At 41.3% G+C, this 72089-nt stretch overlaps 1 protein-coding gene across 9 annotated transcripts; it reads left to right on the top strand.

Moving 5' to 3' along the window:
* Positions 1-19560: 19560 nt before the first annotated feature.
* On the top strand, positions 19561-71644 carry spata17 (spermatogenesis associated 17). Of its 9 annotated transcripts, none has more exons than XM_035999353.1 (10): positions 19561-19714; positions 20282-20371; positions 21545-21626; positions 23141-23191; positions 25894-25997; positions 34576-34699; positions 41481-41720; positions 47422-47540; positions 48395-48503; positions 71515-71644. In XM_035999353.1, exons 1-9 carry the CDS (start codon positions 19647-19649, stop codon positions 48474-48476), a joined length of 960 nt encoding a protein of 319 aa, XP_035855246.1. In that variant the 5' UTR covers positions 19561-19646; the 3' UTR covers positions 48477-48503; positions 71515-71644. The 9 variants fall into 9 exon arrangements, with proteins under 9 accessions (XP_035855246.1, XP_031170312.1, XP_035855244.1 ...); XM_031314452.2 differs by having other exon boundaries at positions 71506-71644; XM_035999351.1 differs by having other exon boundaries at positions 47422-47567.
* The last annotated feature ends 445 nt before the right edge of the window (positions 71645-72089 follow it).

The following is a 72089-nucleotide window of genomic DNA, read 5'->3' as shown; positions in this document are numbered from 1 at the left end:
CGGTGGTTGTAGACAGCTGTGGCCCGCTTGCCCGGGTTCTTCGGTAACATTAGCAGTTAGCGTGTTAGCATGGCGCCGTTAGCCTGCATCAGTCAGGATAACTTCCATCGTCTGTGTCTCAATTTTGTTTTGTGATAAACTAACTTGAGTACTCTATATAATTTAATGCGAGCACACAAATGTTGACATGCCTGAAAATGTCCATCCCTACTAGTAATGTTAGCCGTCTTAAATTAGCATAGAGCTTAATGCTTACCTGTTCAGGAGGAAATTAGCCAACTTGGCGTCCTTTTGATCTCTAAGCTGTCTCCATCTTTTACAGACATCTCCCATACTTACCCGTGTTTTACCACATCATGCAACTGTTTAGAAAGATGCATTGTTTTTTTTTAGCTCGGGTAGAATGAATTTATCTCAGTTTCAGTTCATTTGGTTGCTGTTACCATGGCTGCAGCCAGCACATTGTTTTTGTGTGTTTGTATTTAATGTCTGGCAACCCAGGTGTCAAAATTGCCCGTTGACAACAACACACAGGCCAATATAAAACAATGCATTCTCATGAACGGGTCCGTATGATATCGTACGAAAATGTATGCATACTAAAGCGTATGATATCCTACGAAAACTGGTCACGTGATGCTGGGTGGTCACGTGATGCTGGGTGGTCACATGACGCCGGCTGGCTACGAGCTCCATGACGCCGAGCAGCAGTTGCTAGTGGTTTAAGCCACTGCAGAAATTTGCGACGCAGGCTACGGACCTCCGTCACAGCTCGGTCGTATCAGCAGCAGTTAGTAGATGTGTTTAGCCGAAAATGGGTGACTTTGAGCCAGGTACAGAGCGCCGCTTGTTTAATTACGGTTACATTTAGTCCACGAAATATGAGTATTTTGCTGCGACGAAAATTAAGATTAGGCACCAAAATGACTAATTACGATTAGGAAAAAGATTGTGTTTGGATTAAAACACTCGTTTCCTGGGTGAAACTCTTTAGCTATCCCTGGGAAGCGATCTCCACTCCCTGGCTTTAAAGTCCTGTGTTGTAACGACCACACATCCTCCCCGACCACCTCCTTACACGGCCAGCCGCGTTCTCATACATCGGCCGTCAATGTGGTGCATACAGCAAAAAAAAAAGTGGAATGTTTACGAATCACAGTGCTTAACTTTTCGTAGCTTTTTGAACGAATACAGACGTTCCGTCACAGAATGTAAATTTCAAAGGAGAAAATACTGGCTTTAGCATTGTTGTCAGAGAAAATAGTATTTCAACTTAACATGTTTCCTTAGTAATATCTGGTGACATATTGTGGTCATTTTCTGAATATAATATAGTAAATATATTACATATTGGACCTTTAACACTATCCTTACCTCCTCCCTGTCTCCCTTCTGCCTCTCCACAGTCTGCCATCTCACCTACTGTTGGTACCACACAAAAGCAAGTTGCATGAAGAGCAATAATGCTTCACATCCTTGCAGTGTACGAGAAGGTCAGGTGATATTCAGACACATGGAAACACAGGAGTAGAACAATGTCCTGACGCACAATAGAGCTCATTGCAGGGGAGCCGGGATGGCCCTCTCAATGTCTGTGTGTGTGTGTGTGTGTGTGTGTGTGTGTGTGTGTGTGTGTGTGTGTGTGTGTGTGTGTGTGTGTGTGTGTGTGTGTGTGTGCGTGTGTGTGTGTGTGTGCAGATATGTTCATGCCATATGTGCATCACTACTGTAGGTGAGAGTGTCTATGTATGTGCGTACTGTATATGCACACAGCTGCTTTGTTTCTCAATGTCTATGTGCATGCACATATGCACCAGCATGTGACCATGACGACGTCCTAGATAACATTAGTGAAAGAGATAGGGAGTGGAAGTGCGTGAGATTGTCAGTGCTAAAAAGACAAGTGGGAAAGGTGACCCTGGAATGAAGAATGAATGACCTCCGATACCCATCTTTAGATCAGAGGAGAAAAAGACACCTGATTGGGCTTTGAATAATTTAAAGGGACATTCCACACAGACTTGTAACCCCACCTTCCAACACCAAGCTAAAATAAACAATTGTTACTCTTGACTGCATGTGAATGGCTGATTCAAACCATTTGTTGCTTGTGGATTTTTCAAGTTTTATTATTTTTTAAGTTATTTATCATTTCATTTGTTTTTTTTCATACATGATGGAGTTCTTATCTAACTTCTTAAAGATATTCAACAGGTTAATTTGTTTTCCAATCACAGTTTTTTTTGCAGACCTGAAGGTCAAAGGCAGAGAAGTGTGCTCATATGGGTTAAAAGAATAAAGTCTAATTACTGTAATGAACTAGATGGACTATTATCACCTTCTCCAGATCAACATAAACAAAAACTGTAAGAACCACTGAGGGAGCTTGTCTATTCAGTATAAGAACTGTACATTATATGTGAAGCAATGAAATAAAATGTATATTGAAACCATACTTCAAAGTTAGAAAGCATCTTATAAATCTCAGTAGATCTCTTTTGAACCTGCACTGAAGAGATCGAAGAGACCTTCGACCAAATCAAACACCAAATTGTGTTCTTTTTTCAGTGAGTTAACAGAATCAATTCTTGCACGGCAAATACTGACATTACTGATGACTAAATGGCAGTCCATTGACGTGCTTCATTTAACACGTCAGCCAAAGGAGCAGCTGAAGACATGCTAAACAAAATGCCAAGTCAACTAAATTAGTCAACCATTCATCAAACTAAACCCGCTTACTCACTGTATATAGAAGATTTTGTTCAACTAGAAAGAAGTGCTTTAGAAGGAAAGTTATTAACAACTGTATACTTTTGGGATTTGGGCAACAAAATGAAGAAACACTATAACACTAAATAAGGAACACAGCAAGAGTGCACTTTGCATTTAATATTCAGTCTTATCAAAATGTTTCTGTACACGTGACAGTTGTGATGTAGGGATTTTCTATACCTTTGTTATACCGGGAAACCTACTACGTTACCCTGAAAGCTCCAAACACACAAAACTGATTTATTGGCTTAATTTGCCGACCCCTGCGCCCACATATGCGAAAGAGAGGGGGAAGAGAAAGAGGAAGGCCAAGATCAGGTTTAACAGGGTCAAGTTCAGTCGTTCTCCCTCATGCATTGCATTATGCAGTCAGCTGACTGAATTAGCATGACAACCCGATTTAGCCAACCTCTTTTCCCCAATTCATCACAATAACACATGCACACACACATGCACACACAAAGGCTGCAATAGTGCACACATGTAATTGTAACTGGAACTAGAATTGTAAGATAGATAGATAGATAGATAGATAGATAGATAGATAGATAGATAGATAGATAGATAGATAGATAGATAGATAGCACAAGTGCACATCATGTCCAGAGATATTTAATTCAATAAACGTTCTGTTTGTTGGCAGCTGCTGAAGTTTACATAGAGAAAGAGAGAGAGAGGGGGGGGAGGGACAAGATGCCCTCCTGATTGATCAGAAATTCAAGTCAAAGTTCATAGACATATACATGAGTTGTAGTGTGTATGCCTTGATATGTACTGTATAATTGTGCACACATAAGACTATTCACATTTACAAAGGTATGCCTGTATATGTTTGAACAAAACAAAACATCAACTAAAAAAAAACATCAGTCCAATCTTTCAAATGCCAAACACACACGCAATGCAAGTTTAAAATTTCTCAAAAAAGCTTTGTTTACAAGAGAACTCAACAGGATACCTGACGTTGTGTAATGTTTGTCTTTAGCCTAACTGCTCATCCGTTTATGTCCACTATATGGCTGTGTTCTTGGATGAGGTCTAATCATGTAATATTGCTACTCCTTTCACCAAGACGGACTTCACTCATTACAGTGAGTGACAGACTCCAAACCACCTCAATCAACAACACAGCCAAGAAGTTCCAGCCTTTTTTCATACTTACATGACATGGCAGCTAAAACTGAAGTGCTTGCTGAGCAGGTTTGCGTTACCAAGCCAAGTTACCCATGCTAATTTGCTAAGTTAAACCCCAAATCATTAATTTCTCAATAAGTTTTATTCACAGTTTCTTGGTCTAAATTAAATCTTCACCTCTGACTTATATCCTCTGATGTAATCACATCCAAAGCAGAGCACAAAACCATTTTGCAGAACTTGAAAATGTAGAGGCTGTGTTATGAGGTACATTCTCTAACTTGTCTACTCTGAAAACAAGTTACATTAGACGCTATACTGTAAAGGTCAGGCAACTAGTATGTACTATAGTTTGAATTTGGGACACATCTTATGAGTGTCAAAGTAAAAGACAAAAGCACTGGCATGTTAGACCAGAAAACAGAAATGATAAAATAGTTGGTGTTTTGCAGCTGAAAGAGACATTGGTGCCAAAAAGCTACAGTGTTGTGAACTCAATGTCAGTGATGTGCTGATTTAACAGACAAGGAGAGGTGCTTGATGGTTTGGTTTAAAATTATTTTTGGTTGGTAAAATGTATGAAGAATTGGTGGGTGACTAAATTTTAGAAACCTGGTGGAGATGTTGGCAGTTGGATAAAAGTGATTTTGCACACTAAACTGAATGAAATCCACAAAACAAGTTCTGCATATGTTTCCATCCAAATGTTAAGCAAACTTTATGCTAACTTGTTAAACAATACAAATCTTAAAAAAATAAACAGACAAAATGATCAGCTAACTGAAACATAATGATAGGGGTCCTAACTGTCCAAAAATAAGCGATTAGCCAAAATATGTGCATGACCAGTTAATGATCCAGTCGAAGATAAATAAAGCAGAGAGCATAACAGAGGTGCATAGCATAGCAGGCGCCAACTAGAGAAACAGGGACACAGGAATACACAGTGATCATCCAGCAAGGCAGAGTGTGAGAGAGAGAGAGAGAGATAGAAAAAAAGGCTAAGTCTAAATTAAGATGTTAGATGCCGGCTTTCCAATAGGACCTTGACACAGCGGTTGACCTACTCATGACAGGATCCCAGTGCCACGGATTTGGAATTCTATTAGTATTACCAGCTGTAGGGGAGGGGGAAAATGTCATGCAGTCATCAGGAAGAGGCCAATCCATAGCTTCTATCCATCAGCCAATTACTGGTGCTAAAGTGGAATTAGATAGGTATTGACAATGAGAGGAGGTGGAGGAAGATTAGGGAGGGAGATGGAAAGAGTAGAGGAAGGAGAGCAGAGAAGAAGAGAAGGTGGAAAGAGATGAGAGAAGAGAAGTGGGAAAAAATGGAATGGGAAAGATTCGCAAGAAAAGGAGAGAAAGGGGAGAAAAAGTGCATGAGATAAGATAAGAACTGCAGGAAAGGAAGAGGAAAGCAGAGCGACAGGAAGTGTTATCTTGGCTGAAGTAGAGTGGCAGGAGTAACGAAATGCTAAAAAAGTTAGGGGAGTGATTACTGTGTAAAATAATGCAAGCTTTTAGAAATTCATTTCAGTTTCTACAGTGAAAGGTATTGAGGTCAATTCTTAGACCTTTTCTTATTTAATTTCCCTTTTATACAACATGAAAAATAACATCATGGTTTCTGCTTATTCAAAAAGTAATATCTTCTCACTTTATTATTTCTTTACATGCCAAAAAAAGAAAAAAGAAAATTGAAAATGAAATAGAATTTAAGAAAAGTCAGTTAAAACTAAAGCAACTAATGAACATAAAGCAGCAAATCGAGGTGATTCTGACACACTAAAGACATCCTTTAAAATAAGCTCAGACAACAATGATCACTGTTTGTTTTCACCTTGGGTTTCATCAAGTGTTGGGTGGAGTCTTTTTGGGCTACATAACAAAAACATAATCCCATCAGGGAGTGCTGGTGGTCGATAACCATCACATCTCAACCAGCTGCAAAAACAGCCTCCTGAGTTAACACTTAAGCAGAGGTATAAGGGTTGTGACAACGAGAAAAATAAGATGAACACAGCGAAGAAAAGGTAAAAGGAGAAAAAGAGAGAGATGGTGAAAAGAGAGACGGAGGAAAGAGTAGGGGAGGGAAAAGAGATTGAAGAGACAGGGAGAAAAAGAGAGAGAGAATATAAACTGTAATGAATTTATGCCTGGCTGGCAGATCTTTATAAGTTATTGGAAAAATAGCCGGGGCGGCGTATTGACACAGCTGGGCCTGAGATCAATACATTGAGAATGGGCAATACATTTTAATTTAAAACTGTTCAAACTTTAGCAGCAAATCCATGCGGCTCAGCGCAGCCTCTTGCCCCATCCAAGCTCACAGATACTAACACATACTCTCACACTTACATGTGCACTCACACACACATACACATACCCACAAAGCGTTTGGTTGAGAAAGATAGCAACTCAATCTGGTTGATCACAGCAAGCACACACACACACACACACACACACACACACACACACACACACACACACACACACACACTTAACAGTGATTATAATAATTTCTTCAACTCCTCTCCGCATCTTCAACTCAAATTGTAACACTTATGAGTACAATATGAGCATCCCTGTCACAGTTTCACATCGGTACAGTATAGACAGAAAGAGTTGGATGAATGCTTAAAGGATGATGGAAAGTCAAGAGGTACAGTATATTGTAAAACGTTCAGTGCACAGGTACAGGTAACAACATCATGAAAACAAACAAACATAATTATTTTGTTGCAGTGGTCAGACACCTACAAATATCTTAACAGTGTTACTTTGTATGGTACTTTGTGTAGTAAAAACATCAAATGAAATGCTGAAAAAAGTTTTTCAAATGAAATCTTAATTTGCCATGTGTCCTGTACTCTGTGTTAGTCATGCATGCTGGTGAGGGTGCATGTGTCTGTCTGTGTCCATGTATGCAAACATTTGCATGTATTGAGTTATTTTTAGATAGACCAATAGCATCTGTAATTAAAGGACCAGTTTTACCGAGGGATGAGTAGGAGGGCACTTTCGACATCTGTTTTCATCCTGCTCAATTAGCATAATTAATTAACGTTAATCAATCCAAACAAATTATTTTTTAACACCTAGAATAAATCACGGCACATCTCTCATTTCTCAGCACTGACTGATCCAGCACTCTGCAAAGCATTCATTGATCACCCAACAAATGAGACAATGCAGGGTGATGAGGCTTATTGTATTGTATTCCTATTGTTTTCTGCTGTCTGAATTCTTACATCGTCCATCATTACCCTGCCACAAACAGATAGATTGGGATTAGAACGTTGTAAAATAAACAAACACAAAGTTCATAAATAGCCAGACAGTGAGCAAGGAGGAAAAACTTAAAACTTAAAGTTTATAGATCCTTTTTCATTTTATGGAAGGACAATATGCTTCAGAGAAAAGCAAAGAACATATACAGAGACAAGGAAAATGTGCTAACAATAAACTGAAATAAATAATAAAAAAAAAAAGCAAATCAAACATGTAGAAACAAAGGAAAGTCTGCTTTGAAATGATGTTTAGTATTCCAGTAGCAAGAACAATAAAAGCCAAATTGCAGCTTGCTGCTTTACCAACTTTAGATTTACCTCTGGAACAACCGAATGGCTTGTACCAGACAGTGGTGGAAAGTATCTGAGTACATCAACTTTCATACAATCTTCTATGAGGTTCACTATTTCTTGCATCTTTTCATTTTTCACCATTTTTCTTTGTGCATGAATTAACACAATGGTGACATGTTCCTTATTGTAATGGAGGGGATTTACTCAGCAGCTATGGTTGGTTTGTATATTTGCAGAAATTACATTACTGTTTCAGTCTTCATTGTTTCTCATTAATAAGTTAATTTGTATGGAGTTGATATTAGGGTTTGCTTATACTGTATGCTGTCTGTGTTGCAATTGCCCATGCTATGCCCATGGTACAATTTGGGCGTAACAAGGGAATGAGGGTCAGGTTGGCGGTATAGGATACACAATGTCAACGGCAGGTGTCACCGTATTGTTTTGTCTCCGGCATGCTGCAGTCACACATGCACAAAATTACCATTAGCATTATCTTCTGCCTCCTGTTCACTTCAACTCTGTGCAAGCCAAGGGGCAAAAAAACATTTGCTTCCGGTGGTGAAACAAATTTGTGTGGATTTTAACTTTGGTGAACTTTGACCATTGATGACACAGCGCGAATATTGCCTTGGCAGGCGAAGTTCACACGAATGTGTGACTACAGCTTAAGACTGTTGAAATTGGGAATGTGCGCATGGAATGTAGCTGATTGTCATTACACAGCAACAATACAACAAGACTTGCTCAGTCAAGTTGAAATAATACTGAAGTTTGGGATCATTTGCAGAAGCAATTGTATTATTCTTCTGCTAGGAAACACAACAGTTCGCTTTTGATTATATACTTTAATGGAAACTAGGGTTAAACAATGACATTAGCGAGAAAATAATCCAATATGAAAAGCCCCTAATATGTGCAAAGTGTACACTTTACACTTTATGGACAGACCATAATTAATGTAACTCAGCAGTATTGCTTTACCTGAAGTTATGACCTTGTATGAGTATGAGGATGATGTTAATATGAAGAAAATAATGTTGCTTGCAGGTGTAACTTAATGGAAGGTAAAATAGATTGATACATTTTGGGTGAGTGACAGGTCAAATACAAGGCAAAGTGAAGGAAAATGCTGATTCTTCATGGAATTATTCTATTATCTTAATTAAATTACTAACCCTCCAAATAAATCATTGTCTTTTTCCTTCTTTCCTTGTTTTTAGCACTGCAGTATCCTAATTCCCTTGTTTTCAGTCATTATCTGATTGAAAGGTACCAACTGAGGAGACTAACACACACACACACCAACCCACACACACACGCACGCACACACGCACACACACACACACACAGCCACATTAGTAAATAAGTTCAACACTGCACTCACACATAAACAGCAACCACACTTACAACCGTAAGCATGGCTGTATATGTACACGTGTACAGTACTCTGAAGGTTTTATAAAAAGACAATTGCAGTTTTAAATAGACATGGTATACAGATACATACACACACTTACAAACACACACACACACACACACACACACACACACACACACACACACACACACACACACACACACACACACACACACACACACACACACCTCTAATATTATTATACTGCTGTAAGGTTTTCAGTGGTGTGGGTTAATCAGAAAGCCAAGAGGAAGGGTGCTATCTACTCACCACACTGCCACATTTATCGATTCCATTTACACACGTACACACACACACACACACACACACACACACACACACACACACACACACACACACACACACACACACACACACACACACACAAATTGACAACCATTTTCACCACAAGAACAGGCACCCATAACACCCCTTTAACTATTCTATTGGCCCCAAATAGATTTTCCCATTTTACGCTGTAGAGGCAGGGGAAACACTGGAGCAGAACTGAAAGTGATATAAATGTATCAAAAAACAGATGAACAAACATTGGGGGAAGATTTATTACTGGGGATTTTAATAAAAATGGGAGGCAGATGAATTGATTTTGGTTTAAGGGAGGGTGTTATAAGGAACAATTTATCGGGATGGTCCAGGTAAGATGCATTATTTTCCAATTGTTATCCGGCTTCACTGTTTAAAGGGCTGATTTGTGTTGTGTATTGCATTTTATGGGGAAGAAGGAAAGGGGAACTTTCGATGATTTAGGTCGGATGTATTAATCAAAGGCAGCCGGTGTGAACCATAGATCGCCAGGAAAAGGAGGTACAGGTGACAGCTCATTCTGCTAAAGAATGTTTTGGAGCTGCACATCACCGCTTCTCAATTCCCCTTTCTTCTTCACACTTTCTTCGCCTCCATCTCTCTTTCTCTCTCCATTACACTATCTTTCGCGCCTCATCATCTAAGTCTTTTCCCCTTCCTTTCTTGCTATCGTTCTATATCCGTGCCTCTTCTCCACAGTTCGGTGCACACTTGGTTTTAATTTTATGAGGCTGAGAGTAGCTTTTAACCATCCATGCGGCAAATAAACGGGGGATTAGGAGTATTTAGTGTTTTCCTCCTCCCTAAAAGCATCATACTTCCTCAGTGCTCAATGACCTTTGCTGTTGCCTCTGACGTGTGAAGAGACAAGCCCATCATCATCAGGTTTATACATTCACTCTGCTATCAGTTGGTATTGTAATGCCTGTAAATGATGTACTGTTTGCCTTAGTGCCAACTGCATTGGTTTCTGCTCTGTCTAGGTCATGGTTAAACTGTCTTTGTCTTGGTCTCTTGAGGTGTTTTCATTTTTGTCGTGTTTGTCTCTCTCTTTCTTTGTAACTTGGTTGGTTTGCATCCCTTTGTTTTGTTTACTGTCTACATGTTTTTCATGATCTACTGCTGCTGTATGGGGCAATGCCTGTTTCAGTCACATTTTTAACCTTTTACAATTTTAACCCTTCTTCTTTTACTTGTAATTTCATCATGATAATCCATTAATTACCAATGAAAATTGTTATGGTCCTCATCTGTACTGTGAAATAAAATAAATGTTAAGAAATACAACAGATTATAATATGACAAATATGTTAAGACAGCTATTTAGTTGGGAAATAATATGGGAAGAAAAGCAAGAAATGTAGGCTACTTTGCAAAGTGCAATCATGGGACCTTTAGTGTTGGACACCCCTGCCCTCTATCTAAATTGTCTAATCCACAACAAAACACACACACACACACACACACACACACACACACACACACACACACACACACACACACACACACACACACACACGAAAAAGGCTATTTGGCCAGGCCAGTCACCTGTGGCCAGGGCTGATTTCTGTTGATTTGAAAGTTAGATTGCTTCTGTGATGAATGAGGCATTTGTAGGCGAGTGGGCAGAGTGAGAGTGTAATGGACTATTTAACTATATTACAGTAATCTGATTACACTAAGTTCACTGCTAGTTTTCTGTAGTTACGTAAAGAAAAGATGGGGAATACAATTTAAAAGTTGGAGTAGTAGTGTTAATGAAATTACTGTGAAGTACATGTTGTGGGGGACAGTTTGTTTTTATTTCATAACTTGTTTACCTGCAAAACAAATTAAAAAGGCATATTACATTAAGTAATGATTTAGTAATTTTATTTGGAGTAATTCAGTAGTCTACCACTAAATGTATACAAAATACTTTATGGTAAATGAGAGTGAAAAAACAAATCTGTCAGTGGGGATAATGGACAAAGGCTAAACCTAGTCAAAGTTCTTTGGACACACACAGCGAACCACAAATGCAAGTGTGTTAATGCGTGTTATAGTGTGGTCACTGGCAACCAGTAAGTACTTCACATTTAAAGCATGGCCTGAGTCAAGTGCAGACTATGTAAAAGCCAGCATCATGTGACCACCAAAGTTCACTATGTACTGTCTCATATAATAAACACAATGAAAAAAAATCCTAAATTAAACTGCCAGTAATTACCAGGCACACTTACATGACATTATGTACAGGTATATGACACATCCAACATCCAAGTATTACAACATTTTTGATGCTCTTCAGGTTTATCCCTCCTCATGGATTAAAAGTGTTTTTCATGTTTATGTGTAGTATGAAAAGTTAGCTACTGTTAGCTTTGTGTGCCGGACACTGGGCAAGTATATTTGTTTGGTCATGGCCATGTGGAGCACTAAACCCACACAACTGAAACTGGATCTATCTGAGCATGCACACTAATACAAATGTTAGATACACACATGAGAACAAACATATAATGTACACTCCTGCATGTGCGCACACCACAACCACATCCCCACACACCACAAACAGATAAATGGGATCAGAGGCCTCTGTAGCCTGTGAATCATAGGGGCCAAAGGTCAAGGTCTTTATGAGGAGCTGAAAGCCCCATGCTCTGAAACACAGGAATGTAATGTACTCCGCCTGTATACTAAAGGAGATGCCTGCATGGTCCCCTCTATGGAGCATAACTTTAAAAATAACTTTACCACAAGGTGTTTTCTGCAGCCTACGCAGATGATGTCATGATTGTGGCTGAAAACTCGGAGCCGGGTCTGCAGATGGTGGCTGTGGTCCTGGTGTCCCCAAGGCAGGACTCACAGGCAACACCTAAAAAGTGTGTAATTTGGCGGAGGGGGGGGTGTCTGGGGAACCTCCTGACCCAAAGGCAGGTGCGCCCCCAGCTAGATAAGTCCACTGCCATTACCACCTTCCTGAGGCACAGGCTTAACATGTCTTCCATAGCTTCTGGTTGTTGATGCTAGATTCTCAACATCTTGGTATTGACCAGAGTCTTGGCCGATCTTGCTTGATAGACATAGCAGAGCCAGCAGGCATTTGAGAACATTGAAGTGTCCCACTGGTAAACTACTGCTACCTTCTCTCTCCCGCTTTGTCTATTAACATGTGACAGATAGAGGGTTGGGAGCATGTGTGCATAAAAAGAACTGGATACAGTGTTCCATAAGGAATAAAAATTACCCGGATGATCAGCGCTACGGACTCCAAGACCTCCACCGGCTGAGCCGGCTACTTCCGGTTTAGTGTTCCGGCTAATTTGAATAGGGATCAGATGATTTAATTGTGCTGCTTCTAGACTTTCCAAATGTTATCAACATAGACCAAATTATTAATACAATTTAGATTTTTCGCTGCTCAATGCTCAACATTTCGCTGGGGGTTTTATGCTCAAAAAAATATTTACAGATGTCTCTTTCACCATGTAAGTCTCTGAGAAAACTGTTTTTTTTTGTGTCAGAGGGCATCACATTACAACCATGGAAGTTGCAATTCTACCATTTGGCCACTATGGTAAAATTGGCTTCGGAGCACTCTGACTGTTTGGGAGCCTTTTTACCCCACTCACTCCTAGGAAACGATAACAAAGTCTTCACCATTTATGGCTTTAATGGCTGTTAGTTATTGGTAAATCAACCACTCAATTCCTTGCTTAAGCTTGCTTCAAAAGTGATTCAACCTGGTATTGAATACATTCGAAAGATTTAATTCATTCATTCATTCATTCAACCTGGAATTGAAGGTTACACAGCTACACTGATGTGTAATCCATTCTGTAGAGGAACCCCATTCTCTATCTACTGTATCATGCATCAGGGAAGGTATTAGATATGTTAGATAAGATGTATAATAATAGCAAACATAGACATCAATCTGTCCTGCTTTTATATTGCATCAGAAGTTCTTCAACTTAGCATCCGTCCAGCATTATACTCTATACTGTATAGTAGAGATCTTCTGCATTTTCCCATACAGTGTAATATGCTTTAATTCCACAGGAATTAAAAAAACTTCTCCAGAGGGGCTGAGCACAAGTTAAGTGAGCATGCAAAGAGGAACTTTGACAATCGCAACATATGTAGGTACAGATGTTCACACAAGAAGAGATTCAATTAATCATTAAGTCACTCCACATGTCACTGCCTCAGCTAAACAAGGTCCAATGTATCTGAGCCAGAACTACTATACATTCCTGTGTGCGTGCAGGTATGTGAGTGTATGTGCATGTGTGTGTCCCTGTTTGAGTGTCAGGGCTGATTGCTCTTGACTTCATTAATCTCTGCAGTGTGGTTATGATTAGCTCTCTGAGGCATGCCAGAGGACATCTGACACACACACACACACACACACACACACACACACACACACACACACACACACACACACACACACACACACACACACACTCACAGTCAGATCTGGCCACCTCTCCAGCCTGTTTCTCTCACGGTCGAACCAATTGGCTGGGAGCAAAGAGAAACAGACTAGCTCCTGTGGTGACAGGACATACACACGCATGCTAAAGGTATGTTATACTTCACACAGACCTAACAGTGTATGTGTGTGTTCAGAATGTCATAATTGCAGAAGAAAAAAACAACTATGGGGAGAAAGAGAGCGAGAGAAAGAAAAATAAACTAAGAAAGAGGTTAAAGGTCCCATGACATGGTGCTCTTTGGATGCTTTTATATAGGCCTTAGTGGTCCCCTAATACTGTATCTGAAGTCTCTTTTTCCAAAATTCAGCCTTGGTGTAGAATTACAGCCACTAGAGCCAGTCCCACAATGAGCTTTACTTAGTATGTGCCATTTCTGTGTCTGTAGCTATTGAGGAGGAGAGAGGGGAGGCAAGGTGGAGAGTGGGGGTGTGGCCTTGACCAACTGCCACTTTGCTCGTTTGAAAGCCATGATGCCTTTCTCTCATGGGTGGGCCAAATTCTCTGGGCGGGCAAAGCAGAGAAAGGGGAGGTAACCTTGCTCTTTATGACCTCATAAGGAGCAAGATTCCAGATCGGCCCATCTGAGCTTTCATTTTCTCAAAGGCAGAGCAGGATACCCAGGGCTCGGTTTACACCTATCGCCATTTCTAGCCACTGGGGGACCATAGGCAGGCTGGGGGAACACATATTAATGTTAAAAAAACTCATAAAGTGAAATTTTCATGCCATGGGACCTTTAATTTCAAATAAACAGTGGGAAAGAGAAAGACAGTTGTGCAAAAAGTAAAAAACAAAAAACAAACAGGCAACGATAAAGCTAGTACTAAGCAATGCAAACCAGACCGAGCAAGCAAAAGATAGATGTGAACCAGAACAAGAGAGCAAGACATGAGCGTAATAGCAGATGGGTAGGGGCAGATAAAAAGAACAAGTGAAGTGTAAGTGGTAAAGTGCTACAGAGAGGGAGAAGATAGGGAATCCTTAGATGCATGCCTACACCCTGCCATGATCAGAGTATGCACTGGATGATTTATTTTCCCTCTCTAATATTGAGTCATTGGAAGAAAAAGAAAATCGACATTCCATTAAACTACTGAGGGTTTTATTTTGAAAGGATTGTGAGGATGTGATTGTGGGTATGGATGTGGATGTGTGGGGGTAAAGGAATGACCATCAGATGTGGCAATCATGCAACTAAAAATGTCTCTCCTTATCTTTATTGTATTCCTATCCTCTTTGATTGCTGTTCTCTATTTTCTCTCCTTTCTGTAAAATGGGCAATGTATTATGAAAAAAATGCTACCAAATAAGAGAAACTCTTTCAGCCACATTCACTAAGCCTTTGTTTCTGACACATACTGCACGTGTTATGTTATTTTGCAGACTTGCACATCAGCCTACTGTAGAAGAGCAGTTTGTCTGCCATTTGAAATGCACTGTATTTTAGGATTGAACTGCACTTTTCTTAATTTTGCATACATTTGAGGGAAGAGCATGCAACAAACACGAGAAGATATCATATGTGTGACTAACTGCGGGTTACACAATTGCGGGTTACACAATTTGTGAGGTTTGGAGATTTGAAAAATTCAGTTCACTTGAATCTGAGATACTGCTCTACAGTTATTATTTTTTTTTTTAAACCATTTCTAAGTCACTGTAACTCTAATTACTTTCCTTAAACAGTGTTTTAATAAGTCAGTCTTACCTTGCAGTTATTAAGTTATATCAGAAAAATTGTATCAGAGGGCTCAACTACAGTAACATTTTTAATTTTAATTTAATTTGTAATTTAATAATTATTTCTATTATGGCATCACATTTAGTTTTTATAAAACCAATTTAATGTTTGTAATTCTGGCCTTGACCGTCTCTATAGAAAACATGGTGCCATATGAATCCGTGTGTCAACACAGACAGCAAAATGACAAATTGTTGAAAAGAAGAATGAGATGAGTAATGATGGAACAATAATGCCACATGTGTACTGCTTGTGTGTGTGTGTGTGTGTGTGTGTGTGTGTGTGTGTGTGTGTGGTGATGAATCTCTCATTGTGACAGTGGGGCCGGCAGCAGCAAATGTCCTTCTGGGTGGGACATACAGACACACACACACACACACACACACACACACACACACACACACACACACACACACACACACACACACACACACACACACACACACACGCATACGCACAATGAGACACGCATGTACACAGATGGAAACGACCACACTAATGGATCACCCCTGTCTGCACGCAATCCGCCACAAATAATGATGAACCACCCCTGCATTAAACTATTTTACACAATGCTCAATTCATTACTCTCTCTCTCTCTCTCTCTCTCTCCCTCTCTCTCTCTCTCTCTCTCTCTCTCTCTCTCTCTCTCTCGCTCAGCCTCTCTGTGGGTATAGGTGAGCTAATAAAGGTATGATATTTCTCCTCTACCAGCACAATCATAGTTTTTATCCATTAGTATGATATTAGGATGGGGAATGAGGAAAGGTGGGAGGGAGGAGATGGGATGGAGAGGGAAAAAGAGATGGCTTCAAATTGGTTTAAAAGCATTGCCACTGTAAAAAGTAACAGCAGCCCCAGATAGAACATATTGAGGAGCAATTTGCATAGAGAAGACCAGGTGTAGCTTCGGGCCTTTGCAGGCCCTAGGCTTCTAGTGTCGAGGACCCCTCTTTATTTTTCAATAACATTTTAGTGTCACATAGATGACATCAGCTCAAACTGGAAGTCTTTTAATCACTTTCTGGAGTTAGCCTTATGCATGTTATGGGGAAATGTAATTGTCTTTAACTGTATTTGACAAATTGGGAAAAATAAGGCCTAAAATAAATAAAACTTTGATGAAAACAGTATTTTAAGTAGTTTTTTAAACACTAAACTCACTTTGGAGAACCAAACATTGTGCTACCCTCTTTTGTATTCGCCCTTGCCTTCTAAAGTCTAAAATGAACATTTATTTTATTCTAATTTGTTACCTGGTGATTCATATATGTTGACTGTGTGTGGAATGGGCTTTGGGACAAGTAACTCACTGTGACCTTTCAAAAACTGTCCTATTGAGAATTTGTGAATCAAGGGAGAATAGGTAATAAAATAAGTCTTTTTGTATATTTTTTTATTTTTTTAACTAACATTTTCCCCCTATTAGAAAAAATACTAAACTGTCCACAGCACAGGTAAAATACATTGAGTTATTGGGATAGAAATATGAAGTGGCACAAAATTGACACGTAGCACATACAGCCAATACAAAGTTTAGATCTTTATTGATTTGGGACAGATTTGTAACAAACATGTGGAGCAAGACATTGTTAAATGTTGGTTTGCACCAGGTGCCAACAGAAAGTAGACTACCAAAAACAAAAAATAAGCTTTGCACAAAGCCTCCTTTTTCGCTGATGCTCTGAGCCAGCCTGGACCAAAATGACTTACAATCATCCATCATACACCTGAGCACATTATTTTGTAATCGGCTTCATTCTAATTGATTCTCAAAGAAAATATATATGAAAATATTATGAACCTTTTGTCAACTATGTATTTAATCACAATTCTGTGCTTCGTTTTTTGTTTTGTCTTATTGTATTTAATTTCCTTATTTTATTTGGACTAATAGACAAACAAAACCACACAATTCTTAACTTGGTTTAATAGTAAAATGTTTCAGGAAATGCAGTCATCGTTTCTTTATTTTACACAAAATCAAGATGTTGTGTGTTACCTTAAAAGTGCTTCAAAACAATATGACAATAGATGATAGAATGATTTGATAATAGCTGATATAAACCACAATTTTTGTCTAAAATATATTTTCCAGCTTCACTTTGCTCAGTGTGGGAGAGAAGAGAAGAAAGAGTCATTATGGATTTCAATTAAGTGATCCCTGGGCAGAGAGGGATGCGTCAGAGTGGGGGAATTAATGTGCTGCGGACAGATGTTTAATAATAATGGCCGAACTGGTCCTGCCGAGAAACACACATTCCATCCGCTGCACCCCACTGTGTCTGTAGGAACACACATGCACAGACAGACACACACACACACAGACAGGCCCACATACACAGACACTCACATATAATCACTCATATACTGACACACACAATAATGATTCATACACACGCGCTGTGCAGAGCAATGTGTGACAGTCTCTCTCTCACACACACACACACACACACACACACACACACACACACACACACACACACACACACACACACACACACACACACACACACACACACACACACACACACTTGCTTGTGTATGTGCGTCTGTGTCTTTATGACCAGAGCTGGCCACAGCGCATATGGCCCTCATTTAGGAACAATGGGCATGGAGAATGACTGGTTGGATGAGCTTCCTGACTGTGAGAGGTGACTGGAGGCATGTTAAATGACATGCCCCGTATGGAGAGATGGAGCGAGAGAGAAAGAGAGGGAGAAAGAGGCCATACATGGGTAATCTTGGATATGGAATCATTGCCTCGCTGAGCAACAAAAATGTTTTGATTGAGAAGAGACAGAGGATGGTGAAAGAAAAAAAAGGAAAGCAGAAAAGGGGAGAGAGTAACTACATAGGAAGAGAGACGAAAGGGGAGGTACTTGATGGAAGAGTGTATTACAAGAGTAGAGGGACAGGGAGAGGATGTTGGTCTGGTTGGGTCTGGAAGTGGGTCATTAGACAGTGTGTAAACAGCATGTCTTTTTATGAAGTGCTCTCACTCGCCTTTTTGTGTCGTTCTCTCGCAGATACACTACTGGTGACACCTAATCAGTGTTGTGGCAGGACGAATGGCTTCCAGCTGTCCTTACAGTCTTGTCAAAAACAACACTTCCCTCAAAATCTCTCTGTCTCTCTCACTCACATTTGCTGTTCATACCGTCTTGTCACAACAACATTTCTCCGGTAATTACCAGGGTGGCCGCCCTCCTGCCGCCCCTCGATGGATGGGCTGAGCCACCATGGGTTTGCCCCTCCAGCCATAACTCTACCTAGGACGCCTGACTACTGCTCTTCACCACTGTGGTAGCCCTCAGACAGCAAATTAGCCTGAGAGAAAGACAGAGAGACAGAAAAAGATACTTAAACAAGCACACTGCCTGGCTCACAGAGAGGCAGGAATGTCAGTACACAGACATGAAAGAGCATGGAGACAAATACGCACATGCTCTTTCGCTTTCACTATTTGTCGTTTGCCTGTCTCTAAGGAGTAATTTATAATACAGACAATCTTTTCCTCTGACCATTGGCCAGACAGATGTCTTTTCTCGCACAGATACACAAGTGCACACACACCCTGCTGAGGTGATCATTTTTACAGGTGAAAATTGCTGAAGAGGAATGGGTGAATGACAAGGAGGGGAAATAAGGAAGGAAGAGGGGGGAGAAATGAAGTGATAACTGTATGATGAAGTGTGATAACGTCAGGAAAGGGAGGAAATGGATGTTGGGATGGATGGAAGAAAGGCAGCCTGCAGATCAATACTCAGATCCACAATCTGCATCAACAGAGCAGGCTTTTTTTAAATGTCGTTTCTGGGATTTTTTGTCTCACAATAAAATGCAAACATTAATTCATATTTTTAAAAGAAGATCAAACAAAAACAAAAAGGCTGATGTTACAAATTAGGACTTCATCCTGACTGGTTACATAAGCAGATGCCTTTAACCTCACAGAAAATCTCGATATAAAATTAAAATAAACAAATATGGATACTTATATCAGCAGAAAGCAGAGGCTTTTAAATTTGTCTGTTTTTTTATTTTTTTACAAAAGGGTCAATAAAGTAAGTACTATTCATTAAAATCCTACTTTTTAGAAGCATTGAACGCATCTCCACCCACTTGGGAAACTGCAGTGTTGTCAAGACAACGGGTAAACTGTCGCCTAAGGAAACATGGCGGAGCTGCTGAAAATAAAAAGTGAAGTTGAAGAATTCAAAAAGGAATACTTCTACAGAAACAGGTATTTTTCACATGAGTACGTATCATTAATATATGAAAGACCATTGTGGCTGTTGTTAAAAGTTTGGCAGTTGAAGCCAAACCATTACACCAATTAGCGTAACGTTAGCTAGCTAGCTAGCCAGATAACGTTACCCAAAATATCAACAAACGCTAGCGTCATGCTTTTCCCCTGCTAACTAGGATATCATGTTAGTACAAAGCGTTAGCTGTCATTGTTAACTAGCAAACAGCTGTTGCTCGTTGAAAAAACGGAGACAACCGATATCTTTGTCGTGTTTTAGCAAAGACCATAACGTTAGCCAATTAATTACGGTTTAAAAATATATAACGTTATACTGTCACTTGTATGCATCGTCAGTGGTGCCATAACGAAAGCAATTAAAATCTCTGAAGCACAGCTAACGACACATGGAACCCACAGCAAAGGCTATGTACTTGCAAGTGCAGATATTGTACTAGCTACTATTGTTTGTATGGCATATTAATGGGCGTTAATATACATATGGGATAATGTAGCTAACGTACAGCACACTGTTATTTTTATGTGTCTCTGTGTGTGCCTTAGCCAAGCTGAGGAGAACAGACAGAGGGAATACCAGGCCGCCAACCGGATTCAGAGCTGGTTCAGAGCCTCCAAGGTGCGGGCTTACCTCAGGTATGGTGTGTATGTGTACTAGTATGTGTGGTGAGTGTGTTAGTCCAATTTGAATCTTTAAACCAGAGCTTTTTGGTAGGCTACTACTATGCCATAGGCAAAAAAGAATACAAGCCTTAATATTTTATATACCAATTTAAGGTTTGCTTTACCCCCTCAGGGGTTGAAAAACATTCAGGCAGGACTCTAAGAGTTAATTTCAAGGGAAACCCTGATAGTAGATTACTCTCATAATTATCCCACTTCTAGAGCTTTGCAAATGGCCTGGAGAAATAAATGTCGCTTGCACTCTATGCTCCTTTCACACACAGAAAAATGAATGTCCCTATGTCTGTGCTTGTTCCTATACTGTGACCCCAGCACCATTCTGCAGGGTCAGCAGACAAACTTCCAGACAGTAGGTTAATTCAGATTACTTTAGTTAATTGATCAATGCATTAAGTGGATAATTAGCAACAATTTTAGCTGCCTAAGTGCAACTCCGGGGTTGTGCTATCCCCGCTATAAGCATTGATTTTCTGGGCATATGAATGGCCTTTTGGAAATTGATGGCCTCATTGGAGGCAGAGAATCGCAGTGGACTTGCATTTAGAGTATGTTTGAAGATGAATACAAATGTGTGCCGCCGACTAAAGGGGGTGAAAGGCTCATCAGACATGATCGAAAAGCCTGGAGGAGCAGAAATGTTGTGCGCGTGTGTGTGAAAGCGTGTGAAAGTGTGTGTTTGTAAGCGTAATGTTGCCCTGACCTTTTAATTGAAGTCCTTTACGACCTAACATTTGTATGCAGAAAATAAAAGCACTCTTTTCTTTATTGTTTTTCAGGAAGAAAAAAAACAACTAGATCACAGTTTATTAAAGCAGCATTGATTTTAGGGTATTTTGTGATTTATTTAATTAAATTATGTTATATACAGGAATGGAAATTTTTGTAGCTTTTAGTCATTTTTTGTTGCAGCTCCCTTATTTCTAGAAGGTTTACATTTTTGATCTTTTAAAGTATATGTTTTTTCTATTCTTTCTGAGCATAAAATAGACTAACTAAAGATCAAACTAAGAAATACACAATTTTCTTCCATGTGTATCTGAACTTTTTTCAGTGTTTTCCTTCATTTCAACTACTATAAACTACATGTCCAATCCTCTACTCAAATTGACTTTTTTTTTTTTACAGCCATCTGCACAAGAAGGCAATCATTATACAGAGGATATGGCGGGGCTTCACAGCAAGGGCACGTTTCAGACAAATGGTGAAGGTAAGCCAGCACCTGGAACGGCTATAGATATATTGATTATGTTATGATAGCATGCATTAGAATTCAATTGCTATATACCTAAGTCCCTGTGTCTGACCTTAAGAAATATAATTCACTCATTACACATTGGGAAATTAGCACTTAGGAAATATGATGCAATATGATAAGGAATTCCATCTATATTGCATCCTGGGATGTATATAGAAAAAGTGTGGAGAAGAATAGAGAGAAGGAAAGAGTAGAGGAGTTTGTGTGTGTATGTGTGTGCTTTAGTAAAACAAGGCCTCATTTTCAGCATATTGCCTCCAACTGCTTCTTAATTGAACAGATTGTTGATACCGGATCCAATACCCAGCGCTCTCACGTATAATTTTCTCCTGGATTGAGTTTTGTAAACGTATCACAACAAGCTATTTATCATGCCTGTAAATTGACTGTTTGCTAAAGCATAACTGCCAGCCGCCGTTTGGGAGGTGTTCAAGAAATGGAAAGGGGGGGTTGGATGGTGGGGGTGGGGTTGAGGAGTGTTAAAATAAACGATGAAGGATGTGTCACAACACACATATGGGCTAAAAAGAGGCTGTTTGGTCTCATTTAGAAACAGACGAGCACTAATTTGAATCACTCAAAATTGCCACAGCGCACTATTTTGAATTAGCCTTGAGAGATTCTATCCTTCCTCTTCTCTCTCTCTCTCTCTCTCTCTCTCTCTCTCTCTCTCTCTCACACTCTCTCTTGTTCTCTCTCTCTCTCTCTCTCACTGTCTGTCTTTTTCCTCTCTCACTCCTGCGGACCTTATCATGTGTAATGTGTCATGCACAAAGCCTCATCTCAAAACATCAAGCTGAATTTACAACCTCCTTTCAAGTCTTTGTCATCCTTCTCCTTCCTCTCCTCCCTCTCTTCCCTGTCATTATTAAAAAAAGACGTGTTGAGATATGAATCCCTTTTATGGCCGACTCTCCAGTTTGCTCCTGAAATGTGCCCCCAGTGGTCGGCCTGCACGTTTGGTGTGCGACAGCTCATTGAGTACACCACTGAATATTCTCTGGCCTTTTGTTTGTCACTTCTGGCAGTGCTGTCATTGATTATGAAATCCAGAGGAGAGCGTTTGGCCGTCATACATCTCCATTAGCTCGCTGCTTGACTACCATAGATTTTCTTGGCCCTTGTCTGCGTTGGTGTATTAAGAGAGTACCGTCCTCCCCTTGATACAAAGTCCTGCTAACCTCTCTCTCTCTCTCTCTCTCTCTCTCTCTCTCTCTCTCTCTCTCTCTCTCTCTCTCTCTCTCTCCATTCCCCCGACTTCTTCTCTTGTTCCTCTTGTCTCTTTTGCTTTCCCTCTCTCCTTTTCTGCCCCCTTCCCTCCTCCCTCCCCTTTACAGTGGCCCTTTCTGGCCTGCCTTTGTGCAATGTATTATGTATAAAGAGCTCTTTATCTTTGACGCCTGCTGTGGACAGATCAGAGGGCTGGGAGACAAGATGTAACACCATCTTTTCCTTTGTGTTCACAGGCGGCATATTTTATCATGAAGATGAATTTCTACGAGGAGATGGCGGTCAGGGTAAATATCACCACAGTGTCTTGTTTTAGCAAATGGAGTGTCCGGGTGGGGGGGACACGCTGTTTCTTTGTGTGTGCTGTGAATGGGAGGCCCATGAAAAGCAGCCTGTAAGCACTTCATCACACCTCTTAATTGCAAAAATTTCCATCATAGCAACTTCCATGCAGTTTTTTTGTCTTACTTTTTAACATCTAGCATCGTGTTGACATTCCTGTACAATTTAGTTTTATACATCATTTAGGCCTTACAAAACAGGTATAATACACAGAAAAGAAAATCCAAATGATGCTATTTCAGAATGTTTTATTGTAATTATGTCTCGACTCATTAGACATTAGTCCATGTACACTGACAACATTGTCCACTTCACTGTCCACTATTAAATCTGCCTTCTATTTCAGTTTTAGCAATATTCTTTTTTTTTTTTTTTTTCTCAGTGCTCATGACCATCAGCAGACACTACTGTTCAACTCATAAATCATAAAACCGTGGCTGTGACTTATGCTTTGGCACTTTTACACAAGGATATTGCACAGAAACCTTATATTTTTACAATTCCATATAGCCTACTCGTTTGGCTAACTGTTTCATTCTGCCTAAACCATTAAAAGGTTTTATAGGCCAACAAAAAAATCCACTAGTGTTTATTGAAGAGGGTGTGTCGCCGTCCAGCTGGACAGAGATGGTTGCAGTATTTTCATATTGGTGGAAAAGCTTGGAAATTGAAGGCTTTAAGTTTTACACCTAATAGAAATCCAAACAAATAAAGCTGACCACCCCGTTGTTTCTATAAATGTCACATAATAGGAGAGACATAGATCCAGGAGTAGTGTTTGACCGAGCTGTTTTAGGTCACAGGGCGAAAGGTTAGGGTTGATGTCACCATGTAGAACAGAGCAGAAGCTTCTGAAGTTAGAGAAAATAGGCCTTTATTACCCATATTAAATAACCATAGTTTCCTAAAGGAAGCAATAGGAATTTTAATGGAAAATAAAAATATATGTGAATAGGGCAGCAAAGTGGCTCAGTGGTTAGCAATTCAAGAAGGTACTGGGTTTGAACCCCACAAGGGCCATTTTATTGTGTGCGTCTGTCTGGGTTTTCTCTGTTTGCTCCACTTTTCTCCCACCATAAAAGACATACATGAAGGTATTAGGAACACGCCTACCACTACCCTTGACTAAGGCTTTGGCCTCAGCAGTAAAGTTGGTCCCTGAGCACTGCACTGTGTACTCCTAAAGATATGTCATGGCTATTGTGTAAGTTAATACTTAAGAAAGTAAAAAATTGTTATAACTACAACATATTAAAAGGGTATTGTAAAAGTATATGTAGCACCTGGACTTGTTCTTATTCATTATGCCACCTGTTGCTGTGTATGCCAGACTTAAAGAGAAAGTATGTTAGTATTTTTTAGATTGCTTATATTGTGCAAAATACTGGCAGGACTGTGAGCGCTTAACTATACCATCAGAAACTCTTCTGATACATTACATTTTTTGACAGAATGAAGCAATAGTCGTTGTTCATGTGTATGAATCTGGAATAGAGAGAAAGAGAGAGGGAGCTACCTTCTGCAAAAGTGAATGAGTGAAGGACATCTCTACTCATAGACCATCTTTTACCAAATAAGTATTCAGTGTGTAAATAAAGGGAAAAAGAAAAAGGGAGACACAAAGCGAGAAACAATCATCTCAGAATCCCCTTGTGACACTTTCTTTGAATCAATTTGGATTCTTTTATTTTTTCTCTCCCCTCCTGTTGTCTTTATCACGGCGTGGTAGCTAACAGAGGATAATGTATTAGGGCTGTAATAGAAACCCGTGTTTACATGCCGCACCTCGGATTTGTATTAGATTCAACAGCATCGATTTCACTAGTCAACAAAGGTCAGCAAGAACTCGGGAGGCGGCAATTACTTTATTTAAAATTATCTATTGACTGGCAGATCAATGCTAATTCTCATTTTGCTCTTTGTTGTTTTTCACCATCCTCCACTCCACCTCTTCTCTCCTCTCCCCTCTTCTCATAGTGTGATTATTCTTTTACCTGCCATTGTTTTAATCTCCTAATTAGTCTGAAGGACATCCGCCCCCTTGCTTTAAAACGGTCCACTGGTGTGTGTGGGTGTGTGTGTGTGCTAGCTAATCTGCAGCCTCCACAATCAATGTAGACTGATACAGTTAAACGTTTGGAGCTGTGACAGCTGGCCTCCCTTTGATTGTCCCTCCATCACTGCAGAGGAAAAAACTGCATGCATGGTTATACATGGTTTAAAAGTGTTCTCCCATATATGTTGATACCAACATCTATATTATTTTTTTATGTTTTTTATCTGTCCTCTGCAAGTTTATGCAATGAAAAGAAGCATTGGCAAGACTGTATTTACAGTAGACAGCATATACAATGAGAAGACACATAACAATGTCTGTTGGAAGAGCAAAATTAATCTGAAGAATTAAGACCTGAAAAAACTGTTACATCGGCATGACATGACATGCCATGATTCTTTACCTTACTGTCTTTTAAGAGCAACACTATTCAGTGTTAGTCATTAAAACAATTGCTATGTGAAACAAATGATTTCTTTCATATTTGTTTTATAATTAAGCATCAAAGATGCCACACTATTAGATTTTCCATACCCCATGTTGTTGGAAAACATCTGAACAAAACTTATGTCATTCTTGAATCCTTCACAGATCCAGAAGAGATGGAGAGGATTCTTTGTGAGGAAGTATATTCATAACTACTACGCACGCAAGAGCTATCTGGAAGGACTTTCCAGGAAAAATGAACTTGTGAGGTAAAAAAAAGGCTCAAGAAAGCAGACGGTTTGATAGCATGGCAATTGAATGAATACTACACATACTGCATGTTAAGGAAAAATTTAAAAATGTAAACATTTTAAATTAAAAAATTAAAAAAAATGTAACAACTCATTTCACATACGTGAAGAAGATTTGGGAGACCTTGATGAATTACAAAGCATGTAATGAACACTCAATTGAGAAGGCAGGACAGTTTAACCATGATGTGTTATCGTGTCGTGCCGTCCCAACTCTCTGAAGGTCCTGTCTTCCTGAAGGTGTATTTAAACTCATGCTGGAGGCGTTAATTTTAGCTGAACCTTCGAGGCAAACAAAGATATTGCGGGCTCCCAAATATCTCAGCACAATCAAAATGTGTTTACTTTCTGTATGGTCTTGGCAGGATGAGAGCACTTGAGGCAGCACTGTCTTATCATACAGCTGTTACATCTCCCGTCTTCCATGGAGACACAGAGTTGAAGTAGTCTACTTCTCAGCCTGGAAAGGTTATGAGTTTATGTTGGACACTGACCTAAATGACACCTGGGTAACACTGCCTCAACTTACATAGGATGAGTTCATAAGCAGGAAATTCCACCACACTGCACAATACAACAGGTGCCTTAGCGACAAGAAGTAAACAAGGTGTACCTTTTTGTAAAGTTGTACAATTTTGAAAGGAAAGGAAATGGTTAAATACAATACTTCACTTCTCTTCCTCTGTCTCACTCTCTGTCTTGCTGTGTTTTTGTACCATTTTTCTTTTAAGTGTTGTGGTAAAACCTTTTTTTTGCCCAGGGACCAATACAGGACCTACAAGAGAGTCCACTGGTACATGTCATTAAAAATGAATTGATTTGATTAGTGTCAAGGCAGTTGTTTAAAAGGTGTACCTGTAACCTTAATCTATATTCTTGACGTTCAACTTCCGGGATTGCTCCGAGTGAACACAGAGGTATGAATTAGCAGAACTTTTATGCATTTCTTTCACATCTACTGCAGCCATATTCATTGTGTTCACTCGGAAGGAATCAGTTCACATGGCAAGGCACTTGTAATGACATCTCGAACATGTTAAGAGGCTCAAAGCACGTTTAAAACCTGCCCCGTTTCAGCCGCCTGGGTGCGAAAGCTAGCAGTAGCATAACTCAGAGTAGGCAACACCGATTATTTTCGGTTTTCTCGCTACTGACAGCACTACGTGACAACACTACGTGACAACAAACAACATAGCTATGTGTTGAAATCGACCGGAATTCTCCTTTAAAGAAATGCCATTATACCAGAGCACGTTTTCCTCCCATCCCCGAATGCTGTGTGGAGTAGCCAGAGGGTCTGTGTGTGTGTGTGAGAGAGAAAGCGAGAGCGAGAGGTTTTTCGTAAGATCTGTACTTGCGCGGTTGTTACCTCAGAGAAAGAGAACAGGAACAGGGACAGGGGGAGAGGAAAGGAAAAGTGAAGGGATGAAAGAGACAGAGAGACTATTAGATACAGAGGGAAGAAGAGAGAGAGAGAGAGAGAGAGAAGTCCTCTAGAGCGCTCGAGGCTAAGAGAGAGAGAAGTGAACGATGTGAAGAAATTAAAAATTAGCCTCTGACTTGAACCGCAGCTCGTGCATTAATAAAACATCCTGTGCTCTAGGGCTTACTGCTAGAGATACGCCATCTTTTATTTTTGACAAAAAAAACCATCACGTTTAGCTAATAGTCACATTTTTAATGTTGCTAATATATTTTACCGGAAAATATCTTTAGGCTTCTGCTAAAATTAAATGTAAATTTGTTAAAGTGCTCTTTGGATCACTGACTTTCCCCCTCACGTCCCCACCAGCATTCCACCTTTCCCCCACACTCCCTGCCCCTTTTAGAGGTAAGGGGAACAAGGCTGTTAAGGTCCATTAAGAGTTTTGCCACTTTACACAAAGAGAAACACACACAAACACAGACAACTTTGTCAGGTGTTTTGGCACTATACCAATGACGAAAGATGGAGAACTGGTAAAACTATGCTTATACTAGTTTATCTTTTTCATTATGCTTTGCAGGAAACAGTCATAGCCACTATATACTTAAACTGAGCATTTACAGAAATCATAGAGAAAATATATTTGTAACGTGTAAAGACCAAAGATTACACAGCTTGTTATAACTTGTAATATGAAAACTGGTAAACTAAGCAACTAGGCTGGATCAGATAAGTTTGCATATTACAGTTCATAACAGTACAATTTTTATTTTGCAATTTTTAGACCCTGCCTAGAAAAACAATGTCTTTTAAATATTGCTATGCTGTCATACACATTTTTCCAATCCCTACATGGTATATTTTAAAAACAATCAAATACAAAGAGTATGTATTTAGAGATTGAGTTGGACTAGATCAGAGAAATGTGGTAGTAAAGAATTGTAAAGTAAAAAAAAAACAACAAAAAAACAAATTCAAAGAGCACGAGATGTGATGTCATTTTACTTTTGCTTTGGTCTTACTGTTTCATTATCAACTGTGTGACATTCCCAGTCTTCTCATACACACACACACACACACACACACACACACACACACACACACACACACACACACATAGCCCTTCCTCCACAGTGGTTTGGGGTGTTGAGGTAATTTTCTCTCCAGTTAATCACATGTTTATTTTGTGCTGCCGGGTTCACGATCAATTAACGCCGTTCTGGCATTTATTTAAAATATCCTTTCTGTGTTAGCTGCTGAGCCCTTGGATTGCACGCTGCCTGATCACTCACCCCGCAAAGGTCTGCTTTTTAATCCACCAGACTCCCTCCCTCTCGTAAGTCTGTCTGTCTGTCCAACCCGCTGCATAAATTATTCAAAGTTGGACTAATGGTCCCCATTTAGTGCAGGCTGATCGGCTGCGCATGGTAATGATATAGGAGTAATACATAGACTGCCGAACCTCTCTCTCTTCTTTCTGACTCTGTTTTAGCCCCTCTTTCTCTCTCATGACAGATCTCTCCCGCACAAAACCATCTGTGTCATTTCATTAGGTACAGCATCCAGCTAATACACGCTTTTTACACTACCGTCTTCTATCCCCTGCTCTCACTCCACCTCCCTCCCTCAATCTTTGCCTCTCTCTTTCGCCTTCTCTTCCTCAATCTATTTCGCTCTATATCGTTCTCTCCCTTTCTCTGCCACCGGTACGCTGTGCTTTAGTGTCCATCCTCATTCATCCTTCCTCTCCTTCTGCATAGCCTAATGAAGTCAGGACCCCGGCGCGGTCCCCACTCTGCCACAGTTTTCCTTGATACCCCAACAATTTATCACTTTGTCAGGGAGACACTTAAAGTTCCTGGGCTTTAATAAGGGCATGCAGTGGGACGATGGGGGCAATTAGGAAAGCGGAGCAAACCCGCTTTGCATATTTACTAAATGTGCTGGTGTCATCGCTGTTGCCACCAACACGGCCTGTTGACTGCATGAATTATTCCTCTATCTGCAATAAACAGCTGGGTAATTATTACTGCCATAATCAGATAAATAATTCTTCCTGTGATGTCGCAGCGACATGGCAAAATCTTTTAACTTATCCTAAAGAGAACAAGGGAGAATTTATGGACTTAGTGTTGCTAGGCTGAGCAGCACTAGTGTTTTTTTTTTTATTTACATTTTTTTTATTCTTCTCTTCTGGTGTGATGCTGTCTCGCTTCCTCTCTCTCTACTTTTTCCTGTCTCTCTTTACTCTAGCCTTCTTCATTCCTCCCTCTCTTGTGTCCCTCTCAAGGACATTCATGAAAGGAGAGCTGCTATGGTGGAGAGAGTGCGAGCCTGCCTGCACGCCAGCCCTGCGATCACTCTCTGCTTCTATGCGTCAGTCTTTCTTTTGCTGCTCTTTCTTTCTGATCCAGTTCGGGTGGAGACAAGTTCATTCCTTCAGTCTGATTGGATTTGTGTGTGTGTGTGTGTGTGTGTTGAAGTATAATCTGGGTGCTGTGCTCTTCCTGCCTCTTTAGGAAATGACTTTGGAGAGTAAAACAATGGAGAAACGTATAATGTATGAAATTGTAAATGTTTTTTTTTTTCTTTTTGAATATTAATTGGAGATCATTTAAACGCTGAAATCATACATCGGTTATACTACTTCAGTGAATTAGTTAATCAATCAATCAGTCAGTCACTTAAATGGAAACGCTGTGCTATGAGGGTGTTGAAGACTCAATACATTGAGCCGGTCACTGTCTAAATTGACTGGCTGGCTACCCCCTCGTTGCCAACTATTGAATCATTTAATTGGAGCAATTAAAACAGCCAATCAGGTCAAGCCTCCATTAAATATTTAGAACCTGGCCAATTAGCTGCTCTGGTGCTGGCCTGTGCGACCGCAGGTATGGCCTGCTATCCCACAATGCCTCACTCTCTGATATCCCATCAGCCCTTTACACACCATTGTGAACCAGGTAGTAAATAATTGAGGAAGACGTGAAGAATTTAGTTGTACTATATTAGCCATTTAAATAAGTTAACAGTCCAGGGTGAAAATGTCAGTTAGAGTTTCAATTATTTGAAAGTAGTTTAGTATGCTTGATTAGCTTGTCCAACAGTTCAGCAGCTATCAAAAGTAATCTGTAGTCAGAGTGCTCGTACTGCATTACATGACATGCTAAGGACACTATAATTGCCCAATATTCATTGTTATTTTGTATTATTTGCAAAATAACTAACTGTAATCTATATATAAAATAACAATTAATAGCACAACAGTTAAACTGTATAAGTACCATATAATGTAATGTACTGACATGATAATGCAATTTGAGCACATTCTAGTAATACTCTTATCTCTTATCAACTATAAAAATATTTTCCAGTAACCAGATTGCATTAAAGGATAGGTTTACAATTTTTCAAGATTATCTTAAAACAATAATCATGTGCCCATATGTACAGTGAAACAGGTGTTGCTTGCTATAATCACTCCTCCTTTCATACTGGCCATGAAGAGACCACTTACTAAAGTGCTTTCAATGGAAGGGATGGGGGACAAAATCTGCAGTCCTCCTTCCTTGCAATAATGTAATGTAATGTAAAAACTCCCTCTTTTTCTGACTATCTCCACTGCAGCTTGATAAGGACACACTGTCCAGAGAAACACAAAGAGGGTGCTTTATACAAAAAGACTAACTTTGGAAGATACCCAGTTGATTTGTCTAACTTAGAATGCTCAAGCCTCATATTAGCTTCAGATAAACTTAGAACGCAAAAACCTGTTAAGTGGTAAAATAGCATTGATTGTCGTTGAAATACAATAATGGCAAGTTCATTGTCAAATCCCTTCTAGATGGTTTTCTCGATAAGACTATAGTTATTTGCATGTACTGTCAATGTGAATTAAGTTACCACTAGAGTGACTCAAATACCATTTGAGCATTAAAACCTCGAAAAATATCCTTTTTAAAGTACATTCAGAACAGAAAAAAAATTAATTTGCGATTAATCACGAGTTAACTATGGACAATCCTTTTAATATTTTGATCGATTGACAGCCCTAGTACATTTATGTTTTGCTTTTCAACCTTCTCACTCAAGAGAGATACAATTATGACTTTATCTGCATTAAACGCAATATAGTCCTTTCTTTCTTTCTTTCTTTCTTTCTTTCTTTCTTTCTTTCTTCACTTTCACTCAGTCAAATACACACACACACACACACACTCAGGGCATGTGCTGCGTGCCGAACAAGGCTAATGAGGGTTGTATGTTGTGGCGGCTTGTTGGGTCGACACAGATCGAGGTGCCTTCAGCCGTTACAAATCTGTTTGGCTTTTGTCCACTACACAGCAATTAATAACACTGGGACTGGGGGCAGGGAAGCAAAGGTCACCCATTCAGCCCCTGACACACACACACACACACACACACACACACACACACACACACACACACACACACACACACACACACACACACACACACACACACACACACAGCTCAGACACAAGCAGACATATGAGAACAGGTCCTGACCCCCAAAAACATTGCCGGCCTGTTTTTAAGGTGGTATTAATGTATGAACGAACAGAAATACACACATATACTGTAAACATAAACATGCACCATGCAACCAGACTGTCCAACAATAAACCATAACTTTATATTTTACATTAATAAGTAATATCCCTGTTAGCCAGGTGGACAAATAGAGGCCAAGCAACCTCTATATTCTCTCACACACACACACACGCACGCACGCACGCACGCACGCACGCACACACACACACACACACACACACACACACACACACACACACACACACACACACACACACACACACACACACAGAGTGCTCTGCATATTTCATTTATTTTGTAATTTAATCTGGTGCTGAGGAAGGACTGAGAATGCAAAGGCAACGGGAACGGTGTTGTGATTTCTTTTTAAATGTCAGTAGCCGCAGAATGTGTTAACCTCACATTACAGACACACTATGAATATTCTGATTCCTCTGTGAAGGCTTGTAATTGAAAATAGAAGTTATGCAGAGAAAGAAATGATAGAGAAGAAGGAGAGAAAAAGGAGGGATAGAAAAAGAGACGAAGGATTGTTGATGAGCTATATGGCTAAACTCTTATTGGTATTGCTCTCGTGGAATTAGATTGGCTTTACTCTTAGCTTTGTGCTTTGTGACCGTGTGTGTATACTTGTGTGTTTTAGTAATTGTTTCCAATTCTCTTTCTAAGTTATCACCCCCTTGTAACAATATGGCTGTGTGATTGCAAAATTAAATTGCTGTGTATGGGCTTTTAATGTATCCCATTTAGCCAGCTTCGCTTAACAGATGTTACAGACAGACCTGTCCTGGCTGCGGTGATGAAATATATCCATCATCTCCCACTTATAGCCTCTTGTGCTCTCACTCTGCTGTTTTCCTTCCAAGCTTTCTTATTCATCTGTTTTTCTCCCCTAGCTTCTTTGTCTTTCCATGTCTGTCCCAGTTTCTCTCGTATTATTAGGCAGTTTTTTTTTACTAATCTGAAGGACACTTCAGGGAATTGTTAGCTTTACAACACAAGAGAGATCAGCTCAATCTCCAGATAATGTGTAATGTTAATAGGGCTGTCAAACGATTCATTTTTTTTAATTGCGATTAATCGCTGAATTTCTATAGTTAATCGCATATTTATCACATGATTAAAATTCTATTATTTTGCATTTCAGAACTGTTTTTAAGTACATATTAACAATGGAAAGCAATTCTTACCAGTGTATCTTGATTGGGAATCAAATGAATGCAAAGAAAGTTACTTTATGAACTTGACTTTAAGATTTGTATTTGTTTAGTATTTATTTACTGTAAACAAAAGAAAAATGTGTGAATCTGTCATTATTGCACAATTCCTCCAAGTACCTAACTAAAAATCCCTATCCTTACCAGAGTCAATATAGTGTTTAGTAACTCCTAAATAATTTTGATTACTCACTGACGTCCAGTGATCACCGGTTAATGAGACAGTGTTTGTACTTTGCAGCAGTTCCAGTTGGGCTGCTTTCTCCGTGTCTTACAGGCTGTGTATGCGTGAAACTACTGTTCCCCTTGACGGCAATGAGACGGGTCAGAACATGCCAACCGTAGTACGTCTTTAAGACCTTTAAGTCCTCTACGATGCTGACAGGTCTGCAGTTAGTTGCCACCCATTTCGCAAGAGCTGTATTAATTTTTTGGGATTTGGTTTCATCCACAGGTCGGCAAGTAGCACTCTCCAAAATAGTGCTTTGCCTGAATGGGTAGCATGCTAGTGAGTAGCATCAACCAGATTCACGTTAATTAGCTCGTAGGTGGTAGCTCAAGCTTGACGTGCTTCAGTGATATTTTAATTAGGCTTTACACAATGTGCATATGGCTTTCGACTTGTCTACGAGTCATCCAGGAGTTTTGGAAAATAAAAAGCGCCATTCAGATTGTGTTTCTGCTGTTTTTCTCCATTATGCCTGCAGCCTGCAGCAGGAGGATGTGTTGCGAGGAAGTATGGCCGCTTGATGATAAGTAACAGTGCAGCAAAGGGTCAAAATAGTAGCCTGTTAGGCACGATGCGAAGCCGAGTGAAGTGTAAAATAAATTAATAAATGCCGACATGCGATTAATGCGATTAAAAAAAATTAACGCGTTATGCCTGGCCCTTAATCGCATTGCGATTAACGCGTTAATGCTGTCAGCCCTAGTAATCTAACAGGTAAGGTATCAAAACAAAAGGTATCATTAAAACATTAGTCTCTTTTAATTGTTATTGCAAATAGTGTTGAGTTAAATTAAATGTAGGTGCAGTATCCAATATGTTCTTGTCATTTAGCAAACATGCCTACGTGTATGAGTATGATTAACTATTGGTTCTGTATGATTAAGATTGATTAAGACCACTTATAGAGTCACATAATTATATCTAAGATGTAAGTGTAAAATGATGAATACACTTTGTTCATCTTTTTTTAATGTACTGTACAATGTATATGTATTATATTCATATTATTTGACTGCGAGCCCTGTCATGTAAATTGATTAAATGTAAGTTTAGCAAAAAATATTTGTAAATGGTGTGTGTGCCCTGTAGGATGGAGCTGGCAGAACTTGAGGAACTACAGAAGAGAGAGAGAGACTGTGTGGAGATGGTAAAAGAGCAGACAGCCAAGGTCTACCAAGCACACCGGTTACACCACCTCCTCAGCACCAAGCAGGTTGGTCTACAGGAGCACAAACACATATTCAGACTAATATTTGACCAGAGGCTGATATATTGTGATTCTTTCTTAACCACAGCTACATAACAATGATTCAGTCAGAAATATTCTCCATTAAAACCTCTTAATTATTTTGTATTGCTTTCACACAAAATGCATTCAATAACCACATTCACCAAAATCCATGAACTCTTTTCTCATGCATACTCCACCACCTGCAATACACTGTATATCTGCAGCACATTGTTCAAATGCTAACACACAGTTTTCAAAATGGGTAAAAACACATTCAAATTCTGCATTTCTGCAGTTATCATATTGAAATAAAAACAAAATCTTAGTAGAATGGTTACAATAAAATTAAGTAAAAATCGTTGCATACACAGCTGATTTTAGCTAAAAGATAAGACATAAGATGATGACAACTTGTGGCCAAATGCAGGAGAGAGGGAGAACTAGAACCCCCAGTACTGTACAGTATGAGTTATTATGTAATTATTATTGTAGCCCTGGAATTTCAGGAATTATTTTTTTTGTTTCAACTTTTTATTTTTCAAGTAAATAATTAAACTATATGCACATATATAAAATCAACAGGATTTTGAAGCAAATTTTGGATTAATTGTTGTTACAAACACTTTTGTACAGTCCAAGTGAAATGTGTTATTCTTATTCTATAATGAAATACTGATAAATGTGAAAAATCATTCAAACTTGAATGAGGCTCATTTGCATAGAAAGGGACAAATTTTAGAGTGATGCCAAGATCGAAAATTGGCTGATAGCATGCTACTGTGGTACAGAGGCATAAGCCGATCACCTGGCGGCACTGGCCGCTCACTACAGCGGCATGTGTTGGTCGCCGGAGTTCCACCGGCACACCGTTTAATAGCAGGTGGAAGTGGTGGGCAACTGTCAGTGACAGTAAAGTAATTTCATATATTCTTGCCGATGTACCCAAAGTTAATATTAGATCTAGCCTTTTTACACCAAATGTATGCATATTACATAATTTAAATACTTGCAAATAGTACAGGAGCACCAAGACACTATTGACAGCGCAGTTACTGTTTTTTGTTTTGTGTGTTTGTACATGTTTTCCGCTTCCCATTTAGCGAAGCTGGCTAAATGTGCTACATTAAAAGCAGTAGTGATAGCAATTAAATGAATGTGGTCTGTTTTGCGAAGGAGTGGTTAGTGAAGGTGGTTCAGCTAATGATCCGTCAGTGGTGTAGATGATGTCATTCGTCTGCTTGAACTGTGTCTACATAATTATATATACATTTTGTCACTTTAAAGTAGTAATTCAACTTGAATGTCTTGCCTTTCAATTATCAGGAAATTAATTAATCTTAGGTTAATCCTTTATCATTGCTTTTAAATAAAGAGCTGTGTCTCCAAATGTAACTATATACAATATTTACACCCAGAATATATATCTGACTTTGTAAAATATATGTTTATGTTTAAACTTCAGACTTAACATGGGAAATAGCAAAGGGATAGTGTTGCATCATTTTAATTTGATCACATGAAAGGTTGATACAACACTTACACTCTATAGTCATGCATGCACAGTATCTCTGAGACAGAAAAGTTTGAAAAGATCACATTAATGGTTGACTTAGTAGTAGTTAATAGTTAGACTTACCATATATCTACAATAGGTTGTTATAAAACTATTATAATTGTACTTATAGTACTTATAAGTATTTAGTAAAAATTCCAATAAGGGTAGAAATTGTATTGTAATTGAAGTTAGTATAGTTATTATAATAGGCATGAATGTGAAGCCAAATCAGAAAACACACTGTTAACCTATTTACACTTAAAGCAAATGTGTGGTTATCTGGGTGTTATTGTGTCTGTCTGAAATGTATGTCAAAGAGAATGTACAGGCAACATCAGGGACTCACTAGAAACTTTGTTCTAAGAAGCACACACATAGCCATATCCATGTATGCACATGCACAGCTAAACATCCAGGGACTCACATAGTCAATGGGATAAGAGTTACAGATAGGGAGCTCCTTCAAAAACAGGCTGCAGAGAGAGAAAAGGAACAGTCTCCTTCTTTACTTCTTTCGTTAACACAGACGGGCTGTGTGGCGTTGATGTGTGTGTGAGTAAGTATGTGTCCTCATGGCTCTTCTGATGTGCTGAGTGGAGTATTTTAGTGCTTACCCTGGCACAGGTGGGTATATATGTGTGTGTGTGTGTGTGTGTGTGTGTGTGTGTGTGTGTGTGTGGCATCCACGCTTCTCTGTAACTCCCCACTGGGATCATAATGAAGACAAAGCACACTGGTCACTGTTGATTCAGCACCACTACTTCTCTCTCTCACTATCTCTCTGCCACTGTCTCTCTTTCCTTCATGCATGTGCGACCGGCATCGTCATCACCTGGCTTACTACCTACTTCCTGCAGGTATCACATATTCACCTAAAACGCTAACACACAACTAATACTCACAACTTACAAACATTTTATTATGAAGTTTGTGTAAGCTGGAGTGCAGTAGAGTTTGCATATTGTCAGATTATGGTTGACTCTCCAAATGCTTTGGATAGGCTGTATACCCATGTGTTCATTGCTTTTATCAATCATTTTATATATAATTAAAGCTGCAAGCAGCGTTGGCCCTCGCTCCTCTGTGTGCGTCGGGGTTACTGGCAGACGCCGCTCCACGTGACCCTGCATTTGTGCAACGGTCGGACACAGCGCACACGGTGAAGCGTGCGGCGTTGGAAATGGTGTATTGCAAATGTTTTACAAAGTAGAGAGGGTGGAGCAACCAGTCACCAATGAAAAGGGAACTCTCTACTGAGTTCAATGATACCTCACACAATAGTCTACATCAAATGGGTCGTTAGTTATAAAGCTAATAGGGGGCGGGTCAAACCATCACCAATCAAAAAGGAACTCTGCTGATTTCAATGATACCTCACACAAGACTCTACCTTAAATGGTTTAAAAGTAATAAAAAGGGGCGTGGCCTGAGTACATGGGCATGTTTAAAGTATAGGGGGCGGGTCAGTATCACATGTGGACCACACATTCTAAGTTTCATGTAAATCGGATGATGTTTGTCATATAAGGCTCATTTCCTGTTGCCAGCAGAGGGCGCTACCAAAAGTAAATTTTAGCTTATAAATGTCCTCAGGCCTGGACCCTTGTTAATTGTTTGAAATTTCGGCCAAATTGGACAACGAACACTCAAGTTACAACAACTTCTTCGTTCATCGATAAATGCTTAAAATGGCCGCCACGCCACGTTCACACCGTTGGACGAAAACTCAAGCTTTTAATAACTTTTCATCTTTAAGGTCTTGAGATGGCACCGAACAAATTTGAAGTCGATTGAATGAAATCTGTAGGAGGAGTTTGTTAAAGTATAGCACCTTGACTTTTAGGCCTACTTCCTGTTGCCACTAGGGGGCGCTATGACATTGAGTCAATATCGGCCTGTAGATGTCGTCAGGGTTGGACTCTTATGAATCCTGAAAAGTTTCGAGCCAATTGGACAATGAACACTCAAGTTACACCCTCTTCCTGTTTCAATGGCGAAATGCACAAAATGGCCGCCCCGCCACGCATAGGCCCCATGACGAAAAGTTTCTTTTAATAACTTTTCATCTTTAAGGTCTTAAGGTGGCACAGACCACATTTAAAGTCGATCAGATGAAATCTCTCAAAAACGCACTAATTTCAAACTTTCAATTCAAAATGGCGGACTTCCTGTTGGGTTAAGGGTATGGTTCCAATGACGTTTTTTGTTTTTGATACATATGTGTACCAGATTTCGTAAGTCTACGTGAAACGTACTGCAGGGCCTCAATTTTATTATGTTTGTAGGGGGCGCTAGCGAGCCATTTTTGAATGACTTTTAACTTAACTTTTAAAATATCAAATTTTTCCACAGGCCTGATGCAACTGCCATTTTTGGTGAGTTTTTGAGTATGTTAAGCCCCTCAAAAAGGCGATTCATTGCGTGTAATAATAAAGCGTAATAATAATTCCTTCAGTTTCAATAGGGCCTTCGCCGCTGTCTTCGAAGTAAAGAAAAGGAAGAAGAAAAGTTTGCATGCTCTGTCCCGCCCTCTGTCCATCTCTTTCTCTCTATATATCTCTCGCTCTCTTTCTCTGCATATGGCAGGGGACTCTTTCCCTTCGTAGCTCTGACCTTGTCAGTAGTGAATAGATGGCTCTCCCACACAGTTCATCCTTCCTCACTTCTCGGACCCCAGCCCACACACACAAACACACACATACACACACATACTCACACACACAGCTTACCAAAAGGCCCCAAGTCCCCATGACAGAGACAGAGATGGTGTGTTCCTGGGGTCAACATCATTGCTCTTCTCGTAGCTAGGTTGGTACTTTTGGGCTTGCATGTGTGTATTTGTGTGTGTCTTTAGGAGTGGCGAGAATTTGTGTGTGTTTGTGTGTGTGTGTGTGTGTGTGTGTGTTTGTGTGTCCCCAGCCTTCTGTCCCTTCCTGTTTGAGTAAGGTGTGTACACTCATCCCTAATGCATTTTATAGACTGATACTGAACACTTAAGAAATGTCATGAAATACACAGTAAATCCTGACGATGAGCATTTTGAGTGCCACTTCTTAAGATGTTGCTGAATGGTCTATTGTATAAACAACTTTGAGGGTACATTGTATTCCGTCAACACTTTCTGATATGCTTAATTGTCGTCAAATGTTTTCTTGTTTGCCATTTTGTCATTGTAATATTAGTATGTTATATTATAAGGGTCAGGACCTTTTATAAGAAGCTCTTAAAAGAGAGTGTGAATGCAAAGGAACAAGTGCAGTCCTGCTGTAGTAGTGCAGTAATACATTCGTAGGAGGAATACAGTATCAGCACGTGGAGTTGGTGCTAGCTTTAGTATTGCTTTTCTGGAGGCACAGAGTGGCAAGGCACAAATATACAGCACTCAAAATATTCAAGGACATACAATGTGCCATTTGTCAAGTAGAATTTATGCTAGAGTAAACACTGAGTTAAAAGTTATTTTAGATTACAGGAAGGCAAATACAGTTAATTGTAACAATGTACTTGTTTTTGATTATATATTAATAACTGTCTCTTGCCAATATTTATTTTATTTACTGTAGTGATTTAAAAGGTTGCAATGCATTAGGCATTTGGGTATACGTGCACAATGATGCTGCGACTGTAAATATTGAACAGCATTGAACCATGGTCTGGCTGCTTACATGATTACATAAACTGAGAACTATAGCTGGTACTGTATATAACGCCTAAGGTTCTTCTCTTTTACCACCTGAAAGGGAAAGACCCTATACATTTGGCAAGCAGCTGTTGATGGCATCATTGGAAAGAAACACCCATGAGTGTCAACCAGTTGTGACTCTGGCTTAATCACATTAAAGTTGTTATTTTGATGCAGGTGTGCCTCCGCTTGCTAGAATCATGAAAACTCCTCTAGTTGTAAGAGGTGGTCCGCCCCTTTTGGCTAAACGTAAATAATGCATTAGCTCAACTCTCTGCTTTGTGCTGGCACAAAAAACTGCACCAATACAGAGACCCATCAGTTAAAAATCTGCTGTTATCTAGTTGTGTCTACAACCCATGGTTAAAGAAATTAGGGTCAGTGGAGTTAAATTAATTTCTCTCTACTCATTCTGAAATACTTGACATTTACGATCAAAAGTACTCATCATGTACTAATGAAACATTTACTAATTAACTAGTCTGTTAATATGTTATTTTAAAAAGAGTGAGGTTTGGGTCTATATAGTTGGAGCAATTTCCAACGTATGCCCTTTCTGCTCTCTCTCCATTGTCCCAGTCTTTTAGAGTGGCCTAAATAGCAAGCTGTGTTATTAGCATATAGAGTAGATACAGAGTCCTCCAACTCAAAGCTTTGGTCTGGTAATTAACACACAGGCAAAAGGATCACTGTGATTTGAATAATTATTACTGAGGCTGTCTGTGGCAAACCTCTACCCCACTTCAGAACAGGGGAGGCAAAGTTTTGTATGTGTGTACATGTGTGTATTTGTGCGTGTGTTCTAGTGAACAACTAGATTCAAGTATTGTACAATGCCACATTTGTCACAGATGCAGCTTGGTTGTCCCTGTAGTAAGTTGTTGTTATCTATCTATCTGTGTGAAATGCACACACTTAACTGCTCCAGCCAAATATTTAACCTGGCAAAAGCATTTGGTTGGCCAAGAGCCAATAGTGTATGAATTTGAGGCAGTGAAGATCAACAACTGTTGTCAGCAGGGACACAGAATGATGAATTTCACAAAGTTTAGGTTAATATGGATAATATGAAGGGCAATAAAAGGCAAAACTTTGATGAAAAACAGTATGAAAAAGTTGTTAACAAAACTTATGTTTCAAATTACCTCAGAATATTGCCCATAATAGTTTAAATTACTAACAGTTGTTGGTTTCATTTTAAGTTGTCCCAGGAGGTGGCCGTTCTATTATTTGATGGTCCCCTTGATAAACAAACAGCTTTTTAATTTTCCCAAACTCCAAATGGATTGTAATAAATTATAGTGTCTGGGCAGTATAGCACAAAGAAAAAAAGAGCATTGAGTAAGACTAATATCCTCTTAGCCAGTCAGAAATACATCTAATGCTCATACTGATACTGTGTCTCTCAATCTCTCACTTTCTTCATGATATAGGGTTAACTTCTCTCTCTCTCTCTCTCTCTCTCTCTCTCCCTCTCCCTCTCTCTCTCTCTCTCTCTCTCTCTCTCTCTCTCTCTCTCTCTCCAGTGTCCAGGGGTCTTCAACTCTCCATTTAGGCCAGCCCCCCATGAGATGGAACTACTGCTGAGGCAGGTCAAGTACCAGGCCCCCGCCAGGCTGGACCCCAGGGGCAGGGCTTGTCTCATGGGCATGCTTGGCCCAACAGACCACAGTTTCCCTGGGACTCTTGGATCCCCATGGATTAAAACCACTGGAACCTGCTCCTCCAAGCCCATACTACCCCCCATTTCCAGCAAGAAACAGCAGGTGAGATGGTATAAGCTAGGATCATGACAGACAGGAACAGGTGGAGACAGAGAAACAGAGCGCAACAATATAAAAGAGAATATAAAAGAGACACAGGCTATAAGGGGGGAAGAATGACAAAAAAGAAAAGCAATAGATCATGCACAAGAGGAGAAAGAGAGTAATAATTTTACAAAGTGTCATCCTAATTATTAAAGACCCCCAACATCCCCTTCTTGTCCCATTGGATATGGCTCTTGATGAAAGCAGAGATCCTTTAAAACTCCTTTTAAAGAAGAATGACATCATTAAAACATGGCAGACAGCTCTCTTGGGGGCTACTGCACAGAGCCGTTTAGTGTCTGTATTTCAGTGAGTACTACTGTGTGACTGTGTGGCTACGTGTTACTATCAAATGTTCTGTGTACCAGTGAGTCCCATGCGCAGCTCTCATTTGTTTTCCTCATCCATTCAATGTGGCTTGTCCAACCAGTATGAATATATGCTGTGTCAGGCATACGAGGATATATTTTTGTATCTTTAGGGACCTTCATGCTACCATATTCAAGCTGCATACTAACTTTTGACCACAGTCATTTTTGAAAAAACTCACACAAGAACACAGCATACTGTCAGGTTATCAAGTGATATAAAGCCATGACTTGTTACACATTCAGGAGCATAGCAACATGGACATCCCATTGAAGTTTTATTTCTTGAGAATTTGTCTTAGAATTTGTCAGCTGTGCTTTTGTGTCTATGTGTTGTACATGTGTCTATGTACGAATGTGATTGCGTGCATGCATGCATATGTGTACGCATGTTGATTAATTGTTGAGGAGCCATTTCACCATTTGTGTTATTTACTCTCTGTAGCTCTTTATGGCAAAGCGCTTCCCCTATTATTAGTTTCTGGTAATGTCAAACATAAGTGAGCAGAAGTAAGGCGTGGATCTGTGTCATTTTATAAGCTACACACACACACACACACACACACACACACACACACACACACACACACACACACACACACACACACACACACACACACACACTCACTCAGACATGTCTCCAGTTGGCTGTAGTTAGGGTAAGTTCATTAATGGTGTCAGGAAAGTCTCTTGATGCTGACATGGATGAAAATACATTATACATCTATAATTCATCTATATTTATAGATGTCTTTCTTTCTCTGTCTCTGCCTCCCTGTGTTTCTCTGTTTTGAGTGTGCAGGAAGTTCCCCTTTCTTTTTTTTTGCACTTACCCCTACACCCCACACCCCCTCCCTCCCTGGTGTGATAACTATCTAGTGGTGATGGATAAGGTTGAGGTGCTGGCTGTGGAAGTGGTCAGACCAGGCCACCGATCCCGTGGCGATATAGGAGCAAGGACAGGGTCCCCGTCCCTCCCTCTATCTCTCCTCCGTCATCCTCCCTCCTTTTTTAACACCAAACAACAACTGAAGGTCACCTCAAACAAAGCAACAACATTTAACAGGGTACCCGCGGGGTCTTAAAAGCATTGAAAAAGTCTTAAATTTGATAATCTCAAATTAAGGCCCCTAAAAGCCTTGAATTCGGTATACAAAGGTCTTATATTTTTTGCCTTTCCTAGGATTAAGTTCATACCATAACAACGTAGTAACGTTACTAATGTAGGCTAATTAAAAACTGACCGGAGCCTGTCGCTGGACGCACCAGAGGACCGAGACACAAAGTAAACATGCCTCTCTGACTGGTACTGGGGGGTTAGCGGTTAAACTGAGCGGAGGATGTGCGGAATGTGTCGGTGTGTGTCGGAGCCTGGCTGGCCGCTCGGCGCATTCAGACAAAGCTCAAGCTAACAGGCTAACGGCTTATTAGCTAGCCAAACACAGAGCAGTAACATCTGCAAAAATTGGATCTGTGAGCGAAACTCAATAGAACATTGTGTTGCGTTCAGTCCAAGATGGCGGAGCTGCACTCACATTCCATTGCAAGCTGCAGCTCGGTCATGGGTGCGTTAAGTTCTAAAGAGTGCAGCTCCGCCATCTTGGACTGAATGCAACACAACTTTCTATTGAGTTTCACCTTTTGGTACTTCAATACTCTTTGGTTTGCGTCTTATAACAAACATAGCGAGCAGCCGTCGGACACTAACATCTGTTGATCTGATCCGTGCAGGACTTCACTGTAAGCGGACTGTGACCAGCAGGTAACGTTAAAGGTTATCTGCTACTGTAGCAGAGCTGCAAGTTAACGCTGAACTGAGCTGTGTGTTTTCAGTGTTAAACACTGCTGTAGGTATTCATGCACGACTGTTGTTGGTGATTTACAGAGGTGGAAGACTTACTCAGATCATGTATTGCAGTAAAAGTAGAAAAAACAGAGTTGTAGAGTTACAAATTACTTGTCAGTTACAAGTCCTGCATTCAACATCTTCCTTAAGTAATAGTACAGAAGTGTTATCAAAATATATTTAAAGTACCAAAAGTAAACGTGTTTATTATGCAGTGTAATATATCTTGTTTTATTGGATATTATAATCCAATAAATTGTATTACATATGACTGATAATTTAAATATGTTTTATTTAATTCAAGTAGCCTACTTGTACATCATTATTTTCTAGGGTTTAATATGTATACAGATTTGACATTTTCCCCTCATACTTCTGTCGGAATGGGTACAAAGTTGGCTTTGAATTTCATTTGAAATGGTATTAAAAAGGTCTTAAAAAGCCTTGAATTTAAGTTGGAGGATCCTGGGGGTACCCTGTCATCGCGTCTGGCCATCCTAGGTTTCTCATTGTGTCTGGCCATCCTAGGTTTGTGAGCGCATCTGGCCATCCTAGGTTTGTAATCGCGTCTGGCCATCCTAGGTTTGTAATCGCGTCTGGCCATCCTAGGTTTGTAATCGTGTCTGGCCATCCTAGGTTTCTCATTGCATCTGGCCATCCTAGGTTTCTCATCGTGTCTGGCCATTCTAGGTTTCTCATCGCGTCTGGCCATCCTAGGTTTGTAATCGTGTCTAGCCATCCTAGGTTTCTCATTGCGTCTGGCCATCCCAGGTTTCTCATTGTGTCTGGCCATCCTAGGTTTGTAATCGTGTCTGGCCATCCTAGGTTTCTCATCGCGTCTGGCCATTCTGGGTTTCTCATCGCGTCTGGCCATCCTAGGTTTGTAATCGCGTCTGGCCATCCTAGGTTTGTAATCGTGTCTGGCCATCCTAGGTTTCTCATTGCGTCTGGCCATTCTGGGTTTCTCATCGCGTCTGGCCATCCTAGGTTTGTAATCGTGTCTGGCCATCCTAGGTTTCTCATCGCGTCTGGCCATTCTGCGTTTCTCATCGCGTCTGGCCATTCTGGGTTTCTCATCGCGTCTGGCCATCCTAGGTTTGTAATCGCGTCTGGCCATCCTAGGTTTGTAATTGTGTCTGGCCATCCTAGGTTTCTCATTACGTCTGGCCATCCTAGGTTTCTCATCGCGTCTGGCCATCCTAGGTTTCTCATCGCGTCTGGCCATCCTAGGTTTCTCATCGCGTCTGGCTATCCTAGGTTTCTCATCGCGTCTCTCTATTATAGGTTTCTCATCACGTCTGGCCATCCTAGGTTACTCATCGCGTCTCTCTATCCTATGTTTCTCATCGTGTCTAGCCATCCTAGGTTTGTAATTGTGTCTGGCCATCCTAGGTTTCTCATTACGTCTGGCCATCCTAGGTTTGTCATCGCGTCTGGCCATCCTAGGTTTGTCATTGCATCTGGCCATCCTAGGGTTCTCATCGCGTCTGGCCATCCTAGGTTTCGCATCGCGTCTGCACGACTGTTGTTGGTGATTTACAGAGGTGGAAGACTTACTCAGATCATGTATTGCAGTAAAAGTAGAAAAAACAGAGTTGTAGAGCATTCAACATCTTCCTTAAGTAATAGTACAAAAGTATTATCAAAATATTCTTAAAGTACCAAAAGTAAAAGTGCTCATTATGCAGTGTAATATATCTTATTTTATTGGATATTATAATCCAATAAATTGCATTAAATATGATTGATAATTTAAATAAAATGTTTTATTTAATTCAAGTAGCCTACTTGTACATCATTATTTTCTAGGGTTTAAAATGTATACAGATTTGACATTTTCCCCTCGTGCTTCTGTCGGAATGGGTACGAAGTTGGCATTGAATTTCATTTGAAATGGTATTAAAAAGGTCTTAAAAAGCCTTGAATTTAAGTTGGAGGATCCTGGAGGTACCCTGTTAATTAAGTTAATCTGCACAGCCCAAAGTTTACACATCACTCTCACAAAAGAGCATATACAAGTTACATAGTAATGCATGTTTAAAGGTTGCATTTAGTTATTATCAGCCAAACACATACACGTTTTAATAGTTGTTATGTTAGTATGTGTAACTGAAAAATGTCCTTGTAAGTAGAATTGTCAACATTTCACACTAAAACTACTAATGGATAGTGAAAACAGCATCCCTGCTATTTGTCACTACAAACTACACATTTTTTCCCATGTATTTTGCAAATTGTGTAAAGAATCTATATCATTGAAACTAGAATGAATAAACACCACTTAGTGTTGAGATTTGAAAATTTCATTTTTGTAAAACTAATAAATGCAAGTCAGAGAGTGAGGTTAGTCAGAGCATGGTACAGAATGAATTGGAATGGTATAAAAACAAACTTTCTTTGTCATTGCAACTTTTATTTGTCAGTACACATCAGAAACCCATCACTCCAGGGTAGGAGCCACAATGTCAAGAAGATGCACAAGGAATAAAATTGACAGACAGCTGTTCAGAGTATTCCTGATTTGTTTGTAAGATTTAGTCCCAAAAATATGTGTGGAAGTTGTGAGAGAGATAACAGGATATATATATATATATATATATATATATGTCATGCAATTGCATTCCAAGCAGTTTAAGAAGGAATTAAAGATAATGATGGCATTCCTTCATCTTTAAAAAAAAAAGAAAAATCCCCAGAAAAGACCAAAACCAACAATGAATTTAACCTGCATAGAGACATTGTCTGTGGAGCCACAATCTGATATAGTTTATGCCTCAATTATGAAGAACTTTAATCTTTTCTGTTGTAGCATATTTGTAGACACATTTCTTCATTGTTTGTCTTCTTACTTAAGGCTTGAGAAATCTTTCTTTTTTTTAAGCACTAAAAACGTTTTATTTGTCCCATTATATTAGTTTCACACATTGATCACAAAGTTAGATGTAAAACGATCTTTACTTTTTTTGTCAAGGTGTTTTTTCTTAAGCTTCAATGCTGTGATGATGACGAAGACACGATAAATGAAAGGAAATAATTACATGTGGAAAAAACTCAAGTGTCTCTGAGGCTAATGAGACTATATAGTAGATGTGCAGCTAAGTGTGTATTATGTTTTCCTCTGTTTTTACCATCTTTTTCACTCTTTGGCGCTCCTCTCCCCTCTCTGTGTCCCTCAATTTTACTCTGGCATGCTTGGTCTCCTAGTCTCGTCTTTCTATCACCTGATATACTGTAATTTTCTTTACTCTCCCCCTCTCTGCTTCTCTCTTGGTGTCTGTGTCACAGGAGGAGAGATGAAGAGGATTGGCCTCTGGTTTTAGCTGTAAAGCCATCACTACCTGTGGGAGAGGGATCAGAGAAATAAAGAGGTGGTTGTCTGAAACAAAAAGATACAGTGATCGTTATCTGATTCTTGTGTGTGTATTGGTGGTTGTGATTATTCCAGGGTCTGCTCCGAGAGCCAGGGGAAGTGTGGGAGCAGCGCATGCTTTGTCCTGACCTGACGTTACGTCTACAGACCTCTTACACACACCTGGAGGAGGCCCAGAATCAGCTTCGACACAAGTATATAAGACTCCCCACTGGCAAATTGTGAGAACCCTGTGCAGATGCATAATACATGCAACAAACACACCCACACACAGACACTACAAAAGCATTCTCACATGCAATCACACAGACATAAAGTGTTTAGTAAAAGGTTTTTCTTAATTATGTCATTTTTCTTTCATATACACTAAGCCATACATGTATATTGTATGCACTCAACACAGTCACAAGCAAATTCATGCAACATTAAGTAGCAAATGGACACATCCTTATGAAAACTAATGGGTGTGTGCCAGGAGATTATTTTAAGACTGCTTCAGACCGAGTTTATTATAAAAAGTCTCTCTCTGATTTATTTCAAGGCATGTATTAGTTTTAATTAGGAATCGTGTGTGTGTGTGTGTGTGTGTGTGTGTGTGTGTGTGTGTCTTTGCTGAAACACTTGGCTATAACCTTATTACCACTCACAGGCTAATATACTCAGTTGTGTGTGTGTGTGTGTGTTTACATTTGTGTATGTTTGTGAAATACTGTTATTAACCCTCTGTTTGATCTGTCTTGCACAATAATTCCCCTGACTACCGTATATAAAAGACCACCCAATTTTCTTGCCACTCCAAGCTTCTTCTTCTTTGTCCCACTGCAATCAAATAACTAAATAGACGTGTTTTAAAGGAACTTGTATACCATATTTGAGTTTGTCCCTGTGTATTTTCAGTGGTTTTGGGTTGTTTTTTTTGTCTACATTTTCTGCATTATGGATTCATGCTCAACCTAATCACTGTTTGATATTTTACTAAAGACTAACCTGAGCTGAACTGCAAACTTTATGAAATGTGTATTTGTTGTTGTTTCTCTTCACCTACCAGAGGAACAGGAAGTATGCTCCACCATCTGAGCCACAGCAGCAATTCCTTTACTCAGCCAGCCTACGCCAAGAGCTTTAGATAGTAGACTACACACTCACTACAAGAGGAGGTAGGTTAAAAACTACAAACACAAATATAATGAAGTATTGGTATTATTATTAACATTTAGTTATCGGGTATAACTACTATGTACCCAAATTTCCTGGACTCAATACACACACTTGCGCATGCAGCCACACACACACACACACACACACACACACACACACACACACACACACACACACACACACACACACACACACACCATCAAGGTGGAAAACACTTAAAGGAAAAGATGAAAAGATAGATTATGAAGTCACTCACGTTCATGTTTACATGCCGCCGCCGTCTTGAAAACCAGTCATGACTTAAAGCTGGCGATGCAAACTAAAATCAAAAGCAATTTGCTCAATATATCTGAAATAATCGCACACTGCATAACTTGTCTAGTGTACTTTCTCGGTGGATAACTGTCCATCTGGTCCCTCCGGTCTGGGTCGCCGTCTCCAATTTATTTTCGGGACATGGAAAAAAGTTTCAAGTACAGCCCTGTTTATCAGAGAGGGGAAATCTTCAGACTGTACAAAACACTGCGTCTCTTGGGTGTCGCGACGCAACAGGTCCCACTCCGTGCAACACAGACACTCCTGTTCGGTGGCCATAGCTTCACAATGTCCACAGGTACACCCCCAGTTTCCCGAAGTACGAGGCTGTGTTGCCGCATTGACTACCGGTAGCTCTCTCTCTCGTAGCCCTTTCACGGAGATCCCACAGCTCTTCGTTCAATAAACTGTCTGTGCACTTACAATGTTCTCAATGCTTCGGTTAACATTTAGGGACCCTCATTATGCTACCGTTGAAGTTTGGTGATATTTTGAGCCTTTTTAGTGGTATAAATAGCGATTTGTTTTTACATTCCCTGTGCCCCGAATACTAGCGTTGTAAGCTAATCAGCGGTCCGCGCTAGCTTCTTTCAAGCTACAAACACATTCGATTAGCATGAAAACATGTCCCAGAGAACGACAGAGTGGGTACACATCTGTTAATAACCCCTAGGTTCATTTTGCGCTGGAATTCTCTTTTAAAGCCGTGTGTGTTACACAGGATAATGAAGATGTGGTGAACGTGCATATGACCCATTTATTTCAGACTGCTGCTGAACATGGTCATCGTTGTTCACCAAAGACTTAGACCAAACACGACTCAAACACATAATTACAGAAGACTATGTATAAATGTATCGTTCTGCCTAACAGAGCTATTGTGTTTCACTGAATTTAGAGAGGTTGTTGCAATATTCAACATGATTGTGTAGGATTGTTTCATCTTTATATGTCACTTGTTGAAACTGAAGGAGCGCCTAATATCTGCTGAGGATTTAAAGTAATCCTATACTAAGTTAATAGTGATCATACAATTATCAAGAAAATGTCAGATCCATGTTAAACCCAGGTCTAGAGCTGGGACATGAAGCCAGGTCCGACGAGACTTGTCAACCAATTCAGACTGATGGCAGTCACGGGTTTATCCTGGGGTTGCCTGGGTTTTGGTCTCAAAGGTATTATTCTGCTCTAAGAGAACAGAGAAAAAACAGAGATGCTGTGCAGCCTAACCCTTTCAACTTGAGTTGCACAAATTTGTCAAAAGTGACAGCAATTTAATAAATCGCCGCTCTCCATCACACGCATATGCACACCCACCCACACACATTCACACAATTCCCAGTTATGCCCTCCACTGCCCCCTCTCAATGTATACGTAAATTAGGTGTATGCATGGGTGTGTGTGTGTGTGTGTGTGTGTGTGTGTGAGTATGTAAGAGAGAGAATGTGTGTGCGTGGGCCCTGCGGTCTGGTCCAGGCATTAGGTAATTGACTGTGTCTTTGCTCAAGGCCTTTCATGGATCACCGTCCTTTATTAGCTCACTTTCCAGCACACACACACACACACACACACACACACACACACACACACACACACACAAAGTTCCCAGCAGCTCCACCCCAACCTCTTACCCCCCACCACCAGTACCCAGACCCAATTGCCCGGAAACGAGAGAGAGAGAGAGAGAGAGAGAGAGAGAGAGAGAGAGAGAGAGAGAGAGAGAGAGAGAGAGAGAGAGAGAGAGAGAGAGAGAGAGAGAGAGAGAGAGAGAGAGAGAGAGAGAGAGAGAGAAGAAGGGAGCAGTGACAGGGGAATGAACTAACACGGCCCCAGGAAGTGGAGATAAATAAGTATGGGGAGTGAGTGGGCGGGTGAATGGGGTCTCCTGCAGCTGACAACAGGGGCCGGGGGAGTGAGGTTTTGCTCGATGCATCTATGTTATGTTTGTAAAATACAGTATTGATGGAAAGCTTGTAGGGTCTTTGTGTTTGAGCATGTGTGGTAAAAAAGGGTTTTCACTGACGCCATTACTGTACAATTAAAGCAGCCATATTATGCTCATTTCAGGTTCATAATTGTATTTTAAGGTTGTACCAGAATAGGTTTACATGGTTTAATTTTCAAAAAACACCATATTTTTGTTGTACTGCAGTGCTCTCTCTCACTGCTGCAGATCCTCTTTTCAGCTGGTCTCTGTTTTAGCTACAGAGTGAGACCTCTTTTCTTCTTCTTCTGTACTATCTTTGATTGCACTGCACATGTGCAGTAGCTCAGATGTAGATCATGTCAGCTAGCTAGCTCCATAGACAGTAAAAGAAAGGCTGTTTCTACAACTTCGGTCAGTTACAAGGCAGGATTAGCTGGGAGACTTCTAAATGAGGGCGCACATGGAAGTAGTTTTTTTGTAGATTATGGTGAATTTGCGTGTGTTGTAGCAGTGCTTTGCTATTGAGAATGAGGTAGCATGCTAGCGTTAGCATTAGCGTTAGCATGCTAACGAGCTAATGGTTGTGGTCAGCCTGCTCGTTTCGGCTTGTGACGTCACAAGCCGTGCCGATTTTGAACAACTCACCCAGAGACTGAAGGCAGGACACATTCAGAAACTGTATCTCACTCTAAACAGCATGGATGGATTTCTTTCAAAGTTTGTATGTGTGTGGAAGCACCAGAGACACAACATAACACCCCAAATCCCAGAAAAAGTGATTTTTTCATAATATGGGCACTTTAAAGCCATCAGGGATAATTTACCTCACAATTTAAATTAGAGACCCTACATGCAGACATTTGCTAAAGTTGAAACGCATTGCAGGCCGCAAGTCAAAGTATCAACTGTCATTGAACTTCATTTGCAACAAAACAAACAAATAAATTGTATGTTTTGTGAAATGTCATAGCTAGACTGTATGATGATTATATTATGAGATGACAGAATTGTGTCTACCAGTTCATATTTTGACATACACGTTTATGTCATCGTGTCATCCTTCCATGCTTTTGGTGTGCATGCGCTTGTTGGTAGTGCCTGAGATCAAACAATGTTGGGATCTGCTTATCAAAACACTCCTCTACATCACCACTAGTGGTCAAAAAGTGCAACACAATATCAGTAAATTATGTTAGATTTGGTGTGTGTATATAACTATTCCCTATAATCTAACTGTCTCTCTGATGGATGCTGCAATATGACAGCTTCCTACTAGCCACTTGCCTAAACAATATGTAACACATACACACTTGCACATGCACACACAAATACATGCATGCATGGAGACAGCCATGAACATGAATACATATCCCCTCCCTTTTCTCTGTGATAACACTGCTGCTGCTGTGTAGGGTGTTGTTGAAGAAGATGATGAAGATAGCGGTGCCTGTTTTCAGCCCAGTCATGTCATTCTGCTGTCACTCAGAGCTCATCAGACTTCAGGTTTCCCCCCTTTCGTCTCTCAGTTTGACGCTCCATCTTTCTGTATCTCTCTCTACCTCTATTTACTCTCTCTTTTTCTTCTCTCGCTCTGTGGTAATTAGTGCATTAGTCCTATCGTTGGCATCACCCCCAGCTACAGCAGCATCCAGCAGAGCTCTTGTCACAGCTCAGAGGGCCAATGGAGTGGACAGCTCAACCCTGGTACTCATCATCTTCATACCATGCCCAGCCAGCTTCCCCCCAGTCACATTATCTAGCTATGTTATCCAGCCATGTTCCTAATTATTTTCAAACCCTAGCCCCAGCCCTCTCACCCAGCCTCTGCCACATTACCTAGCCCTGCTTGTAATCATCACCCTAAGCCTTGCTTCAGCCCTCTGCACAGCCTGAAGCCTCATCATTAACATAGCCCAGTTCTTTCCTGGTTCCAGACCACGGCTCTCTGGCCTGACTATCCCAGCTCTTGGCAGTATGTACACAGCATCCCCAATCCAAACCCAGCCCTAGAAATAGCCGATGATTCCTTTATTTTCCTTAGCCATCTGTGTCACAGTAAGGAAATCTATCAATGCAAATATGGCCTAGCCTTTCAGGACACACATAATCACATAGATGCCAGTCCCCACCTCTCCAGGAACTCAATGGGCCCCGGCCTAGGCCAAGGGGGGCTGTGTAATGGTTACCCATTCTCCATCTCCTATGTGCCCTTGCCTTGACTTCTCAGGTTCTCTTAAAGCACCATATTTCAACGCCAGCCTGAAATCCAGAGCTCTCCTTGATAATTGTAGCTTTGACTTTACTGTTTTTGTCTAATAGCCATGTCATACCAACACAGTGATGCTGGTTAAACTTGTGGTCGACCTACATAGGTCAACATGCATCATCTAACCGGACTTCGCAACCCTTCTCTAGACCAGGGTGGAATGCGAGTCTCACATTAAACTTGTTTTAAGTCATACTGAATCAATTGCTAAAAGGACAGTGCTGTATTAAGGTGCTCACATGTGTCACTCAAAGATAGCTTTGAGTGACACATGTGGCTGTGTTTTGTGAGCGAGTGCCTAAACCTCTTAAAGTTGGAAGGCTTAATACAGCCAGCACTGTAATATTCATTGTAAGATAAAATATTCAAAGTTGTTTTAGCTTCTGCACCAGCTAAATGCACCAGCAATGACTAATTTCAAATGCAGATATGGGAAAGCCCTCTCTGTCCATGCTAATTCTGTGGTTGTTATTAGCCATGTCACCAGCAGTACTGCCTGTAACCAAAGAGGATCGCTAATTAGGAGGCTACGTGCTAATCAAGTACACTACAGTGAGTGGTCACGTCTGTGTCTGTCTGCGCTCCAAGCCTTTCCTTCCCCTCGCATTAGACTGACACCCATCACAACTTTCCAAAGCTAGCGTCTGATCAGAACCAACACACACTGGTACTCACCAGAACACACATTTACACAGGCATCCCTGCTATCCTGAACACATGCACATAGACATATTCAATCACATGCATGCACATGAATACATGCGTATACACAGACGGTTGCCGATAGCCTACCCACACATACACCTTAATGTTGCAACAGCATCATCCTCATTACCTCCTCTTGCCACAACACACATTCTGCTCCCAGATACTCTGGGTGGCTTTATTATTACCATTGTATTGTGGGTCCAAAGCTTCAGGCAGCGGGGACAGGGAAAGTGTGTCTACACACATACAAACACATGCTGGCTCACTCTTAATGGCCTCAGCCATAATGTATTACCATTATGCATACAACTGATGTATGAGGGATCTTTTTAATGGGAACAGTGTTCATTAGCAATTAATACCTAAACTGAAATAGGTCACAAGTAGAGACAAATGAATAAGCTGGGGAAGGGGCTGCAAATGTGCGAACTGATATGTGTCCACCTTTTATGTGTGTCTGTCTGTATATGTATTTCCTACGTTATCACGCCCATCCATCTCTCCGGCTGTGCTGCATTAGTGTCCAGGTTACTGCGGTGAGAAAGAAAGAACGCTAATTCTCCATAACCATTTTACGGCATGTGTAAAACTCTGCAGCCCCTTCATTTGCACAGCCATAAAACATTCCCCCTGCCACACTCCTTCCAACTCAGGACCTCAGATTTATCAATTAACCCAACACTTTGCTTCCATTATGGTGGCATTTTGCACTGCGAGGCGAGGCCTGCATACAGAGTAACACTGAGGGCCGAGCGCACACAACAAGGATATTAAATGGACAGTCTCAATTAAATTATTAGCAATCATATTTTGGTGTGACTTGAGAGAAAGAATGACATTAGACTTTATTATTTATGGATAAAGCTGTAGGACCCGACTTGAACAGATTAACCCAGGTCACTTTAGGACCATTTTTTAACTTAATAGAATTAATTTATGTCTATATATTTAAAACTAATAAATAAATATGGTGTTAACAATTTATCATTAAACATATTCACAACTTCTCCCTTAAGTAGAATTCAGTAGTAGGTTTAGATTTCTTTATTTAGGTCTGAATGCAACATTCCAACATGACATCATGACTTTGTGGAAACATACACGCCCACTTTCTTAAGCCAAGTGGCGTGTTATCTGTACACATTTTGAGCTATCCGCATGTATGTCTACACTGTATACAGCGGACGTAAACGTACACGCCACTTTCTAAAGCCGAACAAAGCGGCGGTTGAGTTTAGGAAACATGACACGCGGGACACGATCCCCGGTCTCCTGAGTGAAAGTCCGGTTTTTGACCCATCCACCACACCGACCAACCTCCCTACGCAGATTTTCGCCCTTTCATACTACTCGCTACGGCGTAAATTCACACACAATTGCAAGGTAATGTAAGTCAATGGAAGCCAAACGGCGTGGATAAACACGCTAAAAAGCGAGTATGCGTCTTGATAACACAGCAATAATGGCATACGAATTGGCGTGTCATACATACGCATACATATTATATATGAGGTTAGCGAGAAGTACCACAGTTCAGCAGGAAATGATTAGTTTAGATGGACCATAACAGTGAGAGTAAAAAGAATGAAAATTATTGTGATGTCCATCTTTCATATGTTTTGCAGGCTGCCTCGCGACGGTAGTAAACACATCCATGGTACAACACTGACATACCGCCAAACATTGCATTTGTAAACTTATTATTAACGTTACTGTCATTTACCTCCAAGTTATTGTCCGCATCTCGATGTTACGAACACTCTATCCATTAGACTTTTAGTTTTTTAGCTTTGACAAAGTGATCTCTCATGTTTTTCCACACTATCTTCACTACACTTCTCTTCATTTTTCAGTGTGGTGGCTTTCTCTTACCACAAATTTAAGGCCATTTGGTCTGTACATGACGACCCATGCATGTTTGTATAGGCGAACTTGCTTGGCCAGTTTTCCCAGCCGACCATGTCGAAATAGAACGCACATTGCATGCTAAGTTTTAAAAGTTCAAAGATGCACGGCCACGTGCCACAAAAGAAAATCGGGATGATGTCAATTTCTGGCTCGCAAACCTTGCAGCGGGAACACCACGGCGACCATAAACCTAGCTTTACTTGTTGCTAAAGTAATGCTAACAGCTAACTGTTGCCAACTACAACGTTAGCTGCCGTCAGCTGGTTAACTCAGCCGTGCTGCCAGGACTGGGAGCTTGGAAAACAGGGTGTTGGTGTTTACACCACTAGCACAGGAGCGGGGGGGAATGCTGGCGGGGAGCGGCGCCGTTGTCGTGCCAGAACCGGAGCCTAGCGTGGTGTCATTTCAATTGTCACATGAGCTATGGCTATTTAAAACATATGTCCGGTAGTTGTTCTAAACTTAGCACAAAAAGTAAGGAAATTTGTGTTTGGTAGATTATTTCTCTGTGATAACAATGCTTTTTGGCAATAAATCTTATACCGTTGGAAAGCCTGTTTAGTTCCCTTTCAAATGGTGCGCCATTTGTAAGGAAGATGCATTTATGGGATGAGCAGCAGCACTGAGTATGTGGGTTGTGCCCATGAAAAATTTGCCAAATCTTCTCTGCCATTGCCAAACAGGTTATTTTGCTGTTGCTATTGACACTTGTTTTGAGCTTCTGGTACCCCCAGATGCTGCCAATCAGGTGCCTGATTGGCATCTGATTGGCAGCACCTGTGAGCATGGGCCCTACTACTGTAAGTACAGCTACAGTCAGTAAGTGTCTGCTCCAAGAAAAAGGCATGCCGCGTTTGACTGATCTGGATAGGGCCCTTGCGATAGGGCAACTTCAAGCTGGTGTTCCGCAAAACCAAGTTGCGGAATTATTTGGAGTGAGCCCTAGTACCATCTCTAAACTGAAGGCCAAGTTCCATATAACGGGGGATGTCAAAGACAAAGATTTGGCAAATTTTTCATGGGCACAACCCACATACTCAGCATTGCTGCTCATCCCACAAATGCATGTTCCTTACAAATGGCGCACCATTTGAATAGGGAGCTAAACAGGCTTTCCAACAGTATAAGATTTATTGCCAAAAAGCATTGTTACCACAGAGAAATAATCTAACAAACACAAATTTCCTTACTTTTTGTGCTAAGTTTATATGGACGGAATATTTAAAATAATAACGGACATATTATGTATGTTAAAAAAAAGGACTAGCGTAAACCCTAGTTAGCATATATAGAAAAGGCATTATTTCGGGAAACAACAATACGGCCAATTTAAATGAGATGAATAACCTATAGTTTCAGCCAGAGAAAAAATAAAAATAAAATAAAATATATCTACTGTATAAAATGCATTGTCATCATGGTTATTCTGAGGCAAAGTTGAGATGGGAGATTGCTTTCAGGTTTATTTAGATAGTTTCCATCCGTGTATACATGGATGTAAGAGAAAGCAGGCAGACAAGCAGGATAAGGATGTCTGTGCTTTTTAATGGACCGCCTGTCCCTGTGCAGATATGCTCCACTGAACCATACTGTATGTAGTGTGGTATAATCACTGCCTTTCTCTATCTCTATCTTCTGCCATCACTCTTTCTTTCCTTTGCTGTCTTGTTTATTTTTACACTTGTTCTCTTTTTCTCTATCCTCCTCACCTACAGTACCTAGCTGCAACTTTTTTTCTGCCCCCAACCCCTTTTCTCGCAAACTATGTGTTGTTTGTGTGTGTGTGTGTGTGTGTGTGTGTGTGTGTGTGTGTGTGTGTGTGTGTGTGTGTGTGTGTGTGTGTGTGTGTGTGTGTGTGTGTGTGTGTGTGTGCTAATAGCTGAGTGCACAATACACACACACACACACACACACACACACACACACGCATACATACTTGAGGAACATGACAGCAGTGGGTTGGTGATAGAAGTCAACTCTGGCTGTGAAATGGAAATGAATAAGGATGAAGCTATAGTGTAGATGGACACAGTGGGTGCAGCAGACAGGAAACATAGACTTACATGTGTGTTTTGCATTCAAAAATCGAAAGAATACATTTTCTAATAGCAGGTGGAAGATGTGTTTTGATTCTCTTACGTTGCCTGCTTGCTGCTGCTTCCCTGTCCGTCTGTCTATCTGTCCATCTATCTAACGTCTCACAGACAAAAGTGTCTTTTGGTGATACAAGCTTTGTGTGCGTGAAAGCATGTGTCACTGTGTGTTTTTCCAATGTGTTTGTGATTGGTATATTTTGTTTTGTAGACTTGGTAAGCAGCCTGATGTTTATGTGAAAGCCACACCTATACCTATGCTATTAGATTGCTGATATATGTGCATGCCTGTGTGTGTCTTATTGCAGGCTCATATGGTCCCTAGCCAGCACAGGGAGCATGTGGGGGGGGATCTGGAAAGGGAAGCAATCACAAACACTTAAATCTGCAAATGGCCTTGATGTCCTGTGCTAAGCAGTCTGTGCTGACTGATGAGCCTGTTAACCCTGGCTGAAACAACTCCAGCACAGGGGATTAGACAGCAACGCTGGTCCCGGCTGTTCCTGGCCCATTTTGCATGGGAATTGTGCATATTTAATCTAAGGTGTGCCGAGGTCCAAAGACAAGCCCCCCTCTTCTCTGTTTCTCATTATAGATGTGTAATAGCACCCTGAGGCCGGGGCCTTAATTCACCAGTCCCAGTCTTAATCTTGCCCTCAATCTCAGCGCACACCTTCCCCCATGGCCTACTCTCAACTCAAATCAGTCCTAGTCCCAGCTGTCTTCTCAATAATTTTCTCTCCTAGTCCTATACATTGTGCATTAGCCTAAACCCTGCAAGTCCTAGGACAAAGCTCAGACAGTAAGCAGCCCAGCGTTAAAACAACGCAAGGGGCTGTGCTGGTGGGGGGAGCCCTGTTTGAGTACATCAATGAATTTAAAGGGTTATCAGAAGACAAAACACTGCACAAAGGTTTATAATTAGTGCTGTCAGTTAAACGCGTTATTAACGGCGTTAACGCAAACCCATTTTAACGCCGTCAATTTTTTATCGCGAGATTAACGTTCTTTTTGACCTAGCAAACTTTTTTAGTTTTTTTCACATGCTGTTGCAACAACTAGTAACGTTAGAAAAACTACAACACCACACCGGATCTAGCTAGACCGGAAACAAAACAACAGACACACTTGTTTGGGCTTGCAAGCCGGCGAAAGAGTAGTACACACCTGCAAACTAGTCGCTTTTCGGCAAAAATCACCGTTTTGAATAGGAAAATGTCATCCACGTGAATCGTGTAGCTCCAAAGAGTTTTTATTTTTGGGGGGGGGTCCCGGAGGTCCGTGGTCTGAGACCCGGTGCTAATACGGCACCGGTGCCTTAACGACCGTTATCTACCGGACCGAATAGTAACGCGGATTTCGGTGCCTTATTTAGGTACCACTTAAATGCCTGCGCTTCTCTCTGATGCTCCGAAAACGGACGTTAGAGGGAACTGAAACATCGCCACACGGGACGCTAGTCAACACTACACTTAGCAGCAGCTAATGTTAACCTACTGTTAGCTAGCAGCTGGAGTAAACACGGTTAAAATGCTGGCAGCTAAACGGTGTAAAGTGTGACAGTATTTCACTGGAGAGGATTCTAACACAGACTCAGCCTCGTGGTGCATTCAAAGTTATTGTAAAATACACTTTTCCCATCCAGTGACTGTTTTCGCCATTTTGTGCTCCTTTTTTTTTTTTTTAGATCAACTTTTTATTGTTTTATATTTTTGAACATACAGAACAGACAAATACAATTGAACAAGGTGCTCCTTTTTCTTCTTTCGGTTCAGGCACTGTTTTAAAAGTATTGTTGCATCATGTTGATAAGAGCATTAAAATGAGAAAAAATAATGGGACAAAAAGAAATCAAGGGACATTTAGAATAGAGAAAAATGTGCGATTAATTGCGAGTTAACTCTGACATTAATGCGATTAATCGCGATTAAATATTTTAATCATTTGACAGCACTATTTATAATACTATCAGGCAGGATTCTACAACTCTGGAAAGATTATGGCAGCAGTTTATCTTCTGTCACAGTGATCACCAGGTAAACATTAAAAATGTGGCGTTCACATTTACATTACATTAGACAGCACAGCACCTTGCCAGATGACGCTGCATTGCATCACAGCAAAAGTTCTTGATGCTCAACTTTATTTAGCCAAGTCCTCTTGCCAAACCATCTTTATGAGTTCTGATGCTCTGTTTTACTTTACCCTAAAAGACTCTCTAGGCGGTAAAGCTGAACCTAAACTGAAAATGCATGGCTGAGTGGCAGAGAAGTATAATGTGCACTGAAATGGAGTACATCTGTTCAAAGAAAGAAAACAAAAAATGATTATGCAATCAAACATATGATATTCAAGCTAAAGTGCTGAAAATGTATTGACCAATACATGTTTTTACATTTATTTATTTTTTTACAAATAATCACACTCTTCCATGCTGTATATCTTTCCTGGATTTGTAGCCAACTCTTCTTGCTGTTGCAACTTTTGCAATGCCAAATTTGCTGAAGATTTTTTTTTTTTTAAAGTGCCCATATTATGAAAAAATCACTTTTTCTGGGATTTGGGGTGTTATGTTGTGTCTCTGGTGCTTCCACACATATACAAACTTTGAAAAAAATCCATCCATGCTGTTTAGAGTGAGATACAGTTTCTGAATGTGTGCTGCCTTCAGTCTCTGGGTGAGCTGTTCAAAATCGGCACGGCTTGTGACGTCACAAGCCGAAACGAGCAGGCTAACCGCAACCATTAGCTCGTAGCGTTAGCATGCTAATGCTAACGCTAGCATGCTACCTTGTTCTCAATAGCAAAGCACTGCTACAACACACATAAATTCACCATAATCTACAAAAGAACTACTTCCATGTGCGCCCTCATTTAGAAGTCTCCCAGCTAATCCTGCCTTGTAACTGACCGAAGTTGTAGAAACAGCCTTTCTTTTACTGTCTATGGAGCTAGCTAGCTGACATGATCTACATCTGAGCTACTGCACATGTGCAGTGCAAAGATAGTACAGAAGAAGAAGAAGAAAAGAGGTCTCACTCTGTAGCTAAAACAGAGACCAGCTGAAAAGAGGAGCTGCAGCAGTGAGAGAGAGTGGTGCAGTACAACAGAAATGTGGTGTTTTTTCAAAATTAAACCATGTAAACCTATTCTGGTACAACCTTAAAATACAATTATGAACCTGAAAATGAGCATAATATGGCTGCTTTAAAACTTACTTATATTGAAGGAAGGCAGATAAAATGCATGCAGGCAACAATGGGGTTTGGTAGGTAGCACGCAGCCTAGTTTTCAGAGCCAACTCACTTATGGTGCTGTGAAATGAACATGGGAGTGTTTCTTAGCTGGTAAGAACACTGTTAAATGTGACGCCTCACATCAGTGAGGTCAGTTAGGATTGTTATGTGTTTCAAGTAATTCTGGTTAAGGCTACATTTCTTTTTTTAAAGATTATTTGTTGGGCATTTTTGGCCTTTATTTCTATAGGACAGCTGAAGACATGAAGGGGGAGAGAGAGGGGAAATGACATGCAGCAAAGGGCCGCAGGTCGTAGCCGAACCCGGGCCCGCTGCGTCGAAGAGTAAACCTCTATATATGGGCGTGCGCTCTACCAGGTGAGCTACCCAGGCGCCCAGGTTACATTTCTAAATGGTGGAGATTCATGTATGAGACTGATTTCCTGAGTATTTCTGTAATGTATTACTTTTTTGCACCATGTACAGACACATGTCAGCTGTAGCCGCTCCCGTATATGGACTTGCTGCAGCTTTTTGTTTAAATGGTTTCTTTGTTTCTTCATGTTGCATTAGTTGGGGATTCTGCAACCATTCCCTGATTAATGCACTTGAGTGTCAATGACGAGAGCTCTCTGAAGCATCTATCCATCTAATTCCATCTATCACTCAATCTCTTTCTCTCTGTCCTCTCATCCCCCTATAATCCAGTCAACACTTCTCTGCAGGACAGAACAATTAATGTGTCTTCTCGTTTACTCGTTCCTCTTACCCTTATCTTTTCTTTTTTCCCTCTTCCTTTTCTTCATATTCCCCTTCAGAGAATTTTGTCATGCATCTCTCATGCATCATATTACTACCTTATTAGAGGAAAGTATGTGTAGAGTGGCTGTGTGTGCATGTACTGTACATAGTTCCAAGAGGGACCCCATGCTGGGTGTGTAATTTCTTGTTTGTACATGGTCCCAAACATCTTTGACCACTGCAGAGCAGGGGAGAGATGTTTAGAGAGACAGAGAGGTTGAACAAGACAAAAAAAGATTGAGAAAAAAGGAAAGGGGTGAGAGGGGAAAAACAGGATGATAACAAAAGCAGCTTGGATTTCACAGAAGCATATTTCATCAATCATGTGAATAAGTCGTGGTGATTATGCATGGCGGAGGCAGGCCGAGGGGGGGCTGATTACCATACACCATAAAGGCTGCTTTCTTATCTCACACACACTGATTAGTTTCTGTCTACAGATAGCCTCTCACTCTTCGCTCTTTTTCACACACACACACACACACACACACACACACACACACATAAACCTACATAGACACTCATGTGGTGCATCTATCTCTGGCATACACATGCATGCGTGTGTGCACATGCAAACGCACACACGTTGATGCTAAAATTCCAGGTAAATGGAATTTACCTGGTGACAGGAGGTCAACCCCAAGAGCCAGATGAGAAAGGTTCCCGGAGCCTCTCATTGCTAACTGGTTTTACTTAATCAGGAGTCAGAATAATCTTCAAGAGAACTGTGGTAAAACCATGGAAAATGCACTAGAGATCCTCCAATCACAGTTTTAGCCGCCAATACCGATTGTCGATCGTCAATGAGCAAAATTGTCCGATAAATGGCTGATACCAATCGTTTTTGTGTTGTTTTGTTTAGTTTTTGCAGCTGATATAGCTGTAGGCCAGTTTGCCTGTTTGTAGTGTACTGGGATCTCCACCAGGTGGAAGCTAACCTAGCTATAAATGGTTTATGACTCTATAGTATGAATAAGAATCACAAGTCAGTCTTTTGTTTCTTAAAAGTTTGTTTCTTATATCCTTTTCACTCAAACTTTAGCGCATATATGCAGGTTTTTTAAACAGGAAAATCCGCTAATGATAGATCCTTTCCCATTGCCAGTAGACCAGTTTGCCTTTGTTTTTGTTTGTTTTTTGTCACGTTTAATGTCACAAACGCGTGACGCAGGAACGTGTTTCTGCTACAGCTTTGACACAGTGCACAAAACTGCTAACTTTGCTGTAGCCTTCTTATTATACCTCCATGTGTTGTACTCTCACTTGATATCTTTGCTGCTAAACTTAAACTCTCCTCTGCTCTGAACGCTCGCTCTGCAGTCTCACTCGGTCCACCACACACTTTCGTTCAAATATTTTCAATACCGGTACCGGTACCAATACCAATACCGTGACTTCGATACCGGTTCCTAAACGATACTTTTTTCGATACCAATTTAATAAAACAAAAATAAATTACAACACATTGCGGCACAAATCTGTTTATTTTTCAGCTCCTACTACATGAGCCCCGTCTCTGTGCGTAACGTAGAGTTTTCCTGCCTGCCTCTGTGTCGTGTAACGTTAGACAGCCAATCACAAAAATTATTAGATCTTGGTAGATGCTTATTGGCTCACTGACGCTAATGAGATTTACTCCTTAGGTATTGAAATTGGGTATTGAATGGCAAGGCATTTTTCGATAGTCCATTCTTTAGAGGCAATTTGTCGGTGCCTAAAAAATATTGAATTCGGTACCCAGCCCTAGACACAGGCACGCGGTTGTTGCTCTTGGCCGCATGCATGAAAGTGTAACTATATGTGTGTAGTTTATCGGAGACTAAGAGATTAATGCCGATCGCCCGCTTGTGTGTTTCTAGTAAATATTAGGGATGAACCGAATCTAGGATTCAGCTTCGGATTCGGCCGAATATTGGGCTTTTTGCCGGGGTTCGGTTTCGGATTTGGTGCATCCCTAGTAAATATCGGCCAATAATGATCGGCAGGTGATCAATCAGGGAATCCCTAGAATGCACCGAACACTTTGGTTTCTGAATGGCACAAATGACCACTATGTGGGCAGAAGATAAACAGAATGTAGTAGGTTGCTGACATGGTTAGACAGGTTTCAAGGCTCTTTCTACAAGTTGAATCAAGGTTTGGTGTGCCACCACACTGCTGTGTAAAACGGCTTATGCAGTTATGTGAAAACCACATTCTAGCAAATGTTCTATATATTCTCTTTGCAGGAAACACAATAATCCACAATATAAATACCATTCTTCTGTATCTTAAAATAAGGTTGTTTCTAAAAAGTAAAAACATTGATTTTACAATAAGACTTTTACACCTTTTGTAAGCCAACATGTATGTCCACTTTGCTTTACTTTTTATTTTAATGGTCACTAGGAAATTGAAAACAAAGTCTTACTATCTTATTCTCAGGCGTTGTTGTGGTCCTGTTTTGGTACTGTAGGTTATTTTCCTGGAATTGTGGCTTTTACATGATGCAGAACGGGCGAGAGAAAGCAGAGGAGCATGAGGAGGTGAGGCTGGGGCAAAATTAACTACGTATGAAAGGCCTCGCTTTGTGTCTCAACCAGGGAATTAGAAATTACTCTTTTCTCTTGCACTCCCCCCTCTCTCTCACTCAGATATATAATGTAAACTCATTTGGTATAACTAGGCACGAGCTGCGTTGGGCTGTCTGAGTGTCTGCATGTGAGAAGTGTGCCTGGGATGCATTAGGGCCTCCTGACAGGGGCCTGGGTGAAATAAGTGAAATTAATGGAGCTCCTTTCATGTCGGACAAGGCCGCGGCACCCCTTTCACGCCGCGTACAGTCACAAAAAAGTCAATACTTTTTTATTACTCCTCGCTTGCCCTACATTCCCCGCTACAAGTGCTCTGCTCACTAATTGGTTTGAGTTTGCAGAGAAAGAGAGAGAGAAACAGGCGAGAAAGCGAGGGAGAGGACTCCATCCCAAAGAACACTGAAGCAAATAAATCAATCTCATATTTTTTTCTCCCCGCTGTCTTTTTTCATTGAGTAACATCATGGCAGAGAGAGGGAGAAATGAGAGAGAGAAATAGAGGAGAGAGGGTAAATGGTTGGTTAGAGCACGCCTGGTCCCCAGGGAGCATAATGATATCTGGGAGCCTGTTAATGGAGACGAGTGGTTAAAGTGGTCTGGGGCCTGGGCCAGGTCACCCCTGGGGGCTTCTAACCAGCAACCTCCCCTCAGTTGGCTGCTTGCGCTCTGGGCTCAGAGGCACAATGGAACATCCCACCAAAATATAAAAATATAATTTCAGGCAAATGCTTTGATAGATTTGCAGAAAATGGCATGTAGCTCAACTATGTGTGTGTGTGTGGATGTGTGTAGATGTTAAGTTTAAGATGTTAAGATCAGTCTTAAAATACATCAAGATCTGTTTAGCGATTGTTTCCATGGTGTTGCATTTCTCAAGCCTTGCTGCACTAATGTCATCCTGTATGTAAAATTACCAGAAATACTGTCAGTATGTGTTGTTATCTTGTATTATGGCACGTGGTGCTGAAGGAACACATATTATAGTTAATATAATCAGAATGTTTTGCAGTAGTAAATCAAAATGACAACGCAATACATACAACTTGTGAAGGGTTTGGAATTTCCCTACTGTAAAAACTTTATAACTGTGTGCCTGCATTTCTACAAGTATACCTGTGTGTGTGTGTGTGTGTGTGTGTGTGTGTGTGTGTGTGTGTGTGTGTGTGTGTGTGTGTGTGTGTGTGTGTGTGTGTGTACTGTATGTATGTGTCCTGTCTGACAGTATGCTGTTCACTGTTGTGCTAAGCTTAAGTGGCAGTGGGGTTAGCCTCTTTCAGAAACAGCGCAGCCACAAATTGATGTGACACTTTGAACCCCCCCTGCCCCCCTCTCCCTCCCCACCAGCCCACCACCTCCCACAAACACACACCAATCAGCCTCCAGTTAAAAGGAGGTTCCACCAGTCTCGTTTTCTTTCTGCATCCCAGCTTTCACAGCTCTAGAGTGTGGGCTAGGGTAGGTTTGGGGGGGTTACAGCATGTGTGTATGTGTGTGCGTGTAAGCGTGTGCATATGTGTGTGAAGGAGCTGTCACACAGGGCTGGCATCACCATCCAGTTTGCCATCTCTTCTTCAGCTTGACAAGTCCCTGCTCCCTACCCCATGGCTAACACACACAGACACACACACACACACACACACACACACACACACACACACACACACACACACCATCTCTCTGTCTCTCTCTCACACTTCTCTCTCACATACACATACACATATGTGATTACACCGATCACAAACTCACATGCACTGTATAAATACATACAATGAATACATTAATAAGCACAAAACACACACACACACACACACACACACACACACACACAAATAAATGTATCGAGATGCACAGGCAACCACATGGTGCATATTACACAATGAATGTGTTTCACAAAACACGCAGCATGCTCTAAAAACCGTGACAGTACCACATCACATCACATCACATCATTGTTACTGAAAACTGTTGAAAAGCTGAATTTAGAATTTGCTTCAAGTTTTGTGTACAAGAGTTTCTCTTTGTGTGGCATCACCGTTTGCTGGTCGTTTGTGTGTGTAAAACATGTGTGTGAGATCTTCTCCGCAGTTGTTGGCGTCAGATTGCGGAGGGCTTCTGTTTGTTACAAGGACAGGCTTGTCCCCGCCCCCAGGCGTCTGCATTACGATGATTGTCATGGCGATGGAGTGTGAGTGACAGGCGGGATCACATGTGGTAGCCGGGGAGCAGGAAGCCCGCACCGCCCCAGTCCCTGACATTAGTTTGTCCTTCATCAAAACTTTACACTCGTTTATAACTACTCACTCCCTCTGTTGCAAAATCTCTCTCATTTACTTCTTTTTTTTACCATCTGTCTCTCTCATGTACTGATTTCTCTTTCTCCCTTTTATTTATCTTTCTTTGGTTCTTTCTCTCTCATTTACATTTAATTTAATACTCTTATATCTCCACTTCTCTTTCTCTCCCTGTCTCTCTTTCTCTCATTTACTTCTCAATTTCTTTCTTGCAATCTTCTTCCAGTGCCGACCTTAACACATCTTCTTTTTTTTCTTCTGGAAAACACACTGCACGTCATATGCACAATGCATTCCCCGACCACCCAGGCTGGTTATTAAAGTGGGTTTAGAAACACCTGTGTGTGTGTGTGTGTGTGCAATGCATTTTTATCCATGTGCATTTGCCTCAGCAGTTTTTGTTTGTCAAGATGTATATGTTGATGCAAACTTATGCCTGTGTGTGTATGTACCCAAATGCATGTTTATGAGTGTATTTTGGTGAGAGAGCTAGAGCTTTTTGTGCATCACAGCAGAAAAGGAGGTCAGGGTTTGCATGGAGACTCAGGCATTTATCATTAGCCTGCTGCCGCTGCCGGTAATGTTGCCTGTTACAGCCGTGATTAAGAGCCCCGCTTAGTTCCAGCAGCCGGTGCAGACGCACAAACACACACTTACATGTGTGGTACCGACTACGTCTCAGGTGCTCTGTAGTTTTACAGGAAACTCTCTCTTTTACACCCAGTTTAGTTCATGCGTTCATGTTAGTGTGTGTTTGTTGTTTGGGGACTGAGCTGTACATGGTCTCTAACTGCGAGGAGGCTTCAGGGCCTGATGAGAAACCTGTCACAGTCACTCATGAAAAGAGCAATTCACTGCTACACACACACACACACACACACACACACACACACACACACACAGAGCAGGAAAGTTGCACGTGGTGAGTGTATTTGTGAATCATAATGGATGAATGTACACCTTCTTCTTCCCATTTATGAAAGCCAGAAAACACTCATGGCAGTCTTAGTGTCATTCAGTCATCTCCATTGGAAAAGGGTATTTTTGTTCAGAAGTATATAAAGAAAATCAACTTAAAACCCTTCCCTTCTCCGGGAACCATCACCTTATCGTGGTGGAGAGGTTTGTGTGTCCCTATGAACCTGAGGGCTGTGTTGTCTGGAGCTTTGTGCTCCTGGTAGGGTCTCCCAAGGCAAAGTGGTCTCAGGTGAGGGGCCAGACAAAGAATGGTTCAAAAACCCCATGAAAAAAACGAGGTAGAGATGATGTGACCCTGCCCGGAGGAAGCCCGGGGCCCCCGTCTGGAGCCAGGCCCAGATGGAGGGCCCGTCAGCGAGCGCCTGGTGGCCGGGTTTGCCACGGAGCCCGGCCGGGCACAGCCCGAAAAAGCTACGTGGCACCTCTCTCTCCAACCCATGGGCCCACCACCTGTGGGAGGAACCGCTGGGGTCGGGTGCGCTGCCACATGGGTGGCAGTGAAGGTCAGGGGCCTCGACGGACCAGACCCGGGCAGCAGACGCTGGCTCTGGGGACGTGGAACGTCACCTCTCTGTGGGGGAAGGAACCGGAACTTGTGCGGGAGGTGGAGCGCTACCAGTTGGATCTGGTGGGGCTTACCTCTACGCACAGTCTCGGTTCTGGAACCATACTCCTGGATAGGGGTTGGACTCTTTTCTTCTCCGGAGTTGCCCAGGGTGTGAGGCGCCGGGCGGGTGTGGGGATACTCACAAGTCCCCGGCTGAGCGCCGTTACGTTGGAGTTTACCCCGGTGGACGAGAGGGTCGCCTCCCTACGCCTGCGGGTTGTGGGGGGGAAAACTCTGACTGTTGTTTGTGCGTATGCACCAAACAAGAGCTCGGAGTATTCGGCCTTCTTGGAGACCCTGAATGGAGTCCTGTATGGGGCTCCAGTAGGGGACTCCATAGTTCTGCTGGGGGACTTCAACGCGCACGTGGGCAATGATGGAGACACATGGAGAGGCGTGATTGGGAGGAACGGCCTCCCTGATCTAAACCAGAGTGGTTGTTTGTTGTTGGACTTCTGTGCTAGTCATGGATTGTCTATAACGAACACCATGTTCGAACATAGGGATGCTCATAAGTGTACTTGGTACCAGAGCACCCTAGGCCAAAGGTCAATGATCGATTTTATGATCGTTTCATCTGATCTGAGGCCGTATGTTTTGGACACTCGGGTGAAGAGAGGGGCAGAGCTGTCAACTGATCACCATCTGGTGGTGAGTTGGGTCAGAGGGTGTGGGAAGACTCTGGACAGACCTGGTAAACCCAAACGGGTAGTGCGGGTGAACTGGGAACGTCTGGAGGAGGCCCCTGTCCGACAGACTTTCAACTCACACCTCCGGCGGAGCTTTTCGTGCATCCCTGTGGAGGCTGGGGGCATTGAACCCGAGTGGACAATGTTCAAAGTTTCCATTGCTGAAGCTGCGGCGGGGAGCTGTGGTCTTAGGGTCTTAGGTGCCTCAAGGGGCGGCAACCCACGAACACCGTGGTGGACACCGGTGGTCAGGGAAACCGTCCGACTGAAGAAGGAGTCTTTCTGGCATATGTTATCCCAGGGGACTCCGGAGGCAGTTGCAAGGTACCGAAGGGCCCGAAGGGCTGCAGCCTCTGCCGTGAAAGAGGCAAAGCAGCGGGTGTGGGAGAAGTTCGGAGAAGACATGGAGAAGGACTTTCGGTCGGCACCAAGGTGCTTCTGGAAAACCGTTCGCCACCTCAGGAGGGGGAAGCGGGGAACCATCCAAGCTGTGTACAGTAAGGATGGGACGCTGCTGACCTCAACTGAGGAGGTAATAGGGCGGTGGAAGGAGCACTTTGAGGAACTCCTAAATTCGACTAATACGCCCTCTATGGTAGAGGCAGAGCTGGAGGATGATGGGGGATTGTCGTCAATTTCCCTGGTGGAAGTTGCTGAGGTAGTTAAACAACTCCACAGTGGCAAAGCCCCAGGGATTGATGAGATCCGTCCAGAAATGCTTAAAGCTCTGGGTGTGGAGGGGTTGTCTTGGTTGACACGCCTCTTCAACATTGCGTGGAAGTCGGGGACGGTGCCTAAGGAGTGGCAGACCGGGGTGGTGGTTCCCCTTTTCAAAAAGGGGGACCAGAGGGTGTGTGCCAATTACAGGGGTATCACACTTCTCAGCCTCCCCGGTAAAGTCTACTCCAAGGTGCTGGAAAGGAGGGTTCGGTCGATAGTCGAACCTCAGGTTGAAGAGGAACAATGCGGATTCCGTCCTGGTCGTGGAACAATGGACCAGATCTTTACTCTCGCAAGGATCCTGGAGGGAGCCTGGGAGTATGCCCAACCGGTCTACATGTGCTTTGTGGATCTGGAGAAGGCGTATGACCGGGTCCCCCGGGAGACACTGTGGGAGGTGCTGCGGGAGTACGGGGTGAGGGGGTCCCTTCTCAGGGCCATCCAATCTCTGTACGACCAAAGCGAGAGCTGTGTCTGGGTTCTCGGCAGTAAGTCGGACTCGTTTCAGGTGAGAGTTGGCCTCCGCCAGGGCTGCGCTTTGTCACCAATCCTGTTTGTAGTATTTATGGACAGGATATCGAGGCGTAGTCGGGGTGGAGAGGGGTTGCAGTTTGGTGAGCTGGGGATCTCATCGCTGCTTTTTGCAGATGATGTGGTCCTGATGGCATCGTCGGCCTGTGACCTTCAGCACTCACTGGATCGGTTCGCAGCCGAGTGTGAAGCGGCTGGGATGAGGATCAGCACCTCTAAATCTGAGGCCATGGTTCTCAGCAGGAAACCGATGGAGTGCCTTCTCCAGGTAGGGAATGAGTCTTTACCCCAAGTGAAGGAGTTCAAGTACCTTGGAGTCTTGTTCGCGAGTGAGGGAACAATGGAGCGGGAGATTGGTCGGAGAATCGGCGCAGCGGGTGCGGTATTACACTCAATTTATCGCACCGTTGTGACGAAAAGAGAGCTGAGCCAGAAGGCAAAGCTCTCAATCTACCGGTCAGTTTTCGTTCCTACCCTCACCTATGGTCATGAAGGCTGGGTCATGACCGAAAGAACGAGATCCAGGGTACAAGCGGCCGAAATGGGTTTCCTCAGGAGGGTGGCTGGCGTCTCCCTTAGAGATAGGGTGAGAAGCTCAGTCATCCGTGAGGAGCTCGGAGTAGAGCCGCTGCTCCTTCGCGTCGAAAGGAGCCAGTTGAGGTGGTTCGGGCATCTGGTAAGGATGCCCCCTGGGCGCCTCCCTAGGGAGGTTTTCCAGGCACGTCCAGCTGGGAGGAGGCCTCGGGGAAGACCCAGGACTAGGTGGAGGGATTATATCTCCAACCTGGCCTGGGAACGCCTCGGGATCCCCCAGTCGGAGCTGGTTAATGTGGCTCGGGAAAGGGAAGTTTGGGGTCCCCTGCTGGAGCTGCTACCCCCGCGACCCGTTACCGGATAAGCGGAAGAAGATGGATGAACTTAAAACCACTTTTGCCTCTCTGCCCATAATCACATGCTCATCATAAAACACTACACAAGTGCATCCTTACAACTCTACTTCAGTTTCAGAAATGATTCAGTATGTATCCAGATACAAAGAGAGAGAGATGAGAGTCATTGAATACAGATGAATATAAGACGCAGTCTGTGTTCCCTGTTGCACAGGTCATCTCCTAATTGTCTTGGGCCTTTGATTGGTTTGCAGAATTTTTGAAATGGATGAAAAATTACTTTTTTGACACATTTGAAGTGGGTGACCACTGGTGTTTGTTTTGTTTTAACCTTCTATTAGCCTTATGTTTGAACTCTGATATTTTAACTTGATGAAGGCAAAACAAGATTGAATGTCCTTCCTTTTCTCTATTTTCCCCCCCCATTTTTCTCCATCCATCCTCCTGGTGTCCTCTCCTCCCTCCAGCCGGTCAAGACTGTTCGCCACCAACAACATCTTTGATAAGTGTGCTCCTCTGTACTCCAAGGCAGGCATCATTGTGTGACACACCTCCTTCTGGCCTGAGAAAATTGAGAGAAGTACAAATAAAGATTGCTTAATATATTTATTATGTTGTTTTTATTTCAGTGCCTGATGTGTTCATGTGAACATTTTCTTTCTTTGAGTCTTTAAGTTCAGCGTCACTGAATGGGAATGTGCAAAAAAAGCAGGTCTAATCTGGTGACTCATTCTTAGAGACAGCATGTATGCCTGTAGGCAGTGATAGTGGCAGCATTCTAAACATATCGCAAACTATTTCTATCGCAAATCAATTTTGTGTCAGGTGAGAAACACAATTTTCAATGAATGCAGAAGTTCACTTTCCTTTTTAGCAATAAAAGGCCAAAAGCAGCTTTGGTACTTACATTTGGTGATTTCACAACCATTAATTAATTGTGAACACAACAAAATAATTCATAAACATTGTTTAATTCTACTGTTTGGCCAGTCTGGATAAGGAAGTGTAGTATTTTTATAATATGGTACAAGATGCCAGGTTTGTGTCATTA

Source organism: Sander lucioperca, chromosome 3 (assembly GCF_008315115.2).
Source record: "Sander lucioperca isolate FBNREF2018 chromosome 3, SLUC_FBN_1.2, whole genome shotgun sequence".
Classification (NCBI taxonomy): domain Eukaryota; kingdom Metazoa; phylum Chordata; class Actinopteri; order Perciformes; family Percidae; genus Sander; species Sander lucioperca.
This window is presented reverse-complemented; position numbering and strand designations above follow the sequence as displayed.

Bases quoted from the DNA above. Each gene is read 5' to 3' on its own strand.
- spata17 (XM_035999351.1), top strand. From the start codon at position 19,647: ATGGCGGAGCTGCTGAAAATAAAAAGTGAAGTTGAAGAATTCAAAAAG. The intron at 20,372-21,544 runs GTATGGTGTGTA...TTTTTTTTACAG, and splicing joins AAGGTGCGGGCTTACCTCAG to CCATCTGCACAAGAAGGCAA. The intron at 23,192-25,893 runs GTAAATATCACC...AATCCTTCACAG, and splicing joins ACGAGGAGATGGCGGTCAGG to ATCCAGAAGAGATGGAGAGG.